The 72,089-nt window shown below is 42.6% G+C and overlaps 2 protein-coding genes across 2 annotated transcripts; one reads left to right on the top strand and one right to left on the bottom strand.

Moving 5' to 3' along the window:
* Window positions 1-20,193: 20,193 nt before the first annotated feature.
* LOC118588319 (mitotic-spindle organizing protein 2-like) lies at window positions 20,194-41,093 on the bottom strand. The gene is made up of 3 exons (XM_036194573.1): window positions 40,868-41,093; window positions 40,538-40,677; window positions 20,194-21,208 (listed from the first exon to the last, which is right to left on the bottom strand). Exons 1-3 carry the CDS (start codon window positions 41,032-41,034, stop codon window positions 21,051-21,053), a joined length of 465 nt encoding a protein of 154 aa, XP_036050466.1. The 5' UTR covers window positions 41,035-41,093; the 3' UTR covers window positions 20,194-21,050.
* A 14,444-nt stretch (window positions 41,094-55,537) lies between these two features.
* Window positions 55,538-56,422, top strand: LOC118588289 (solute carrier family 35 member E3-like). The gene has a single exon (XM_036194529.1). The coding sequence runs from the start codon at window positions 55,538-55,540 to the stop codon at window positions 56,420-56,422; it is 885 nt and encodes a 294-aa protein (XP_036050422.1).
* Window positions 56,423-72,089: the final 15,667 nt, after the last annotated feature.

Raw genomic sequence — 72,089 nt, 5'->3', positions numbered from 1 at the left:
TCATTTTAAAGGTAGGGCTGTTGGTACTTCTGAAAGATCAACGGCTGTTGTGCCCTGTTCCTGTATAACCTGAATGGTTGGTGACTGTTATTTATAATACCTTTTAATACTTTTTCCAGAAACATATGTTGGTTTATGATTTGTTTCTGAGAATGGAAGAATATTAATCTGGTTATTCCATTTCTGTAACAAGTCATGACCCCATAAATTCATTGCTACTTTAGATACATATGGCTTCAATTTTCCTCTCTGCCCTTCTGGCCCTATGCATTCAACCCATTTTGCTATTTGTTTTTACTTGAGGTTCCAATCTCTAATAACTGAACATCTACCACCTGAAGAGGCCAATTTGGATATCATGACTGTGGTGGAATTATCTGCCACTGTGTCCAGAAGACCTTCAGCTACAACACCTTTTATTTGTACCCCTAGCCTTGGCCTTTGGTCATTTATTGAAGTCTGTCAAAATATTCATTTTATGTTTTCTCCTAGAACTTTTGTTTCATCTTCTAAAGCTATTGTATTGTTCAGAGCAGTATGGTTTTTTGCTATAAGTACTAGGTCCTTTAATTTCTCTGGAAAGGAGTTTCCCCAATGGTGACAGAGAATGACTGAACCATGTTCAACATTGGAGCCTGTGTGAGGCCCTCCAAGGTGTTTCCCAATGGTATAGGGTTGCCATCCTTGTCCCTTGTTGATCTGCATTCATTGGTCCAGTGTTAGCTTTTGCCACATCTTCTGCCTAATCCAGAAGGTTGGGGACTTCTGTTTGAGTTACCTCTAGAAGTAATATTGTTTCTAGGAATTCTCTGATTACAATTTCTTCTGAGATGACCTTGTTTGCCACAATGAAAATATTTGACATTTTGATTTTTCCTTATACCTTTGGAAATTACCTCTCCTACCCAAGCATCATCATAGTTAAAAGACTAAATACTCACTGTGTATTGGAGCCAATCTTCTATGTGTGCTGATCTGACTTTTAATAGCCCAATTATCCTTTTGCATTGTAAATTAGCATAGTAAATTTTCAAAAGCCAAAAACTGAATCAGTAATCATCTAGACTCTCATTCTATGGTACCATTCTGTTTATAGCTGAAGTCAATCTTTGCAAAAATTCAATGAAGGATTCTTTTGGACCCTTTATAACTATAGTGTATGGCTCAGTCCTCTTTCTGGATTATTGAATCTTGTTCCAAGAATTTAAGGCTGCTGTACAGCATAGGGACAAGGTATATTCATCATATGTAGCCTATTTATATAAGCATAACTGCCCTCACCAAGTATTTGATCTTGGGAAATCTCAAAACCTCTAGCCTTACCTTGTTGTTCAATGACCTTAACTTCTGTCAACCAGCTGCTCCATTCAAGCTTAGGACCATGTCATTTTGTTTTGAGGGCACCAGATAAAGCAGGACAGGATTCTGGGGTCAAATCAGGTTTATTAATGGGTGAAACCTGTAAGGTACACTCACAACATAGAACAACACTGAGACACCACCACTGATTCAGCTGCTGCTGTCCTGCCATACTGCCTAAGGGTGATGGGGACCGAACTGCAAGTCACACTTTGCTGCTACTTGCTAGCTGCTTCAACCAGCCCAAGAGAGGGTGCATCCCTTCCCTACAGTTTCTTTCTTTTTTTAATTAATTAATTAATTAATTTATTAATTTATTTATTTATTTATTTATTTGAGCTGAGGATCCAACCCAGGGCCTTATGCTTGCTAGGCAAGTGCTCTACCACTGAGCTAAATCCCCAACCCCAAAAGGGAATTTTTTTTTGAGACAGGGTTTCTCTGTGTAGCTTTGTGCCTTTCCTGGAACTCACTCTGTAGACCAGGCTGGCCTTGAACTCACAGAGATCTGCCTGCCTCTGCCTCCCGAGTGCTGGGATTAAAGATGTGTGCCACCAATACCCGGCCCCCTACAGTTTCTAAGGAGTCACATGTCTTTGGAGAGGACCACACTCATTAGGCCAAATTGCTCTATTTAATTCATCATTGGATTAGAATTCTGCCAAACTCCCACAACAGCACATACTGGTCACTTTGCTTGTATTTATCTTTTTAATCTTTATTGACTTTTAAAATACACACACAAAGTTTAGAAACATAGCTGTACACATTTGTAATTTATAGATAATTGATTACATGTACAAAAATCACTTTAAAATAGTTATGAGTTAGTCTTTAAAGATTTTACATGAACATATACTAAAATAAACATTGATTTTGTTAACATCCCATTCTCTAAGTAGTTAAAAGCCAAACCAAATCACCAGAATATATAAGCAAATACCTAAATAAAAGTAAAATGTATATACACTCCAAATTTGTCACTAAAATACCCAATCCTGAAACATTTAGAATGAATGTATTGTTTATTAGCAATTTTCTAACCACAAAATAAGCTTATATCAAAAATCTTAAAAATATGAAGATATTATAAATATAGAAGTCATGATTAGATCCAGAATAAACTCTTAGTTCTCTTCCAAGTGAGAGCTGTGAGCTTGCATCACCACAAAGAAGTTTCCAAGCCTCTAGTGCCACAGACTGCTGGCAGCCTGTGGATAAAATAGTGTCTAGCTTGTCAGCCTCTCCAGTGTACAGCCAGCCATTGTTGGACCACCCAGCTCATACTGTGTAAGCCAATCTAATATACTTCCTTGGTAATATATGTTCACTGCTTGATTCTGTTCCTCTAGATAAGCTTGACTAATAAAGACTAAAGTAATGGGAGTAGTTCTAGAGAAAGAGAGTTACAGGGATAAAATCTTTTGTGGGCTTAGTGGTATCAGGAACTGGCTTTTCAATTTGTAATAGTTTAAATGAGAATGACCCCCATAGGCTCATATATTTGAATACTTGTTCCCTACTTGGAGGAACTGTTTGAGAAGGATTAGGAGGTAAGACTTTCTTGAAGGAGATGTGTCACTGGGGCAAGCTTTGAGGTTTCAGAAGACTCTGCCATTCATTCATTCATTCATTCATTAATTCTCTCTCTTTCTGCCTCCTACTTAATGTATCAAGATATAAGCTTTCAGCTGTTCCTGGTACCATAACTTTGTTTCATAATCATGGACTGACTCTCTCTCTCTCTCTTGCTGTAAGCTGAATTTAAATATTTTCTTTTATTAAAAAAATAAGGTAAAGGAATTAAAGCCTCAAAATTTGTCAAGGGATCTTTTTCATACTATTAGTAAAAGAAACAGTTTGATCACAAGTCTTTTGTATTTTTAGAATGTATCAATATAATTGGGTCACATTCTTGTCATTGTGGATCCAAAAAACAATGATTTGGGTCCTGTGATGGCTATTTTTTGTTGTCAACTTAACTACACCTGGAATTAACTAAAATCTGAATGCCTGGGCATGCCTTTGAGGAATATTTTTCTTAACTGAATCATTTGAAGCAAGAAGACACACTTTCAATCCAGATCTTTGAGGTAGGAAGATGTACCTTTAATCTGGGCCACACATTTTGCTGGAAGCCTATATAAAGGACTCCAAATAAGATAACTTGTTCTCCCTTTGCCAGTTTGTTCCTGCTCTCTGGAAAGTTTATTCCTTTACTGGCATTAGAACCTACTTCTTCAGGACTTTGGCATATACTGAAGACCTGCTGAGACAGCCAGCCTCATGAACTGAATAACTACTGAATTATTGGACCTTCTGTTGGTGTACAACATTGTTGAACTGCCTGGGACACAGCCTATAAGTTATTTTAATAAGTCTCATACACACACACACACACACACACACACACACACACACACACACACACACACATGTTAGGGACCAAGATGTCAGGAACCAAACATGAACCATGGAAAGTACTAGCTAGACCAGAGAACAAGTCATAAGCCCCTTCACAGAGCAGTAACCAGAGCCTCCAAAGATAAGAGAACATCCCACAGTCAAGTGCCATGACAACCGAAGGTAAAGAGCATTCCAGGGTCAGGTAGCCTAGCAACAGAATAAACTGCCCCTGACCAGTGACCTTAGCTGTTATCTCGCAGTTGCACGATCTGCCTCACACGTCTTGCACCCCTTCCATGTTCTACACGCCCCTTTTCCCTTTCCCTCCTTCCTGCCCCTTCCCCCGTTATGCTATATAAACCATGTGGAGAGAAATAAAGTTTGGTGGCTTGATCAGAATACTGTCTTGCTGCTGTCTCTTGTGTCGCCCTGTCCTTTCATTCTCTCCCACAGGTGGGTCACCCTCATTGAAACCCCGCTGGCTGGGGCACACACACACACACACACACACACACACACACACACACACACACACTCTATAAGTTCTGTTATAGTAAGAACAAGAACAATGACTAATACAGATTTTGGTACCAGAAATGGTTCTAGAGCAACAAAAGTATAAGTATGAATAAAATACAATAATATTTTAAGATCTTGAATAGGTATTCCAATGTGTTAACACCTACAGTTACCAAAGGCTCTCCTGTTACTGAAGCCTCTCCTGGGAGCTCAGAGAGTACTGAAAGCCCACAGTGTGAAGTATTTTATAAACTTAATGAGACAAATACATTTGATTATCCTGATTCACCAATTTTAAGAGGCAACAGATTTGGTAACTATAAAACGTTTGACAGCTTATGAAAAAATAAGGAAAATGATGATGCTGGCCAGTTGTTCCTAGTATCTCTGGATAAGTTGGCCAAAGAAAAGAATGAACTCTGTGATAAAATTAACCAATTTCTGGCATCTCAGAAAACAATGAAAACAACAATGATCTCAGTAATAAAATTGACCAGCTCAAGATGTGCATAAATATTCTAAAGGTTTCTAAGAGTGCCCTGGAATAGAATCTTTTCTCTAGCAGCCTCAGAATTCAAGTTGTAGAAAATCATACCAAAGCCCTCATTATAAGGTTGTCTGAATTACAGCCAAAATTAAATTCCTAGCCTCAGAGGGTGTTAGTGGGTAAAGTAAGGGCATTAATGGTTAAAAAAAAAAAAAAGGATATAATTTAAGGGTGGAGTGTTGCATGAACCCTAACTGGTCTTATAATAAAAACCTGGAGCCAAGTATCAGGGTAAAGGCTGAAAGATCAGAGAAACAGAGCAACAACCAACTAGAGAAAATTCTCCTGACTCCTCAGGCTGAGAAGGGAAGATGCTGTCTATACAAATTCTCAGACTGAATGCCTCTGAGTCCTCAGCTGAAAAGGAAGGAAGGGCAGAGCTGAATTCCTGTCTCCTCCTGCTTTATATTCCTTTCTCTGGCCAGCCATATGATTTCCTGTCTCGACCTTCCTAGTGCTGGGATTAAAGGTGAGTGATCCCAAGTGCTAGAATTAAAATGTGTGGCATCACTGCCTGGCTCTGTTTCTCTTTTAGACTGGATTGATCTCATATATCCCTGTGTGGCCTTGAACTCACAGAAATCCAGATGGATCTCTGCCTCTGCCACCCAAGTGCTAGGATTAAAGGGGTGTGCCACTTCTGCCTGATTTCTATGGCTAACTCTGTGGCTGGCTCTGTCCTCTGGTCTTCAGGCAAGCCTTATTTTTTATATTACAAACAATATATCATTGCAGTGGGGATCTGTGAGATGATCCTATTGGAGCTGAGAAATTGAACACTTAGATTCTCAAGGGTTTATCTCACCCAAGGAAGTAGTCTCTCCACCCTCAGCAGAAGATGTATTCACACTGTAACCCCCTGAAATATTGCCCTTTGCATCTTTAACTGAGGAAATAAATCCTTTATTGTCTGCTGCTTCAGCAGTGATTTTCTCTGAAGGAGATGCCAGGCAAGACAATATTGGTGTCCCACCTACAGTTGCCTCTAGACCATAACTAGACTAAAAGCTAAACAGGCTCTTAGAAGGGAGGTAGAAAGTTCAGCATAAAAGGGGGTGCACTACATTACTAAAGAGTTTAATGAGATTGATAATTCATTCAAATAGAAGTCTGAGAAATATGTGTGGGAATGTATTTTAAGGGTATGGGATAATGATGGAAAGAACATAAAACTGGATCAAGATGAGTCTATTGTGTGCATAGGCACACTGAGTAGAGGTTTTAAGTTTAACATGGAAACTCATACAGTTTTCAAAACCAAGTCAAAAGACTGTTTGAATGGTTGGCTGAAGCATTTGTCAAATGGAGTGTGAGATTCCTGATATCCCTTGTCTTAGTGTTGATGAAGGGATCTGGGGGCTCAGGAAAATTGCAATGCTAGACTGTACAGTGGATATGCTGTGTAAAACCTATCCTCCACAATGGCCCAGAAGACATGCCTATAGTTGGAAGATTTTCCATGTCCCTGCCTGCCAGTGGTCAGGACAAATTTCTTCCACTCATGTCCCCCAGGTAAACACACAGAGGCTTATATTAATTATAACTGCGTGGCCTTGGCTTAAGCCTTTTGCTAGATAGCTCTTATCTTAAATTAGCCCATAATTATTAATCTATGTATCGCCACATGTTCTGTGGCTTTACCTGCATCCCATTACATGTTGCTTCTTGGGCATCTCGCTGGCATCTCTCCCTGCCTTCTTCCTGTCTCTCTCTTTGAATTTCCCACTTGCCTTTAAGCTGCCTTGCCATAGGCCAAATGGCTTTATTTATCAACAAATCAGAGCAACACATATTTGCAGCATACAGAAAGACATTCCCTCATCACATGCCCTTCACTAATCCTATAAGATGCTTTGGTGGACAGTTTTATGACAACTTGACACAAGATAAAGTTATCTGAGAGGAAGGAACCTCAACTAAGAAAATGCTTCCAGGGTTGGGGATTTGGCTCAGTGGTAGAGTGCTTGCCTAGCAAGCACAAGACCCTGGATTCCATCCTCGGCTCAAAAAAAAAAAAAAAATGCTTCCATAAGATCAGGTTGTAGTAAAGCTTGTAGAGCATTTTTTAAATCAGTGATTGATGGATGAGAGACCAGCCCAGGGATAGTACTACTAGGTTCTATAAGAAAGCAGACTGAGCAAGCCATGGGGAGCAAGACAGTAAGCAGCACTCTCCATGGCCTCTGCTTCAGTTCCGGCCTCCAGCACCTGCCCTGTTTGAGCTTCTTTCCTAGCTTCCTTTGATGATAAACAGTGATATGGAAATATAAGCCAAATAAACCCTTTCTTCCACAACTTGAATTTTTGGTCATGAAGTTTCATTGCAGCAATAGTGACCTTAACTAAGACATAATGATGAGTAGGACACCAACACATTTAAAAAGCTTTATTGTCACCCCTTTCCTTTGTCAGATCTTGGGGTTGGCAATGCTGCTGCTCAGTTGGATAAATTAAATATGATTATTTTAATTGAGCCCCTAAGTAGCAGGGGACAAGAGGAAGCACTGAATCACTAAGGGCTAGATTATTAGTTATCATAAACTAGTCATCACAATGGGTAGCATAAACAAAGAAATATCCACAATGGCCTGACCCATAATGGTCAGCACAGAGAAAGTAAATTTTATGACTTGCATGACTTGGATAGAACTTTGATACTAGCTAATCAACCATGCTTGTTTCTAAGTGTTAAATAGATAAGAAGCCTACTGCATCTTTGTTTGACTTGAATAAATAGGAAAATTCTCAAACAAATGAAAAAAAGACTCCATTGGATCATGGCAAAAGGAATCTCAGTCCAGTAACTAATTTCCATATTTGAACCAGTGTGGTGAAATATTGTATACTGTAATAAAGCTTGCCTGAGGATCAGAGGACAGAGCCATCCACTAGATTAGACATAGAGACCAGACAATGGTGGCACACACCCTTAATTCTATCACTTGGAAGGCAAAGATCGATCTGGAACTCTGTGAGTTCAAGGCCACACTGGAAACAGAGCCAGGTAGTGGTGGCACACACCTTTAATCCCAGTACTGGGAAGCACACACACACACACACACACACACACACACACACACACACACACCTTTAAATCCAGGAAGTGATGGCAAGACAGAGAAAGGTATATAAGGCGTGAGCAAACAGGAAATAAAGCAGTTCAGCTGAGACCCTTTTGCATGAAGACTCAGAGGATTTCAGTTAGAGAATTTGTGGAGTTGGTGAGGTGGTGGCTGTGGCTTACTCTGCTTCTCTGATCTTTCAGCTTTCACCCCAATATCTGATATTGGGTTTTTTATTAAAAGACCATCTAAGATACGAACAACATCTGGCACCCAACTTGTGGGGTACAAATGCACAAAAATGCCGCTTGCCTGTGGCCTTGTAGGCCCTGGCTCAGGCCTGATCTACTCGGGCCCAGAGTCTTCAACCCACATGGGCCAGAGTCTCTAACCCACTGGCTAAGTTTTGTTGCAGCCTCTCTGCAGCAAACCTCATAGGTTTTGGAGGGGGCTCAAAAAACCATAGGAGTTAGCCTCTTTCTTGCATTCTCTTGCTCAGATGACTGTCTCATTGGTTTCTTCTCTCCTGGTGAGTGATAGGTTCTCCCTGGATCCACATCTTGGACTGCTACCACACCATGTAGCTGCCTTGAAACACACTCTGGCTTCTACTGTTGTATGCAGAAGCAGTCAGCCTAACATCTGAATTGTCACTGTTGGCAGATTTGGTGAGACAACTGGGATTTCTTAAAAGGGGGAAATTAGTTTAAAAGAATGTTTTCCCACATTAAAAAAAAAAAAAAAGGGAAACATTTTTACAGTGGAGGGAATTTGATCTCTGTTTGATAATACAATTGATGGTCTGAAAATGAAACAATTAAATGAGAAGATAATTATTGTTGATGGGATATATGTAATGTCAATTATAAATATTATTTGTTTGATCGTTTTGGTTTTATTATTAAAAATTTGTTTAAATGAGTGCCAAGATAAAAGTCTTAGAAAAACTTGTTAAAACAGATCATAGAGATATCTATACCCAGACAAAAGAATTTAAAGATGAACCTATCTCAGCATTGCATTATTGGAAAAACAGCCTAAGGCTTGCAAACAGCAAACCTTAATCTATCCAGTAACCTTAAATGAACTGCCAAATACTCAAGGCTGTGTAAGAGCTGACTAGACTCCTGTGCAAATGTTAAATTTGAGGAGATTCAAAGAAGCAATAGTCTCAAATGATACGTATTCTCCATTTGTGAAACAGATGTTAAATTCATACTCAACTTGTAATAGAATTATCACTCAAGACTGGAGAGATTTGGTTACAGTAGTCTTAGAGGGTGGTCCCCAGTTACAATGGAGGACCTGGTGGAAAGCTGAGCCTAAGACCATTGAACAATGGAGGGGCTAGATATATTGAAATTTGCCAAGATCAACTTCTTGGAGAAGGCGATATACAGAAACAATCTTTATATGATTATCACACCCTTACTTTATGCTACATGGCAGTCTTGAATGCTTGGGACAGATTGAAGAAATAGGAAAGAAAATTGAGTCATTTACTAAAGTTATTCAGGGTCCAAAAGAAAGTTTCACTGATTTCTTACAACTGACTTCAGCAGTAAATAGAATGATACCAAATTTAGAAGCTAGACAAATAATAATTGAATCTCTGGCTTTTGAAAATGCCAGTGCACAATGCAAAAGGGTAATTAGGCCATTAAATGCAAGATAGCATCCTTGGAGGAATGGATCCAAGATACAATAAATATTGAATCTCATGACCATGATGATGCTTGGATACGAGAGGTGATTTCCAGAGGTTTGGAGAAAAAAATAGCAATGTCATATGTTTCAATTGCAGCAAACAAGGTCATCTGAAAAGGGACTGTAAACAGGGTGTTCCTAGAAACAATGTTTTTTCAAGGAACAATAGCAACAGAATGCCCCTACCTTTTGGATTATGTAGAAGGTGTGGTAAAGACAAACACTAGACTAAGGAATGTAGATTATCAACAAGAGACAGACAAGGTAATCCCTTGCCTTTGCCATTGGGAAACTCCATGAGGGGCCTCTTGAAGGCCCCCTTGTCAAATTCTGTTCACTCCTTCCAAGAGCAATTAAAGAGCCTAATGCCTATTGTTAAAAAAAAAACAAAAAACAAAAAAAAAACATACTGCTTAGGATGATTAGCTATAGAAGAGAAAAAAATTCAGGAGAAACAATAAATCAAAATTGGTAAAGATTAGATTGGGAAACTCCCCAAAGTTAGTGTTGGGGAAGGATTTTGTTTTTGTCTTTCAGGAGAACAAAGGCTAAGGAATCTGAAGAACACTGGACAAATGAGACATCTGAAGAAAAAGGACAAATCAACCAGAAAGAATGTTCTATGAAAAAGATTTTCTACAGTGAATCATGACCATGCGTAACAGCAACTTTGAAGTCTCCAAAAAGGTGATGGAACCCCACAATGATGATTCCATCAGAACAATGATAACACCACCAAGCTGACAAACACCACCCAAATATTGACTTTGGACTACAAACTTCTCAGGACAATATCGAGATGGCTAGCTGAGATGCTACAGCCTCACAGACTACTACAATCAGACCTTGACCGTAATCCTAAATTTTCCTTATGTCTCCATAAGACTACCAGCACACTCAATCAGTAGGAAGTAGCCTGGAAAACTATGCCCACATTCCCAAAAAATGGATTATAGATATTTGTCATTGTTTAGGAGTTGATTAAAAATGGTTATTGGTCATAATCAATCTCTTTCTAAATGAAGAAAGGAAGATATGATATAGAAATGTATTATATAGAAATGATAGGATAAAAGGGTAGATTATTGAATCTACTCTGAAAAAAAAGATACAGAAATGATAGGATAAAGGACAGATTATTGAATATACTCTGAAAAAAGGAGGATATAGATATGATAAAATAAAAAAAGTAGATTAATGAATCTACTTTTAAAAAGCAACTACTTGTTTTAAATATTTTACATTGATATGAATCTTTGTATATTGAAACAAAGTTGAGATTATTTTTGTTAGAACATACTATACATAAGTTTCTAATCTTGTTCAAGATATTATACCTATACAATTCATTTAGCAATGTAATGCAAAATTCTAGTCCTTGAAAGTTATTATTATCAACTATTTAGGATATAAAGAAATTCAGGTTAGTTGTTAGTCACCTATTACAATGGAACTTGTCAGGTTAGGTATGTTTTCAAGGTCAAACAGATACATTTTAGATAAATAGGTCATCTTCAAACACATCAGAGATCTATAGACTATAGAATATAGCATTTAAGATGTTTTAATAACATAGTATAGTTGGAGTTTTCCTACCTGGCCCAGAGTCAGGACAAATCTCTCTTACCCACCAGTCCCACAGTCGCTCAGACCCAACCAAGTAAACACACAGAAACTTATATTGCTTACAAACTGCATGGCTGTGGCAGGCTTCTTGTTATCTACTTCTTTTATCTTAAATTAACCCATTTCTGTTAGTCTATACTTTGCCACATGGCTTGTGGCTTACCAATTTCTTTACATGTTGCTTCTCATGGCAGCAGCTGGCAGTGTCTGTCCTCCCCAGCCTTCTACCTCCCACAATTCTCTTCTCTGCTTGTCCCACCTAAATTTCCTGCCTGGCTACTGGCCAATCAGCATTTTATTTATACAGAGTGATATCCACAGCAACATAGGTTATTTTTTATGACAATGAAACACTGCTCCTGGCAGCACCAATCTATTTCAGAGAAGATTATGGGCATTGAAGAACACCTTACAGAGTTTACTTTCTTTGTGGCAAATGTTAGTCACTGGGCAAGAAAATGCCCTTGCCTCAACTGCTGACAGTATGCTCTCCAAAGTGGACAAGGAGGACACAGAAGAAAGGACTGCCAATCCTTGCCAAGATGAGGCAGAAAGGCCCTTCAGAAAATCCTGCTTCCCAGAAAAGTGTTTCAGACATGCTAGGCTTGTTGGCCACAGATGGATGCCCCAATGTTGCAGAGGAACCTTGGGTGAGTCCAGGCAGCCAGCTGTTTCTGTCATTTCTCTCATTTTTTTAGAAGTCACTTGTTTGCACTTCTTTCTTACTCAGTTAATATTATTTCCTTCTTGGATCTCTGAGGGAGTTGAAGATTATTAGATAGTTATAGTTGTAGTTTTTCTTGTTAACAAATTCAGAAAAGAAACTCACTAAAGAGGTGCAAAGTATACAAGTTTGAAAGACATCAAAAGATAGTGTTCAGTTGGTAATACAAGTTAGGATAGAAAGTGAATTAGGTACAACACTTTGGATTCACCAAAAAGGATAAATAATAGAGTATTTTCTCTGAATCTGCCAAATATTAATGGACTGGACATTGTTAATATAATTCTTGACTGTATATATTGTATTTACTTATTTTACATAGTTTTTCTTATATCAGTTATAACCTTTTATTATTTTAGACAAAAAGGAGAAATGTGGTGACATATTATGTACCTTAAAAATTTGCTTGAAGATCAGAGAACAAAGCAAGCCACTAGATTAAACATACATGTCAGGCAATGGTGGCACACATCTTTAATCCTAGCACTGCAGAGGCAGAGATCATTCTGGATCTCTGTGAGTTCAAAGCCACCCTGGACTATATGAAATTGACTCAGTCTAGGGGAAAAAAACAGAGCCAGGCAGTGGTGGCACACAACTTTAATCCCAGTACTGAGAAGCACACACATCTTTAATCCCAGAAAGTGATGGCTGGGCAGAGAAAGGTATAAAAGGCTGAGGAGACAGGAACTAAAGGGTTTTTGTTTTGTTTTGTTTTATTTTTTGCAGAAGTGCCTTTTTCAGCTAGAGGCTTTTTCAGCTGTAGTCTTTTGGGTGAGGACTCAGAAACAGTCAGAGGAGTCATGGAGTTGGTGAAGTGAGCTGTGGTTTGTTCCTTTGTCTCTCTGATCTTTCAGCATTTACCCCAGTATCTGACCCTAGGTTTTTATTATAAGACCATTTAAGGATTTGTGTTACAGGAACAGGAGAAGATTTTGTGAGTTGGAACATGGCCTGTGAGCAGAGTACAGAGGCCAACATTGCTCTTGGCAAGCCATGGGGACCCCTGCCTAAATGCCCAACCCTGGGAAAAGGACCATCTCAGTGGATCAGAACCTTCATTATAGAATATATACCTAATTTATCAACTATCTTATTTATCAAACATTTGCTTCCACTTACCTAAATTCTCTAGAAGCTTGGCATTGAACACTTGGCAAAGACATAAGTACTTAGATGTAAATTTCTAAATCAGCTTTTGTTAATCTGAATAGGCCTTTAAAACCTTAAATTTTTATTGCCATATAGAGTGTATTCTAAATCAGAGTTGAATCACATGTACAGCATGTTTTAACAAATCTAACCTTATATTTCTATCATCATACAAAAGTTTACACCAATCCAAAATATTTGAGATTTTTGCTTTCTTAGTCTAAAAGGAGAAACAACAAACAGATTGCTCATTAGGACTAAGAAATGTCATAGTTAGATGCACATATATGCAGAATTGAATTCAAGTTACATACACATACGTGCAAAGTAAAATCCAGCTTACATTCACACATATAGATTTAAATCCAAATTTCTCTCTCTCTCTCTCTTCTCTCTGTCTGTCTCTCTGTCTGTCTCTCTCTGTCTCTCTCTCTCTCACATACACACACACACACACACACACACACACACACACATCTTAAACAGGAGTTGAATAAATTAAAAGAAAAGGAGAAACAGTGAATGCTGAACAATATGAAGCTTGCCTCTCCATCACTGCCCCCCACATTGCAGCAAACATCGATGGGGCATTTAGAGAGAGAAAGAGAGCAGACAGAAACAAGCAGGCCTTGGAGCAAAGAAAAAGTGGAGAGAATTCTTTCTCTGTTCCCCAACTACCTGGTCCAAGGTATACTGAGGCCAGATTTGATTTGAAAGGAGTGGTTATTGGGTCTCCAAAAGACATCCCAATGGGAGCTATGACACAGTTCCCAAGGATGAGGCAAAGGAAAAGGATCCAAAGCCTGAATGTTCTGGCATTCCCAGCATCCAAGGAGAATCAGATTGAGTGGGCACAAGCTGTCCAGTACATTGTCCTGCAAGAACAGGGTCAAAGGCTCTGAGTCCTAGAGAGACACAGTTGCCTGGTACCAGGACTTAGAGAAAAGCCAGAAGGTGAGGAGAGGACTGGGCTTTAGAAATGAAACCTTACATCTAGGGGGAATGGTCAGAGGCAGGTAGCCCTGCAAGAGACCCAATTTGTTGGTACTGGATGGAAGGCAAAGCCACCGGCAAACAAGAAAGCAAATTTGTTTCAGGTGAAAGAGAGCAAATCTGTTGCTAGTGGAGCAGGCAGGAAGGGTCCCAGTGTGAAGCGATAACTTTTGGAGGGCCCTGCCAGGGTGTGCCATTCAGCAAACATGCCAAATGCAATGGAGTTAGTGAAAGAGATTTATTGGGGGAGGGGGAGAGTGGAAGAATGAAAGGCTGTGTCACAGTGTGGACTTGAGAGGAAGAAGAGAAGGAAAAGAGGAAAGAAGAGGCAAGCGAAGAAATTAGAGACAAAGAGGAGAAAAAGGCAAGAGAGATGAGACAAGAGAGGTAAAAAGAGACCTGTACCAGGTGGGCAGTTTTAAAGGTGCACGTGTCGCATAGCTGACAGTGGAAAGGCACCTGGCGACAGGTGATGACGTAACTGCTTTGGCGGCAGAGGCTGCTGCTTCAGTGTCAGAAACTAACATTGGAATTCTTTAACAAAAGAAGCAGAGTTTGACACTGAAGACCCCAGTTTTTTTTCTATTTGAGAGAGTTCACTTACTGAAAAGGGGAGATGTACTTTATCAGGCTTCCTGGCTAGCAGGAGCAGAGTAGAGAAACAGAAAGAATAGAGGGAGGGCTTGGAGTGAAGATATGCGAAAGCTTGGACATAGGGACCCTCCTTCCATCTGCGGGATCGCTGGCAGAAGCTGCAACAGTTCTGTATAATGTTGGGATCTAGGGTGCCAGTAAGTGGCCACTTGGACTGATTATTTAAGGGGTACTGGGGCTAGATTTGACTGTAAAGGTGGATAAGTTAAGCCCTTAAGTCAAGTACTAGATGTAAAGGTCTAAGGTTTTCCAAAAGGCATCCCAGTGGCAAGCTTGGAGAATGGTAGAGGATGCAGTTTCAATGAGTGAGGTAGAGGAAGAAGATCAAGGAGCGTCAGATCGAGTGATCACAAGCTGTCCAGCCGGTCATCACACACTGAACAGGTGTGAGGGCTAAAGCCCGGGTGAGACTCGGTCACCTGGTACTAGAGCTTGAACACGAGGCCAAAGGGTAAGAAACCATACTTGAGAAATTAAGCCCCACTCATGGGAAATGGAAAGAGGTAAGTGTTGGCAAAAAGGGTCAACCACAGCCTTAAAGACTGTGCTGGGGGTTCCTCTGCCTCCAACAATACCAGAGGGGTACCAGATATTCAACAGTCACTCCCATGGATCCAGTGAAGCATTTAGGCTGACTGGAAAAAGGGGAATTAACAATCATGGCTGGTGTTGGGTGAAGTGCCCAGCAATCAGTTAGTTGGAAAATGAGTCTGTTATAGGTAGACTAGGTACAGGGTCCTGGTGTGCCTCAAACTGCTAGTGGGAAGGAGGAGCTACCAGGAGAAGCTGCCAAGTCTCAGCACCAATGGTTTAATGGTGGAAGGCAATCTTGGCAGGTTGGAGCCAAGTCATACCATGCAATGGAGCTCACATGGGAGGTTTGCTGTGGGGATGTGCAGAGGCAGCCTCTGAGTGAGGGTGGAAGAAAAAAGAGAGAGCGGAGAGAAGGGCTTGCCTTGTATAAGGGGCTCTAGTGCATGTGCATAGGAGAGCAGGCCAGTGTAAATGCCTGAATGCTAACATTCTGGGATTAGGAAAATTGTAATTCTAAGTAGCTGGTCTTATCTTTGTTCAATGGGTATTTTGTTCCTTGGTTTCCGTTTCCTCTCTGGTTCTTAGGAGTGTAGTGGCTCTTTGTTGCCAGTAGGAAAGTCTTCTGGGGTTTGATAGTTGTGGCCACTGGGAGTTCCAGGTGTAAGAATGATATGCAGCGCTGGTTACCAGTGCTGGAAGGTCACGGTCACAACAAAAACCAGTATCAGTATCAGAACTTTATTAGGAGGAAGAGGGATGGGGGAACAAGAGAAACAGGCCTGGGGAAGGAGCACGTCCAAAGAGAGAAAGATGGTGGGGGAAGAGAGAACAGAACAGAGAGAGGGTGGGGTCTGAGTCATGGCTCTTTAAGCCACAGGTGGGCTTACAGAGCTATGGTATGCATGACAATTTGCATAACCATGTTGCTCGTCATAATCACCAGCACACTCTGATGTAAGATGCAAGACCCCTTGTCGAGCTCCTGAACTGCACATGTGCGATCATGCTGCTGGAGCGTAGCAGAATCCCAACACCAGGTAAAATGTATTTCTGGGTATTGGGACCTGAGACTTAGGAATGGGAATGGTCTAGGGCTTCCCAAGAGGTGGAAAGCTGGGTGTTCCACCAGGGTCTGCTTAGTTACTCGCTTGGGAATTCAGGCAGGGAGTGAGAGGGCACAGCAGAGGTCTGCTACACAGCTGGGGATGTGCCTGGGAGATTTTATTAGTAGGAGTAGAGGGAAAGCTGAAGGTCGTGCAGTTTCCTGGCACAAGAGGCCTCAGGCTTTGAGGTTTCAAAAGCCCATCCAGGCCCAGTTGCTCTTCCTGCTGCCTTTGCATCAGGATGTAGAACTCTCAGCTACCTCTCTGCACCATGTCTGCCTGTGTGCCGTCACGGTCTCTGCTATGATGACGACTCTGAAACTGTAAGCATGCCCTCAGTTAAATGCTTCCTTTTATGAGTTGTCTTAGTCAAGGTGTATCTTCACAGTACTGTGAACAGTGACGTAGACAAGGATTTTTTTAAAATATTCTCTTTTTCCAATATTCTATTTACTGAGGCACATTTTGTGCCCTAATATGTAATTAACTTTAGAAAAAGTTCCATTGTATATTCTGCAGTATTTAAATGGAATGTTTCATAGATATGTTAAGCCCATTTGATAGATGATGTAATTTAATTCAGATTTTTATGTTTATTTTGTCCTGTTCCTTGATGAGTCACTACTATTGTATTGGGATTAATCTGTCTTTCCAAAGATTAATCTAGTAGTATTTGTTTTATGAAATTGGGTGTACTCGTATGCAGGGAATATGTGTAGAAATATAATGTTCTCTTGATGGACTGTTCCCTTAACCATTATGAATTGTTTCTTGTCTTTTTCAACTAGCCTTTCTTTTAAATGTTTTGTCAGATATTAAAACAGCCACATCTGCCTGTTTCCTATGTCCATTTGCTCTTTCACCCTAATCTGGAATTAACTACATCTGAAAAAAATCCAGGTGGTTAGGTATACCTGTGAGTGAGTTTTCTTGGTTGAATCATTTGAAGTGGGAAGACCCGCCCTAAATCTAAGCCATGCCTTCTGGTAACAGCCTGTGAAGGGCATGGAAGAAGGGAGTTCTTGCAAACCCTTTATCCTCGCGCTTCCTGGCAAGTCCGTTCCTTCACTATCATTGGAGCCTACTTCAGGACTCGAGCATATGCTGGTGACCAGCTGAGACATCCAGCCTGGTGGGCTGGACAGCTGCTGGACTACTGGACTTTTCATCAGGAGACAGCTTTGTTGAACTAGTCAAACCAAAACCTGCTAAGCCACTCTAATAAATCGCACACAGCAGTTACTGCATAGAAATCCTCAGGAGTGTCACCACTGTGAACTCAAGGCTAATTTGGGCTTCACAGCAACCATTCCTGCCTTGTATATATACATTTTTAAATGGGAATGTTAACATATTAATAGGCAGTTTTCACCTACATGCCATTTCATTCTATATGCATATGGATGTCAACTTGTATTTAAATGTCACATAGGGTATTTGATTCAAAATAAACTATAATGAATGTAATTGTGCTTAAAATGACATCTTTTTTTTTAATAACTCTGGGAATTCTATACAAAATTGATTCTTACTTAATGCACATAAGAAAATTTCCTGTCACTTCTCAGCCTTTGCCAACAGTTGATTACCAAGTCCTGCTGCTTACAAGTGTGTTACAAGTGTGGGCCCTGTGCTTTGCTTTTTATCCTGCCTTTTGTAGTTCAGTAACTACATTGTTTCTGGTAATTTCACTGAAATGGGTTCTTTTTTGAGATAGGGTGTTGGCTCTATAGTACAACTGCCCCTGAGCCCTCACAATCCTTTTGTATCAGTCAGAGGTTCTCAACCAACAGGTTACACCCTTTTGATGGTCAAATGACCCCTTCACAAGGATGGTATATCAGATATTTACATTACAATTCATAACAGTGGCAAGATTACAGTTATGAAGTAGCAATAAAGTAATTTTATCATGTGGAGTCACCACAACATGAGCAGCTGTATGAAAGGGTCACAGCATTAAGAAGGTTGAGAACCCCTGAGCTAAGTGCTGGGATTACAGGACTTAGTAGCCATGGCCATCTTCCCACATTTTAGGTTTTTAAAGATAGGGTTCTACATCAATCAGGTTGCTCTTGAACTCTATGTAATTGGAGATGACCTTGAACTCCTGATCATTCTGCTTCTGTCTTCTGAGTATTGCTGGTATGAATCTCTATGTTTGTTTTTGTTATACATTCCTTTGTTTGTTTGTTTTGTTTTAAGACTGGGTCTCCATGTGAAGCCCTGGCTTAGAAATTGTGGCTACCTCCTACCTGTACTTCCCACATTCCAGAATTACAGGTCTATGCCACCATACCTGGCTGGTTTTGCAATACATTCTTACCTAGCAATTTTTCTCTGGGATTATCTTCCTTTGGACATTGAGCCAGCTGCTAATGACACACCGATAAGGTTTAGTTTCTACACAACCACACCAACCATTTAGAGGTTGTGTGTGTTTCTTCAGGATCTTGACAGTGTTAGGCGTGACAAAGCAGCTGCCAAGCTTGGGATTTTAGTACCTTACCCTCTGAGGATGTTTGCTAATCCCCCGCTCCATTTGACCCTCTGTACTGCTGCTGACACCTCTGATGTCCTGATTCTCAAACTAACAGTGCCTACCCTCAACAGAGTAGATCACCTCCCTGTACCATGGTAACCACAGCAGTAATAGGAGGGCTGTGGGGGTAGAGATGGAAATAATGCTTTCTCTAGAGTGTGGGCAGAAGGGGGACATGGGAGGGTATCTACAATGTGTCTTCTTAAGGGAAAGTAGCCACTATTTCTGCACTTGAATCAAGCATTGTGGGGTACTTTCGTTCCTTCTCAGGAAGGCGAGCAGTAACTGTAGGAAAAAGGGGCTGGCCACCCTGATCCTGGAGCCCAGAATTAGGGAAAGATGGCTCAGATCAGGGCAGAAAGAAATATAATTTGGCTCAGTCAGATCAGAGCCATCTCTGCCCCTGGCCAACTGACTTGTGAAACAAACCAATCACAGAGCAGGACAGTAGAACCCTGGGCCCCAAGTCAATCCCTAGACTTCCTGTGTAAACCTCCCTGCCTGGTCAGTTAGAAAAAGGCTGGTCTCTCCACCCTGGTAAAGGCAGCTAGTCTTCTGGACTCCTCCTTCCCAAATAAATCTCTTTCTCAAAAGACTTTTGGGTGTGAAGACCTTCATTCACTGGTGCACAGAACAACCTTGCTGGGATGTCTCATAGTAGATTAAGCAAAGGGGAGCTGAACAGAAAAACCTTGCTAAGACATCCCATAGTGGATTGAGCAAGGGGGAGCTGAACAGAAGAACCTTGCTAAGATATCTCATAGTGGACTGAGCAAGGCGGAGCTGAACAGAAGATCCTTGCTGGGACATCCCATAGTGGACAGAGCAAGAGAGAGCTGAAAAGTAACACTTTTCTCCTGAGCGGGAGGAGATTGCTACATTTCTGCAGGGGTTTCTCCTTTTGCAGAGTGAAGCAAAGGAAGCAACATCTTAGGCTGGAGAAGCTCAGCTCTGCTAGGAAGCCCCCTTAAGTGGGGGCTGAGCAAAGCTAAGCTGTAGTGGCTCTCCAGGAGAGGAGCAGGATTGCTATTATCCTGTAGGGAGACCATCCCCCATCACACCAGGTATACCTTGACTTTCTGAACAGTCATGATACCCTTCCCTGCTGAAGCAGTTCCAGGCCTGACTCTCCCGAGAAGTCAGAAAAATTTTCCTTCCAGGGTTGGGCTGCTTCTTTGCAGTTCCAACTGTCAGAACTGTGCTAAACAGCTTCAGGTGTTCAGGACACCTTCAGGGCAGAGCTGTTGTTCTGAGCAGCTCGAGGTGTCCAGGATACCCAGGTAGTCAGGACACCTTTCCCCAGAGTTGTTGCAACAAATTATACCTACATTGTTGGTGCTGAAACCTGGGACCAAATCCACAGAGTTACAACCAATTTACTTACAGTAACTACTAGCCCCTCCCCAACTATGGTCTTGTTGAGATCAGGCCAAGGTGCAGGAAGCTACGTGAGTGCTCAACAACATCATAATCATGACAGAGAATGGGTGTACTGGAACACGTTTGATCACTTCTACACTGATGAGGCATTCTAACTAAAGTAAAAAAAGCAATAGAGAGTCCAATCAGGCATGGTGGTGATTGGAGTGTATGCACATAGAGTTCAGTCCCAGAACTCAGGAATCAGAGGCTACTGGATATTGAGTCCTAGGCCAGCATGGGTTATATAGTGAGCACCTGTATCAACCTAAAATGGAGGATCTAAAACAGATCTGTGTGGGGAGTGTCCTCAAAATCACAAAAACTGGATTAAATGTGAAAGGGGAGGATTTGGGGGCAAAGACATGTTACTGATCTTGATGGTGACATTTCATCCATACCTGGCTTAGTGGTCACACTGGTACCCCTGCCTACTAGCTCTGTGATGGGTCAGTATTGTAGGGAACTTTTTGCATTCTGGAAAGCATGCTGGCCTGTTTATAAAAAGGCCCAGCAATATACATATTTTCTTAGTTCCCAAATAAAGATCAAAAAACCAAAAATCACTTTTATGCCTCCTGGTTAGTTTGGCTGTAGCAAAAAGCAGAACTGAATACAGATTTCACTCTAAATCTCTGTGTTTTAATAGTATCCAGAAGTGGCAGAGAGAGACTGTGATGCCAAGTGCAGCCTCTGTTCTGGACTATGTGCTGCTCCGGGAGTTACTTTTCCCAGGTCCTGCCACTTTGGGCAACCTAGTAGCACTGGGCTGGCGTGGCATCCTCTGGATGGGTCCTTCACGGCTTCCACGTTCTGCCACTATGGGCACACTGCCAAGAGTGGGGCCACCTCTGTTTCTTCCTGAAAAGACATAGAATCCAATAATTAGGATGGGGTAGACTCCAGCTGTAACACACTCACCATTTGGTTTCTTGGGAAATGTGCCCATCTATCGGCTGTATTAATCTGTTTCAGCTGCAAATCTGTGATTGGAAATTTTGGTTGTCAACTTGAACACATCTAGAATCAACTAAAACCTAAGATGCTGGCACATGAGTAGGGGATTTTCTTGACTGGATTAGTTGATGTGCGAATTCCAACACTAAATCTGGGCTCATGCCTTTTGCCTGCTTGTTCTAATTTTCCCTGGTACATCTGTTCTGTTGCTGAGAAATTCCTCTGCTGGTGTTAGGATCTACTTCTTGGGAATTCCAACATAGACTGAAGACCAGGAGTGCTGTAGGAGCCTCGGGGACTCCAGCCCCAGATTGGAAATGCCGAGATGGCCAATCTGCTAAACTGAACAACTACTTGATTCTTGGACTTTCTGTTGGATTGTATCATTGACTTCAGCCTGTAAGCCACTTTAATAAATCAACTTTAAATATATTTTATACATAATAAAATGTTATTTTAACATATATTTTCATTTAATCAGTTTTTTTTCCTTTAAAGAACCCTGACTAATAAAGACTGTGGCACCAGAAGTGAATCTAGAGAAACAGAATTTTAAAGATGAACTTTTAAGTATCTGAAACAGGTTTTCCAATTCTCCAATAACTACAGTTATTGAAGGCTCTCCTAGTGCCATGGAGAATACTACAAATCCATGGTGTGACTTATTTAAGCAACTTATCAACATAAATGCATCTGATTGCCCTGATTCACCTACTGTAAGGAACTAGTGTAATTTGACACTAAGTTGTAGTGACTTTATACATAAAACTTTTGACAATTTGTGGAAAAGTCAGGAAAATAATGATGCTGACTGGTTGCCTCTAGTATCTCTAGATAAATTGACAAAGTCTAAAGGGTTCTAAGTGTGCCCTGGAAGAGAATTTTCTCTTCAGCAGTCACAGAGCTCAAGTTGAGGAAATCATAAGGTTGGCTGAGTAACAAAGAAAATTCAAGTCCCAGCCTCAGAGGGCATTGGCAGTTAAAGGGCACTGATTGATAAGGACTGGGAACTTGGAACTTAGGATGCAGGTGTGGGGGATCCTACTGAGGCTGAATTTGAATGGTTTATCTCCCCACCTTTAGCAGAGGATTCATCCCCAACCTGACCCTGCAGTCCAGGCTTTGCCAAATTTGTCTAAGGGAATTAAAGGAATCAGCAGTGAAAATCTTCCCTGAAGGAGATCCCAGGCAGCACAATACTGATGTCTTCAGGTCCCATCAATAGTTGTCTTGATACTTAGAACCAGATTTAAAGCTAAGAAGGCTCCTACAGAGGCCATAGAAAGTGTAATCAGTGAAGAGGTGGGTGAGTTTGATGAAGTTTAGGGACTATATTTAAGGATGGGGATAATGGTGGAAGGAACATAAAACTCAATCCTAGAGACCAGCCCCCAGCTTGCTTCGGCCCCAGAACTCCCATCTAGACCAGAGGTGAGTGCCTGGGTTATAGTCAGAGAGGCAACTGCGCCTGGGTCCCACCGCTGGACACAGGCCACCCTGGGAGGACCTGACCAAATAGGCCCCAGTTGCCTGCCAAACTGCAGGCCCTGCAGGAAGGCTCCCCTTTTCCAAGACTGCAGGGAGACACTGCAGTCTCCACACCCTGCCCCCACACCCATCTGCTGGAGACCCCAGCACTTCCTGAGACTCAGAGACAAGCCCCCAGCTCTGTCTGCCCTGGAACTCCCATCTGGACCAGAGACCCAGCCACTTCCTGAGACTCAGAGACCAACCCCCAGCTCTCATCCGCCCTGGAACTCCCATCTGGACCAGAGAGACCAGAGGAACTCCTATCTGGACAAGAGGAGGTCCCATCTGGACAAAATAAGGAGACCCCAGGGACTTCCCAAGACTCAGAGTCAAGCCCCCAGCTCCTATCCGGCCAGCACTCTCATCTGGACCAGCACTCCCATCTGGCCCAGAGCTTCCATCTGGACCAGAGAGAGGCAACCTAAATCTGTCAACTCTCTCTGGACCAAGTACACTGATAAGAACAAGAACAAACCCAAGAGGAGATGGGCAGATGTCAAGGCAGAAGTACATACAACAAAATAAAGAGCAATACAGCATCATCAGAACCTAGCCCTTCTCCAACAGCTAGACATGAACATCATGGAATGGAAGAAGAAGGAGGAAACAACCTTATAAGTAACATCATGAAGAGGCTAGAGCCTTATATAGAAGAAATCAAAAATAAAGTAGAGGAACAGACAAACAAAAAATGGGAAGAACGTTATAAAAAACTAGAGGAAAGGACAATTAAAGCAGAAGAAAACAATAAATCCTTGAATGAAAATCATGGAAAAGCAAGGGAGACAATCCAAGATCTGAAAAAATGAAGAAGACACTAGCAGAAGGAATGTTGGAAATAGAAAATCTGAGTAAACAAACAGGAACTTCAAATGCAAGTATAACCAACAAAATGCAAGAGATGGAAGAGAGGATCTCTGGTGTTGAAGACACAGTAGAAGAAATAGATTCATCAGTCAAAGAAAACACTAAAACCAACAAAGTCATGACCCAAAATGTCCAAGGAATTTGGGTAACCATGAAAAGACCAAACCTATGAATAATAGGGGTAGAGGAAGGAGAAGAATACCAACTCAAAGGCACAGAAAATTTATTTAACAAGATCATAGAAGAAAACTTTCCCAACTTAAAGAAGGAAATGCCAATGAAGATACAAGAAGCCTATAGAACACCAAACAGACTAGACCCCCCCCCCAAAAAAAAAAGTCCCCTCGCCACATAACAATTAAACAACTCAACATACAGAATAAAGAAAGAATATTAAGGGCAGCAAAGGAAAAAGGCCAAGTGACTTATAAAGGAAAACCCATCAGAATAACACCCGATTTCTCAATGGAGACTTTGAAAGCCAAAAAGACCTGGACAGATATAATGCAGACACTAAGAGACCATGGATGCCAGCCTAGACTAATATACCCAGCAAAACTTTCAATCAGCATAGATGGAGTGAACAAGACCTTCCAAGACAAAACCAGATTTAAACAATACTTATCCACAAACCCAGCCCTACAGAAAGCACTAGAAGGAAAATTCCAACCTAAGGAAGGCAGATACACCCATGAAAACACAGGCAATAGATAACACCACAGCAGTAAACCCCAAAGAAGAGAAGTACACACACACTACCACCAAAAAATAAAAATAACAACAGGAATGAACAATCACTGGTCATTAATATCCCTTAATATCAATGGACTTAATTCACCTATAAAAAGACACAGACTAACAGAATGGATATGAAAACAGGACCTATCTTTCTGCTGCATACAAGAAACACACCTCAAATTCAAAGACAGAAACCTCCTAAGAATAAAAGGCTGGGAAAAGACTTTCCAATCAAATGGTCTTAAGAAGCAAGCTGGTGTAGCCATCCTAATATCCAGCAAATAAACTTCAAACTAAAATCAATCAAAAGAGATGATGAAGGACATTACATACTCATCGCAGGAAAGATCCACCAAGATGAAGTCTCAATTCTGAACATATATGCCCCAAACACAAGGGCACACACATATGTAAAAGAAACATTACTAAAGCTTAAATCACATATAAAACCACACACATTAATAGTGGGAGACTTCAACACCCCACTTTCACCTCTGGACAGATTGGCCAAATTGAAACTTAACAGAGACATAATGGACTTAACTGATGTTATGGCTCAAATGGACTTAATCGATATATACAGAACATTCCACCCAAACAAAAAAGAATACACCTTCTTCTCAGCACCCCATGGAACCTTCTCTAAAATCGATCACATACTTGGCCACAAAGCAAATCTCAACAGATACAAAACAACTGGAATAACCTCCTGTGTTCTATCAGACCACCATGGTTTAAAGTTAGATTTCAACAACAGAAAAAACTACAGAAATCCTACAATCTCATGGAAACTGAATAATACTAAACTGAATCACCAATGGGTTAAGGAAGAAATAAAGAAAGAAATTAAAGACTTCCTAGAGATCATTGAAAATGAATACAACACATACCCAAACTTATGGGACACTATGAAAGCAGTGCTAAGAGGGAAATTCATAGCACTGAATGCCCACATAAAGAAGTTGGAGAAATCTCATGCTAGTGACTTGACAGCACACCTGAAAGCCCTTGAACAGGAAGAAGCAAAGTCTCCCAGGAGGAACAGATGCCAGGAAATTATCAAATTGAGAGCTGAAATCAATAAAATAGAAATAAAGAGAATACAAAGGATTAATGAAACAAAGAGTTGGTTCTCTGAGAAGAGCAACAAGATAGACAGGCCCTTATGCAAACTAACCAAAAGACAGAGAGAGAACATCCAAATTAACAAAATCAGAAATGAAAAGGGGGACATAACATCAGACAATGAGGAAATCCAGAGAATCATCAGGTCATACTTCAAAAACCTCTACTCCACAAAACTGGAAAATCTAAAAGAAATGGATAATTTTCTGGATAGGTACCACATACCTAAGTTAAATCAAGACCAGATAAACCATTTAAATAGTCCAATAACCCCTAAGGAAATAGAATCAGTCATTAAAAGTCTCCCAACCAAAAAAAGCCCTGGACCAGATGGTTTCACTGCAGAATTCTACCAGATCTTCAAAGAAGACTTAATACCAATACTCTTTAAATTGTTCCACACAATAGAAGCAGAAGGTACATTACCAAACTCCTTCTATGAGGCTACAATTACCCTGATTCCTTAAACAAACAAAGATGCAACAAAGAAAGAGAACTACAAACCGATCTCCCTCATGAACACTGATCCAAAAATACTCAATAAAATTCTGGCAAACAGACTCCAAGAACACATCAAAACAATTATCCACCATGATCAAGTAGGCTTCATCCCAGGGATGCAAGGGTGGTTCAACATACGAAAGTCCGTCAATGTAATACACCATATAAACAAACTCAAAGAAAAAAACCACATGATCATCTCACTAGATGCAGAAAAGGCATTTGACAAAATCCAACACCCCTTCATGATAAAGGTCTTAGAGCAATCAGGAATACAGGGAACATACCTAAACACAATAAAGGCAATCTACAGCAAGCCAACAGCCAACATCAAATTAAAGGGAGAGAAACTCAAAGCAATTCCACTAAAATCAGGAACAAGGCAAGGCTGTCCCCTCTCCCCATACTTTTTCAATATAGTACTTGAAGTTCTAGCCAGAGCTATAAGACAACATAAAGAGATTAAAGGGATATAAATTGGAAAAGAAGAAGTCAAGCTCTCCCTATTTGCAGATGACATGTTAGTATACATGGGTGACCCCAAAAATTCAACCAAGGAACTGATACAGCTAATAAAAACCTTCTGAATCATTGCAAAATACAAGATCAACTCAAAAAAATCAGTAGCCCTCCTATATACAGTAGACAAACAGGCTGAGAAGGAAATCAGAGATACATCACCATTTACAATAGGCACAAATGATATAAAATACCTTGGGGTTATGCTAACTAAGCATGTGAAGGACCTATATGACAAGAACTTTAAGTCCCTGAAAAAAGAAATTGAAGAAGATGTCAGAAAATGGAAAGATCTCCCAAGCTCTTGGATAGGCAGGATTAACATAGGAAAAATGGAGATCTTACCAAAAGCAATCTACAGATTCAATGCAATTCCCATCAAATTACCAACACAATTCCTCACAGATCTGGAAAGAATAATAGTCAACTTCATATGGAAAAACAAAAAACCCAGGATAGCCAAAAGAATCCTGTACAATAAAACAACCTCTGGAGGCATCACAATCCCCGACCTCAAGCTCTACTATAGAGCTACTGTAATAAAAAACAGCTTGGTACTGGCATAAAAACCAACATGTGGACCAATGGAATTGAGTTGAAGACCCTGACATTAACCCACACACCTATGAATATATAATTTTTGACAAAGAAGCCAAAAATGTACAACGGAAAAAAGAAAGCATCTTCAACAAATGGTGCTGGCATAACTGGATGTCAATGTGTAGAAGGCTGCAAATAGATCCATATCTGTCACCGTGCACAAAACTTAAATCCAAGTGGATCAAAGACCTCAACATAAATCCAGTTACTCTGAACCTGATAGTAGAGAAAGTAGGAAGTACTCTTGAATGCATTGGCACTGGAGATCACTTTCTAAATACAACACCAGTAGCACAGACACTGAGAGAAACAATCACTCAATGGGACCTGCTGAAACTGAGAGGCTCTTGTAGAGCAAAGGACACAGTTAACAAGACAAAGCAACAGCCTACAGAATGGGAAAAGGTCTTCACCAACCCCACATCTGACAGAAGGCTGATATCCAGAATATATAAAGAACTCAAGAAATTAGACATCAACATGCCCAACAGTCCAATTAAGAAATGGACTATAGAACTAAACAGAGAATTCTTCACAGAGGAAGTTCAAATGGCTGAAAGACATTTAAAGAATTGCTCAACATCCCTAATTATCTGGGAAATGCAAATCAAAACGACTCTGATACCACCTTACACCTGTCAGAATGGCTAAGATCAAAAGCACAGAAGACAGCTTATGCTGGAGAGGATGTGGAGCAAGGGGAACTCTCCTCCACTGCTGGTGGGAATGCAAGCTTGTACAGCCACTTTGGAAATCAATATGGTGCTTCCTTAGAAAATTGGGAATCCATCTCCCCCAAGACCCAGCTATAGCACTCTTGGGCATATACCCAAGGTATGCTCAATCATACCACAAGGGCATTTGCTCAGCTATGTTCGTATCAGCTTTGTTTGTAATAGCCAGAACCTGGAAACAACCTAGATGCCCTTCAACTGAAGAATGGATAAAGAAAATATGGTACATATACACAATGGAGTACTACTCAGCAGAGAAAAACAATGACATCATGAGGTTTGCAGGCAAATAGATGGATCTAGAAAAAATCATCCTGAGTGAGGTAACCCAGACTCAGAAGCACAAACACAGTATGTACTCACTCATAGGAGGATACTAGATGTAAAACAAAGATGAGTAGACTGCTACACAACTCCAGGGAGGCTACCTAGAAAACGGGACCCTAGGAAAGTCACAGGGATCACCCAATGACAGAGAAATGGATGAGATCTACATGAACAACCTGGACAACAGTGGGAATAATGAAGGGCAAGATTTGAGGGAAAGAAAGCTTAGGGTAGCAGGAGATCCCAGCTGGATGAAGAACAGAAAGGGAGAACGAAGAATAACAGACCATGATAAATGATGACCACATGAGACCAGGAATAGGCAGAGTGCTGGAGAGGTCCCCAGAAATCCACAATGATATATGCTCTGTAGACTGCTGGCAATGGTCGAGGGAATGCCTGATCTGACCTAGTCTGGTGATCAGATGACTAAACACCCTAGCAGTCGTCTTGGAACTCTCATCTAATAACTGATGGAAGTGGATGCAGAGATCCTCAGCTAGGCCCCAGGTGGAGCTCCAGGTGTCCAACTATCAAGAAAGAGGAGGGACTGCAAGGGCGTGAATTGTTGAATCCAAGATTGCAAAAAGCACAGGGACAAATAGCCAAACGAATGGAAGCACATGAATTATGAGCCAAAGGCTGTGGAGCCCCCAGCTGGATCAGGCCCTCTGGATAAGTGAGACAATTGAATAGCTTGATCTGCTTGGGAGGCACCCAGTCTGTGGGACCAGGATCTATCCTTAGTGCATGAGCTGGCTGTTTGAAACCTTGGGCTTACACAGGGACACTTTGCTCAGTCTGGAAGGAGGTGACAGGACCTGCCTGTACTGAATCCACCAGGTTTAAATGAATCCCCAGGGGTGCCTTGATCCTGGAGGACATGGGAATGGAGGGGAGGGGCTGCAGGGAGGGTGGGGTTGAGCCCGGGTGTGGGGAGGACAGGGGAACCCATGGCTGATGTATAAAATTTAAAACACATAATAATAAAGAAAAAAAAAAACCTCAATCCTGCTGAGTTTATTACATGGATGTTATTATTCCCAGCCACTTCTAGAGTTGTATGACCATTCATGTGCTGTCAGCAATCAGGCAAAATGCTTAGTCACTCCAGGACACAGTGTAGTCACATTATCTTCCTAGAATATGGTCATGTAATCATGCACATGCCTTGCATTGTAGATGTATCCTGTTTGTTAAATAAGAAACACAGAGCCAGTTGCAGAGTTAAAAACCACGAGGTCAGAGCCAAAGCAGAAAACCTTACCCTTCACTGCTTCTGCGGTTCCTCCTCTCCGCAAGAGACCTACTTCTGTGCGTCCTGTCTATTTAAAGACTTTTTGTTCTCCTCCCTCATTGGTTGTAACCCAGCCACATGACCTCCTCGTCACTGCCTGTTTGTACAGACCTCCAGGTCTTCTATGGTTGGTATTGAAATTAAAGGCGTGTGTCTGCTATGCTGGCTGTGTCCTTGAACACACAGAGATCCGCCTAGCTCTGCCTCCCAAGGGCTGGGATTAAGGGCGTGCCCCACTACTGCTCGGCTTCTGCTCTGGCTTGCTCTGACCTCAAGGCAACTTTATTGACATACAAATAAAATCACATTTCAATACAAATAAAATATCACTATATTGCATAGCTATGTAAACCCACATTTGTAAGCTTGAGGTGACCTATAGAAGCAGACTCCACCTGCTCCCCCTCTCTCTTTGCACGTTTCTCCTCTGGTAGGTCCACAACTATACTTTCCCTTCCCTAATAAAAACTCTTAAAGTGGGTTCTGTTGTACCTCGTGTTCTCTCTCACCCAGTAAACAACTTCTACAAAAAAATAACATTGGTTCCGTGACCAAACAGGCCCTCCTGGTGCCCTGCATCAGGATCCTGAACCAAGGTTGGTTCATCCGCAACTGCCCACTGTCCATTTGCCTGGCCAAGGAATTGCTTCACACAACACCGGTTACTCTGATTGGTGAGTTTTCCCTTTATCGGTCAGCTAAAGCACTTCCCTGGACCCATGGGAATGACCATTGATCACCCAGCATCCTTCTGGTGTCCTTGGGAGTGAGAGTACCTCCATGCATGGTCTTTATTGGCTACCGTCAGCCACCATCACTGATATCACCACTGGCCATTCCCCACGACTGCTGTCTGAGGCCTCATTTCTCATCTTTTGGACCCTCATCCTTTGGGCTCCTGTCCTGGCCCTCGCTCTTTACTTGATGGAACACTGAGCAACTTGTGCCATTAATTGATCCTTGCTTGATCTCTGGGATGCCTGAGATATTATAGTTATTGAATCTCGTTTATTTTTTATTTTATTTTTCTCTCTGTTGCAGTCATGGAAAACAAGGCCTCCAATTTCATAAGCCCCACATCTCCTCTAGGATGCCTTTTAGAAACCCTCAAATCTCTTAGCTTAGTGCCCTACTTACAGACTTCTAAGTATACTTCTGCACTAAAAAAATGGCCTTAATATCCCTTAGATAACAATAAAGAATGGCCTAATGCTCCTTGGACCCCAATATTTTATGGGAGTTATCTAACTTTCATCAGCAAATGGGCAAATGGAAAGAGTTACCTTATGCTCCTAGCTATGTAACCTGAACCAGAGGAATCTCTCACTACTACTCTAGATCCTACTAATGAACTCTTGCCTTTCAATCCATTTCCTTTCTCGAGGACACTGGGGCCACTTACTCTATCCTGAGGGAGTTTTGGAGACCCACCTCTCCTTCTTGTCTCCCTATTGTTGGGGTGTCAGGGACCAAGATGTCAGGAACCAAACATGAACCATGGAAAAGTACTAGCTAGACCAGAGAACAAGTCATACGCCCACTGCCCTTTCCCAGAGCAGTAACACCCCTTTACTAACCAGAGGCCCCCAAAGATAAGAGAACATCCCACAGTCAGGTGCCATGACAACCAAACGTAAAGAGCATTCCATGGTCAGGTAGCCTAGCAACAGAACAAATGGGCCCTGGCCAGTGACCTTAGCCAACATCCTGCAGTTGCACGATCTGCACGTCCCCCACGTCTTACACCCCTTCCATGTTCTACACGCCCCTTTCCCCTTCCCTCCTTCCTGCCCCCTCCCCTCCTGTGCTTTATAAGCCTTGCTGAGTAAAGTAAAATCTGCAGCTTGATCAGAATCCTGTCTTGCTGTCGTCTCTTGTGCCCGTTCCTTTCATTTGCTCCCACAGGTGGGTCGCCCCCGTTGAAACCCTGCTGGCCGGGGCATTGGGGTAGGGGGACAGCCTTACCTACCCCATCAGACCCCACCACTTAATTGCATTTTCAGTGGTATCCCTCTTACCCACACATTCCTGGTCATACCAACTTGCCCTGTGCCCCTATGGGAAGAGATTTTTAGCTAAGGTAGGAGCTTCTATTTTGTTTGTTCCCCCCATTCGCCTGACCCCAGACTCACCAGCAGCTCCTCTCCTCCTCTTCCTAGCCACCCAGCCCACTAGCTCTAACATGTAATTTCCCTTACCAGTCTCTCAGGAGGACCCTCAAGTCTGGGATACCCAAAACCCTGTTGCTAAACACCATTTTCCCATTGTTATCCAGTTACAAGACCCTACCTGGTACATCACCCAAGCTCAGTACCTTCTCTCACTCAAGAGCCTTAGGGGACTTAAAACTATCATCTCTGACCTTCTAAGAAAAAAGCTACTTCGCCTAACCTCTTCTCTTTTAACACCCCTATACTTGCAGTTAAGAAGTCTAATGGAACCTACCGCCTGGTTAAAGACCTCCAGCTCATTAATTTTGCAGTGGTTCCCATCTATCCTGTGGTCCCCAATCCTTACACACTTCTTTCCACTATCCCTTCAGGAACTCCCATTTCTCAGTTCTAGATCTCAAAGACCCTTTCTTCTCTATTCCTCTCAGCCCTCAGTCTCATAATATCTTCACTTTTATCTGGACTGACCCTGACACTCACCTGTCTATGCAGCTGACCTGGACTGTCCTGCCACAGGGATTCAGAAATAGCCCACACCTATTTGATCAGGCCCTGGCCTCTGACTTGCTCTCTTTGTCCCTCCCTGGCTCTAAACTCTCTACAGTATGTAGATGACATTCTACTGTGCAGCCCGTCATTACAAGTTAGCCAACTAAACCTCTGCTCTCCTAAATTTCTTGTCCAGCTGTGGTTATAGAGTCTCACCTTCCAAGGTCCAGCTGTCCATTCCTCAAATCACCTATTTGGGTCTAACCATTACCCCGACCCACAAGGCTATTTATTGCTTTAAATAGAAAGCATCTAATCCAGTCTCTTGCAGTCTCCTCTACTAAAGGGGAGATTCCGTCTTTCCTAGGAATAGTCCATCTTTTTCTCTCCTTGCTCACCCCTTATATGAGGCTGCTCTTGGCTCCCTGCATGAACCCCTCCTTCACCCCATTACTAGACCCTTCCAGAAGCTCCAACAGGCTCTCCTCCAGGCCCCAGCACTTCATCTTCCAGACCTAACTCGTCCCTTCTCTCACTTTGTAACAGAAAGGGATTTGCCCTTGGAATCCTAGGGCACCAGCTGGGACTCTCCTTTGCACCTGTAGCATACCTGTCAAAAAACCAGACCTTACCAGTCAGGGCTGAGCACCTTGCACATGTACTTTAGCAGCTGCAGAGCTCCTTATTTGTGAATCAAAGAAGCTAACCTTTGGGTCACTCACCACTATCTTCTCCCACCACAACCTGTCCCATCTCTTAACTTATAAAGGCTTACAAACTTTACCTCCTTCCTGAGTTCTTTCTCTCCAAGTGTCATTACTGGAAGATGCCACTTTCTTTCCAGACTTGCCCACCCCTTAATATTTCAAGTCTCCTCCCTCAACCTAATGCTGACCACTCCCCATCTCATTCCTGCACTGAAACCCTAGAGGAAATATTGCCCCATCCTTCACACAAACAGGAGGGCACATTGCCTCAGGCCACTTATATCTGGCACCAGATGCAGCTCCTTTTCATATGAGGGGACCCATAAAGCAGGCTATGCCATAGTGTCAGACACTGGGGTGGTAGAAGCACAGGCGTTCCCTGCCCACACCACTAACCAACAGGCTGAGCTGATAGTTCTCACCTGTGCCTTCCAATTGGCACAGGGACAATCCCTAAATATTTACACAGACTCCAAATATGCTTTTCATATCCTCCTGTCCCATGCTCCTATCTGGAAAGAACGTGGGCTCCTTACAGCAAAGGGAGGATCCATATCAAATAATGGCCATGCTAAACCCTCCCATATCCCCAAAGCTATGGGAGTTATTCAGTGCCTGTCTCCAATTCCAGAAGAACAAGGTTTCATCCCACAACCCATACTCAATTCCATGAGATTTTCTTCCTGATTCTCCCTCCACATTCTCCTGTCTCTATCAACCACATTCTGCTTCATCAGTTTCCCTTTCTGTTCATAATAACATATTCAAATTTCCAATTAATTACTCAGCCGAGTGTTACAGGAGCACTGTCAGTCATAGAGCTGGAGGTGTAAGGACCATCAGATATGGTGGTAAGAAACAGTAATGCTCAGAGATATTTACCCTAGACTCAAAGAGTCTGGACTCTGCAAAAACAGACTTCAATGTAACAGTTTATTACTATTAAATGCCCTCAGAAATCAATCACCTGTCTCTCCTGGATGCTGAAGTAATACCAAGATAATGAAAGGAAACAGGTGCCTTAAGGTTTGTCTCAGGTGAAGACCTGAAGACTAATTGATAATAACAGAAAAAAGAAAGCATGTTCCAGATCTCTCTCTCTCTCTCTCTCTCTCTCTCTCTCTCTCTCTCTCTCTCTGTCTTCCTCTCTCACTATATGACTCTATAACTTTAACATTAACCAATAAAATTCTCATAGCAGAGTACTAAATACTATAATATCATAGCTACCAGCTCAGGATTTTAAATTTGCTTTGGTTGCTTCTTAATATGTCTAAAATTTGTCTCCTTTGTAAACTTAAAAAATTCTTCTAAGCTTCGGGGAGTCGGCTTGGACCCACCCGGACATGTCAGATCCACTTCAGATAAGTATCATTCAAACTTTTCTGGTTCCAGCACCCCGTCCCTCATCCTGGGACTCCTTGGGGAACCCCTATCTCATCTCCCCTTTCCCCCAAAGTACCAGGATCTGAGAAAAAAAGATTTCTAAACTTCATCTTCTGCCTCGCCAGCACCTTGTTGGGTTCATGCTGTCAGATTCAAATGGCACTGAACGATTCCACAGGGCTCAAAACAGCATCAGAAACAACCAACTACCTCAGGAGGACTGGCTACCTCAGAAAAAGCCTCCTCCCCATCCCTCAAAATTTAATCAATGCTCACCAGGTCAGCTAGAAGCAATTTCAAGAGACCTGGCGTCCCCATTCCTGTTCACCCACCACCCCTAATCCCTTACTTTTTATAATAACAAAAAAACGGTGGAATGTTATTATTCCTAGCCACTTCTGGAGTCACATGACCATGCATGCGCTGTCAGTAGTCAGGCAAAATGCTTGGTCATTCCAGGACCGCACATCCTACGTAATCTGTCCACAGTGTGGTCACATGCATAGCATAGCTATGAAGCCCAAAAGCACATGCACGAGGTGACCTATAAAAGCAGACTCCACCCACTTCCCCTCTCTCTGTGCACGTTTCCCCTCTGGTAGATCTACTCACAACTATACTTTCTCTTTTCTAATAAAAACTCTTATAGTGGGTTCCGTTGTACCTCATGTTCTCTCACATGCCAACAAATAAATAACAATAGGCCCACTGAGTAGAGAATCTAGGTTTAACATGGAAACTCCCACAGTTTAAGAAAGGTACCCAAGTCTCTTTGGTTGGTTGGCTGGCATCTGTTAAAAGATGGTCCACTGAAAAGGAGCCTTGGCTAAAAGGATTCCTTGGCTAAGTGTGAAGGGACTTTAAGGCTCAGAGAAATTGCAGTGTTGGAGTGGGTACACATGTAAACCAAATTCTTCACAATGGGAAGACACAGAAGACACACCCTTCAGTGATGCTACAACACAAAATCATGACAGGGGCATCAGCACATTTAACGAGCTTTGCTCTTGCTCTTTTTCTTGGTTAGCAAACCTAACCAGACTTTAGGGTTGCTTGGCTAATGAATGTGATGGTTTTCAATGGGTCCTGCTGCAGGTAAAGCAGGCGATAAATGGCACTGATCCCACAGAGGCAAGGTGAGTGTGGGTATCGTAATGGGCGGCACAAACAAAGCAATGCTCACAATGGCCTCACCTGTATGGGCAGCACAGGCAGCTATTTTTATTTAAAAATATTTTTTCATTTTTATATACCAACCACAGCTCCTCTCTCCCTCCCTTCTCCCACCTCTCCCCCTCCCTCCCCCATCCACTCCTCATGGGGGTAAGGTCTCCCATGGGGAGTCAACACAACCTGGAATACCAAGTTGGGGCAGAAATAAGCCCCTCCCCACTGCTCAAGGCTAAGCAAGGCATCTCATCACAGGGAACGGGCTCTAAAGGCCAGTTCATGTGCCTAGGATAACTCCTGGTCCCACTGCCAGGGGCTCCACAAACAGCTCAAGCCACACAACTCAGACAGTTATTTTTATGATAGGCAACTTCTATGCACCTTTGGTACTGGCTAGTCAATCATGGTGTTTCCAGGAATGAAACAGATATAAAGCCTACTGCATTTTGTTTGATTTGTATAAGCAGAAAAATAACAAATGAAAGAAACGAGAGTCTCAGACCCTAAACCAGTTTCCAAATGAGACAGTTTGCAGACCAAGAATTCTTTGAATGAAGGGAAGGCCAGGTCCCTCTGAGGAAGGACTTTGCTAAAATACCTGAGAGTTTTACTGTTAGCCTTTCTCCCTCTTCCCCCAGAAGGACCCAAGGCCTTTTATAAGAGTAACATACACTGTGGGAAAGGAAACAATCAGACCAACACTGATTTCCAGCCAGAGAAGTCTGAGAGTGGGTCTTTAGGACCCAGAAATCATGTGCTTTGTTAGTAGGGCCGTTGTCTTCACCCAAAGAACACAGTGCAGTTAAGTAATATTGGGCCAAGCAGCACCTTGATGAGGAAGGGCCAGTTCTGCCCACCCGCATCCCTGAAAGCCAGGGCAACTCTTCAGCACACTGTGACTCCTGAGAGCAGGGAACCTCAAATGCAATGGCTGGTCATGGTCATCCATCCCTGAGGTGGAGAGTCCCTGGAGCCAGAGGTTGGCTAAGGTGGTTGAGACCCACTTTGTCATTTACATTAGAGTGGCCTTTGCAGCCCTGACTTCCTATCCCCTGTGAATGCCACCAGCTTGCAAAGAACCCTGCTGCTCCTACCCCTTCCTGTGGATCCTCCAAATAGGCCTTATTCCTTTTTTTTTTTTGGTGTGTGGGGAGGTGACTTTACAAGGGCATGCCAGTGTTCTTTATATTAGTGGTACAAGGAGAGGTTAAAACTGCACAGGCTTGATCTAGGAGTGCTGCAGGCAAAGACACACCAAGGCTCAGCCACCCTGACACTCCCATCCCATGCATGCAAGCTGACTGGGTAGGAGCCAATTCAGTTTCCCTGAAGAGCACAATTGTTCTCAAGGATGGTGGACAGGGTCTGGTGGCTACAGAGTGTGAGCACGCAGAGTAACCCTAGGTCTATGCTGTCACCAGCCAGTACTGCTACCCTGTGGGCCTCATTCCAGAGCATAAACTACCAAGGGACGAAGATGTACACAAGGATGGCCATGCACACATGTACTCTTAACTCAGCCTACACTTCTTAGGAAAGTGTTCTTTCAAGTGTGCTAGTGACTCCTCTACAAATGCATGTGTGTTCACGTGCACCCAAACTTTTCCTTAGCATGTATGTGTGGGTATGTACATGTGAGTTCAGTACCTGTAGATGCTGATAGGATTTCATGACCCCGCATGTGCTGGCAAGACCCTTAGTCATTTCCGAGAGCCTTAGGTCCTACATAATTTGCACACAGCGTGATCACGTATTCTATGTGAATGTGTGGCCTAGCTATTTAAGCCCATATGCACATGCGGAAGGGGGGAGCCCATAAAAGGTGGATCCCACGTACCCTCCGCCTTCTTCCTGCACAAGTCTTTCTGTAGGCCTAAGCACATTCTTTTCTCCCCCACCCCTTCTCCTAATAAACTCTCATAGTGGGTTTGTTGTGCCTCATGATTTTCTTGCATGGTAAACAGCACTGCATAATAACTAACAGATGCCAGAAGCATCAGATTTCCCTTTGAAGTAGATTTACAAGTAGAGTACACTGCTTGATGTGGATACTGAGAAGTAAACTTGGGTTCTCTGCAAGAGGAGTATGTATTCCTAACTGCCGAAGGGTCTCTCCAAGCCCAGTTTCACTTTTCTAAAAGCCAATTAGACAGAAAATATGACAGGAGTGGAAGCATACACCTGTAGCCCCAGCATTTGGGAGATGGAGAATTATGAATTGAAGGCCAACCTGGGATACATAGTTCTAGGTCAGCCTGGGCCACTTAAGACACTGTCCAGAAAAAAAGAAGAGGAAGAGGAAAAGAAGGAGGAAAAGTGAAAGAAAGAAGAGGAGATGGAGGAGGAAGAAGAGGAGAAGAAAGGAAATAAAAAATTAACCTAATATAATTTTATTAGATCAAATTATCCAGTCTAATTGGCCCTCTATATCCTCTATCCTCTATGGCTATGAGGTTTGCATCTATAGATTCAAAAGATTTTGGACTTAAAATATTTTTTTGAAAAGCAGGGTACAGAGATACACACCTATAATCTCATTTCTTTGGGAGGCTGAAGTAGGAGGAGGGCTTGGACCTAGGACTTTATGACTAGTCTGTGGCTAGGCCTGGTAGCAGAGGGGTGTAATCTTAGCTACTTCTGGATAGGGGGACTAAGGGGAAGGGTCACAGGGTCAAGGCCTGTGCCACTGTGAGTTCAAGGGTAATCTGGGTAACTCAGTGAGACCATCTCATGATAAAAACATTTTAAAAAGAGGATGGGGAGCTGGTGGTAAAGTTCACTAGTTGTATACCTAGCATGTACAAAGCCTAAGGTTTGGTTCCCAACAAGGCATAAACCAGGCATGGTGGCACAGGACTGCAATCCTATCAAAAAAGACAAAAGACAGAGGCAAGAGGTCACAAGTTCAAGGTCATCCTCAGCTATATAAAGAGTTCAAGGTCAATCTTTTCTCAAAAGAGAATAGTTCCTTCTGGCCTATCTCTATGATGCTAACCAGAGTCCCCTCAGTTCTTCCTGGCAACCCTGAAGGCTTTTTTTTTCTAGCTCCTCTAGTCCTCTGTGACTCCCCAGCCCTGAAGAACCTCTCTCTACCAGCTGACATACCAGGCTGAGACTTAGGAAGGGGACCGTCAACTTCCTTCCTATCCTCCATTCCTGCCTTACAGGAGCTCCTCCTTCCATCCTGACCCATCCCCTACAGACTCCACCTCTTGGTGAACACCAGGTCACCCTTTTTCTTCCTACCACCCTCTTAGCCTTTCCTTCCAGCCCATCTCCATTCCTTTGTGACTCCCCATTGACCTGGAAAATAGCTTTCTGCCAGGGACCCCTTAACCAACAAGCTTGTCTGGGATCCAGAACCACTCTCTACCAGTGACATACAGTCATCATATTTAGCTGCGACTCAAGACCCCACATAGGCCACACCTGGCTAGAACCTAGATTGGTCAACAGCAACCAAAGAATGGAACACTCACCCAATAAAGACAAGACCAGATATATACACTGAGAAGCACCTCAAACATTGTAACTCCAGATGCCTATGTCCTACTTCAAAAACACAAACATGAACAACCAAGAACATATGTCTCTTCCAGAAACCAGCAATCGTATTGTGTTAGGCCCTGGAAAAAGAAACTCAGCATAAGACAAGAATTTAAATAATTTAAATACAGCAATTGAGAATATATTCAAAAGACCCAAAGAGGATATGAATAAAGGCTTTAATAAATACCATGAAAATCTGGGCAGTGGTGGCGCACGCCTTTAATCCCAGCACTCAGGATGCAGAGGCAGGCAGATCTCCATGAATTCAAGGCCAGCCTGGTCTACAGAGTGAGTTCCAGGACAGCCAAGTCTACACAGGAAAACCCTGTCTCAAATATCAAAAAATAATCAAACAAACAACAAAACAAAAACATGAAGACACAGTGGAATGAAATAATGAAAACAATTCATGACATAAAAGCAAAATTTAACAAAGAAACAGAATCCCTAAAGAAAACCCAAACTGAAATAAAACTGGAAACAAACAAACAAACAAACAAAAAACCTCAGGATGTCAAGCAAAAACCTCAGAGGTAAGCCTCCTCAACAGATTAAAAAACATGGAAAAGAGAATTTCAGGACTTGAAGACAAAGCAGAAGACGCTAACGCAAAGAAAATGTTAAATCAAAACACAGTCAGGCTCAAAATACTCAAAAAATCCAGAACACTATGAAAAGACCAAACCTACAAATAATAGGTATAGAGGCCAGAGAGACACATACTGAGCAGAAAGAGGGTGGGTCAGTGAGTGTGTCCATGGGCCACTTCAACAAACCAGGTCGGCACTTTCCCCCTTTTGGATGCCTTCCAGGGTCTTCCTGTGCTTTCCAGCAGTGAACCAGCAGTGGATCTCCATCCACTTGCCTGGGTGGACAAGTTGTGTTAAGAGCGTTCCAGCAGCCTAAGAGAACAGATGCACCAAGTAGATGGGTAGGTGCAAGGACCTGAGATCCCACTGTTAGACACTCTGGTTACCATATCTGTTTATACACCATCCCAGTCATGACCACAGGCACAGGGGAGCCCTTCACATTTGAGCCTGGGATACTCTTCCTGTCAGACTTCTATTCTATGTCCCAAGGCAGTCAGATGGCTCCAGTCCTCTACCCCAAATAATCCCCAGATGGGAGGTGTTCAGGCCTGGCCTGAGATGAAGGGGAGCTAGACCTGGGCCTGGGGAGGGTAGGTAAGGAGTTGTCTGCCCTGTTCTCTGAGTACTTCCCTGAGGCTGTGATTGTCAGGTACATGGAGACCAAAGCCTTGTTTATTCCAGTACCTGTGGAAGGAAGGCATGATGAAGAGGTAGGAAGGTGTCAGACAGAAGGACCCTAGCCTGCTTGGACCAGTCCTTGATCCGGCAGAACAGTTCCAAATGTGGAGCCAACTAAGGTCCCTGGAAGTTTAATTGGTCTGCAGACTCTGGGAGGGAGATCCACAGAAAGACTGAGCCATTCTGAGCCAAACCAGCCCTTGGTTCTCCGCCCCTCCCCCCATCCCTGCCACCCTGGGGCCCACCTCTAACCTCGGGTCTCTGATGTGGACAGAGACGTGGATACCGAGTCCTGGGGGTCGCTCGCTAGCCGCTGACCAGCACACATGGACTTCAGTATCTGGAAGACGGCCAGGGGAGCCACGTTCAGATTCAGCAAGTCCACCAGGATCCTGGGAAAAACAAATGCGGTGCTTAGTGAAACAGGGAAGCCTCGGAGCGGACCTGCTCCATGGGCCGGAGCAGCTGGCTACCACTCAGAAGACCAATACAGAGACAAGGGAGTTTTCAGCGTAGCGTACTGGGGGCCAGAGGGGTCCTGAACAGGCTTATCTGCGGGGAGTACGACCCTCGCCTTCTCACTTGAACACATCGGGGTCGATGGTGGCACCGGCAGCCTGTGCAAGCTCGTACAGCTCCATCTCCTCAGTTCCCAGCACCTTCTTCCGCCGAAGCGCCAGCTTCTGCAGTGTCGCCGCCTCCAGTCCTGTGGATGTCCCGAGCCCAGCCCCACAACCGGCTGCCGCCATTCGTGCGGGAAAGGGGAGCGTTGGCCCAAGCCGCCAAGAGGTTCCACAGCGCCTCCTACTGGCCGCTCGTTTCCATGCAGGGTCCCCGCAGGTCCCAGCCAGGCAGCTCCAGCGAGGAGGGCGGGGGTCGGGAGGAATCTTTACATAGTTGATTGCTTGACTTGTGCTGAGCTCCCAGTGTGCACAGTGTGTTAGGCACGGGGATAGTGGGATGGAAAGCTGTCCGCTGTATGGAGACCAGACCCCTGATAGACCACTCGCTTAGGTAGCAACAACCCGAACCATGTCCGGCTTATTCTGGGTACTTGGTAAATGCCTGTTAGATGACGGGTATTCATGATTGCACGTAATTATTCCGCCCTGGGTCCCTAAACAGCTTTTACTTTTATGCCGTACACACACTCCTTCCCCCCTGGAATGCATATATTTAGGAGTAAAAGGGCGCTGACGCCATCACTGCGCACGCGCTTTTGTGGCCCACCGATATTGTCTCTATGCGCCAGTCGTCTTTTGCTTTGCGCATGCTCCTTTCCCTGTTGGTGGAGGCGCTTTTCCCCCACTAGGCAGGGGGCGTGGCTTGATGACGCACAGCTCGATAAGGCTTTTCCGCTTAATGTGGCTGGACAATGGCGACTATTTCTGAAGATAGGTGGACCCACAGAGTGACCAGAGATGCTCAGAGATGAACTCAGAGATGAACTCAGCAAGTCAGCTTGGCCTGTGTGATGAGAATGGAAAATGCCTGACCGGCCACCATGAGACAGGTGTCACTGCCTCTGTGCAGAGTGCCCTGAGGGGCCAGTCCAGGAGGCCCATGCAAAGGGAATGGGACGAGGAGGGGCGTTTAAGATTTGTGCAGTGGCACTCTGGGAGGTATTTTGTCTTATAAAGCTCTGTTTGGATATATATTTTAAACCTTACTGGTCTTTTGCATATATATAGTGTGTGTGTGTGTGTGTGTGTGTATGTGTGTGTGTGTGTGTGTGTGTGTGTGTGTGTGTATCTTGTGCAGTATCTTCGCTTTTTCTCTGTTTTGTTTCATTTTGTTGTTTTTGTTTTTTCAGTGTGTCTGTTTGCTAGTGAGAGAGGAAGTAGGCCTTGGGTTGAATAGGTGGAGAAGTGGAGAGGATCCAGGGAGGAGATGAGGGAGGGGAAACCAGGATCAGATTATAGGGGATGAAAAAATATTTTCAATAAAAAAATTATATCTGGCATGAATAGTCTCCAGTCTTAGAAAAAGTTGTCCGTTACTGGGAAGGGGAGGGTTTAGGGCATCTGTTCAGTATTCAGCCTGTCTCCTTTCTTCCCTGAACTAGACACAGCTTCCCTGGATCTGCTGCTCTTCATTGCTTCACACCACCTATACTTCGTGGACCTTGGCCGGTCACCAGGGACCAGACCTCAGGACTAAAGCCTGGGCTGGATTTGCAGTCCTGGCCTTCCATGCTATAGACCTGGCTTTACACGTTCAATGGGGCATCTGTCACCAGTGAGAATCATGGTGACAGGAAGCTGCTGGTGACTGGGAAGAGCCAGTGTTGGTTGTGGGGACTGTGTTTGGCTCTAGGAACAGACATTACAGGATGTATGTGCATCTAGTCTGGTACCTGCTTCCCAGGGTGGAACATCCAGGTGTTTGCTTGCAGGATTCCAGAGCATTTCCTCAGGTTTTTGCAGAGCTGTGGCTTTGCTGTACCTGTAGGACCTGCCTCTTTAGTTTCTCAGGGTGTTGATGGGCTTGTGTGGGTGGAGGTAGTGGCTCCAGTATCCCGCTCCTATGGCTCAAAATCCCCAAGATTACAAACAGGAGGCAAATCCAGATGTTATGCAGCACTATCCTACCACAGCGGTTCTCTTTTTGAGATCGGCTGTGCCTCTTTGTAAGAGTATCCCCTCAGGCCCATGGATAGCCGGTATTGCTTCATAAAGCAAGGTCAAGGTCGGGTCATTGGACCCTCACATGAGTCACTCCACCTGGCCATTTGCATACAATTCTGCCCTAAGCATGCTTGACCTCAACACCAGAAATGCCAGAGGGCTAATTAGTTAAGGTTCCTAATGCTGCAAGGAAACACCATGACCAAGAAGCAAATTTGGGAGAAAAGGGTATATTTGCTTACGCTTCAGCATTGCTGTTCATCACTGAAGGAAGTCAGGATAGGAACTCAAAACAGGTCAGGATCCCAGAGGCAGGAGCTGATGCAGAAGCCATGGAGGATTGCTGCTTACTTATTTGCTTCCCATGGCTTGCTCAGCCCACCTTGTAGAACCCAGGACTAGCAGCCCAGGCCCACCATAGACTGGGCCCTACCCCACTGATCACTAAATGAAAAATGCCTTACAGCTGCATCTCATCAAGGCATTTCCTTAACTGAGGCTCCTTCTTCTGATGACTCTAGCTTGTGTCAAGTTGACACATAAAACCACCCAGTACAGCTAGATTATACAAATTGAGGGAGGGGAACTGAGGGCTCTTGTACACCTAGACACACCTAGACACTCAAACATTTACGTACTCCCTCATGCACATTATCATACTCACTCATAATCACACACACACACACACACACACACACACACACACACACACACACACACATTTGTATATTGTGTTGGCTAATGTTTTGTCAACATGACATATAATAGAATCATTTGGGAAGAGGGAATCTCAACTCAAAAATGTCCCCAATCAGATTGACTTTTGGGCAAGCCTGCGGTGCATTTTCTTTTTGCTTGATTGATTGACGTCAGAGTGCCCAGCTGACTATGGGTGGTGCTACACCTGGGCAGGTGGTCCTGGAGGGTATAAGAGAACGAGCTGAGCAAGCCATGGGAAACAAGCCAGTAAGCAGCACTTCTCCATGACCTATGTATGACTCAGTTACTACCTCTGTGTTCCTGCCTCAAGTTCATGAGCTGACTTCCCCAGATGGTGGATCACACCCTACAAGATAAAATAAATCCTTTCTTCCCTAAGTTGATTTTGGTCATGGTGTTTTATCACAAGAATAGAAACCTTAACTAAGGCACATTTTCCCCACATTCTTTCACCCTCAGAAATACACACTGTAGTGCTCTACAATCTTCACATACATTTACACTGTCATGTACTCATAATTACTCCCATTTTGCGTGCAATTATATATTCTCACAGTGTTGAGTGCTCACATAACTTCATACTTAAATGAACATACTGTTTTGTTTGTGCCCATATGAGTATGATTTGGTATACATGGGTTTGGGTGTAGGATTGTGTTTCTCTGGGTATGTTCTTGGAAGTGTAATAGAGTGGTGTGTGTCTTTAGTCACTTCACAGAGAAATGACTAAAGAGGTGAACATTGTCATACATGCACATAATCACACATTCATACCTTTACACATTCTTCATGTATCCTTGTACATACTTAGACTCTCTGTGCTAGTAAGTTTTTACCAGCTTAATGGAAGCTTAACTGAGAAGAAATCCCAGTTGAGGAACTGTCTCTTTCAGTTTTGTCTGTGGTCATATCTGTGGGGCATTTTCTTTTCTTTTCTTTTCTTTTTTTTTTTTTTTTTTACCAGTTTTTAAATATTTATTAACTATTATTGCTTCCTCTTTTGTAAGCCACCTGTTTTGTTTGTTTGTTTGGTCTTTGGAGACAAGGTTTCTCTGTGTAGCTTTGTGCCTTTCCTGGAACTTGCTCTGTAGACCAGGCTGGTCTTGAACTCACAAAAATCTGCCTGGCTCTGTGTCCCGAGTGCTGAGATTAAAGGCGTGAGCCACCACTGCCCAGCTAAGTCACCTGTTTTAGACTGAAGGAGTTAATATGCCATTCCAAAATACACTGCTCTGGCCCATTGACTACTTTGAATTAAAAGACTTTAAAAAATAGCAAGTACAGCTGGGTGGTGGTGGTGCACGCCTTTAATCCCAGCACTCCAGAGGCAGAGGCAGGTGAATCTTTGTGAGTTCTAGACTTGCCTGGTCTACAGCGCGAGATCCGCGTTTTCTTAATTACTATTAATGAAGGAGGAACCCACCCACTGTGGGTGGTGCTATTCTTAAGCACATGAGCATGGTCTATATAAGAAAGGTAGCTGAGCACAAAAGAAGATGCAAGCCAGAGGAAGCAAGTCAATAAGCAGCTTTACTCCACAGTTTCTGCTTTAGGTCCTGCTTTGTGTTCCTGCCTTGGCTTCCTTCACTGGTGGATTAACCTGTAAGCTAAAATAAACATTTCCTTCCCAAGCTGCTTTTGCTTATGATGTCTATCACAGCAACAAAATGTAAATTGGTCATGATGCAACATACTTGCACACACAAAACATACACTCAATATACATTCTGCCATTGATACTCATGTGAACTCACACACTCTTACATACTTTTCTTCTCTCACCCATAGTCACACATTCATACTTATTTTTGTGTGTGTGTGTGCACACACCAACTTTTCACACAACTACACACAACAAGATACTCGAACATACTATTGCACTCACCCACCCTCATGCTTATACACACAGTCTTACACAAGCTCACAGTGTCACACACTCGCTTAATAACTCTGACCCTAACCTATCCCTAACCTAATGATCTTAACCATAGCCCTAATTCTAGCCCAAACCCTAACAGTAAACCTAACCCTATCCCTAAACAACCTTCGGCCTAAACACAGCATTAAGCCTGACTAGCCCTAATGCTCTACCTAACACTATTCCTAACTCTAACCCAAGCCCTAACTGTGGTGGGTATTGTGTTCCCTGAAATATTGTGTGTTCCCCGAAATAAACAAATCTCGGGTCAGAGAACAGACAGCCACTAGAGCAAAGCCAAAAATGGTGGCTAAAAAATTGGAAGAGCAAGCTATAGCAGAAGTTGGGTGGTGGTGGTACACACCTTTAATCCCAGCACTTGGGAGGCAGAGCTAGCCAGATCTCTGAGTTCAAAGCCACTTTAAAAACAGCTAAGCATGGTGACCCATGCCTTTAATCCCAGAAACCCAACCTTTAATCCCAGGGAGTGGGGGCAGAAAGAGAAAGGTATTTAAGGCATGAGGACCAGGAACTAAGGGAGAAAAGCATGTAGTTAGTTAAACATTTGGTTGGTTAGCATTCAGGCTTTGGAGCTACACAGTTCAGCTGAGAGCCATTGGGATGAGGACTCAGAAGCTTCCAGCCTGAGGAAACAGGATCACCTGAGGAACTAGCAAGGTGAGATAGCTGTGGCTTGTTCTGCTTCTCTGATCTTTCAGCAATCACCCCAATAACTGGCCTCAGGTTTGTTTTCATTAATAAGACCTTTTAAGATTCCTGCTACACCTAACTCCAAGTGTCATCTCTAAAGCAAGCACTAGGCCTAACCATAACTGTTAACAGGAGCAGAACCATGAACCTAGCCATAACCAAAGGCCTAAAGGAAGCCCAAATCTTTCTAAACCATCTCCTGTAATTCTATCACTAACTCTAACCCTAAATCTAATCCTGAACACAGTCTTGCACAAGTACACACCAAAACTTATGAACTCTTACACACTGACTGTCACTAACTAGGTTGGGTGGGGGGAGCCCTCCAGTCAGCACCAGGGTATGCAAAAAAATCTGTGAATGCAGTGAGGGCTTAGGAAAAATTCTTATCTACCTGAGGGGAAAAATAAGGATACATGCTTTCTGATGGTAACTTTTTCTTTTATGTCATCTTAAAAAATCTCTCTATTTCCACAGAGCTACATGTTTACATACAGCTATATATCTCTCTTTACATACATATGTCTCAGAATCTCTTTCTGAAAATCTCTCTTGCCTAGCTACTCCTCCTGTGTCCTTAGCTCCCTCTAACACACACTGACTGTTAGCTTTTGACACACACTCTAACACACACTGACTGTTAGCTTTTGACACACACTCTAACACACACTGACTGTTAGCTTTTGACACACACTCTAACACACACTGACTGTTAGCTTTTGACACACATTCTAACACACACTGACTCCTCTTTACACAGCAGCTCCCTGCATAGCTCTACACAACCCTCCCCCCACCTCTCCAACTACACTCTGCCCAAACAGGAATTACATTTTCAGGGTCACAAAGAATTTCTTCAATAAATAATCAGCGACAAAGCCAAAATGATACTCATAAAGAATCACACGGTTTCTCTCAGGCTAGGAAGGTCACATTGACTGGCCAGTGAATAATGCTTGGCCAGGCATGTAGCTTGAGTGGTTAGCATTCCCAGACATAAAATGACATTGAAATTCAGAACTTAACAATAACAGTTAGTTGGCTGAACCTTGAGTGGTTGGGCTACATACAGAAAGAGAATTACTGCAGGGGTTATGTCTACCAAAGTTGCTTCAAGTCTGACCTTAATTTAGCAATAAATACCTGGGAATTTGTCCTTGTATATTCTCAGGCTGTTTCAAATTTGTTCTGAAGTCCAAAATTAGCTGTCTTTGTGATTGAGAATACTATTACTTTCCTGTGTCAGTTATGAAAAATATTCTAATATTATTAGAATTATATAGCTTAAGCAGAAATCATCTTCCTGACCATCCATAGTTATATATGTGCCCAAAGATGTAAAACACACTACCAATGGACTGTGGAAAGAACCCCACAGCTGTTCATTTTAGGGAGGTAAATCGTGGCACATGAGAAAGTTACAGAAATCAACTCATTTCCAAAGCCAATGACCCCATGGACTTTGCCTAGTTAGGCTCCCTACCAGAGAGTTATTTGTCTGGTGGGTCAACCTGCTAAATACTATTTCTCACCTGCTGTATACTCCCACAGCCTCCTGCAACTTACAATACTCTCATGCACACTTATTCCCCTTGCAAACATTTCTAAACTCACTTCTTACACACTTGCAAATCCTCACATGTGTATATGCATACATAATCATATACAATAAATTATATATATATCCTTTTTTAAGATTATGATATAATTACATTATTTCCCCTTCCCTCTCCTCCCTCCAAGCCCTCCTACATACCCCTCCTTATTTGTTTTTCAAATTTATCACCTTTTCTTCATTAATTGCTGCTACACATAGCAATTAATATACATGTACATATATACACATGTACATATATATTCCTAAATATAACCTACTCACACTGTATAATGTTACCCATATATATGTTTTTAGGGCTGACCATTTGGTATTGGATAACCAATCAGTGTGCTCTTTCCTGGGGAAGACTATTTCTCAGTATTGTTTAGTTGTCTGTAGGTTTTGTGTAGGGCTGAGGCATCATGGGCTTTTCCCCACCCATTTTGGCATAACTATTGGTGTTATCCTTGTTCAGCCCATGTTTGAGCAGTCATGCTGATGAGACTTCATGGTTGTAACTTCTGACAGTATGAGCATATGTGATTTCACAACAAACTCCTTGATCCTCTGGCTCTTACAATCTTTCCCCCCTCTTCTCCAATGTTTCCTGAGCCTTAGTTGAAGGGAGTGATTTGTAGACATATCTTTTGGAACTGGGCTCCATAGCTCTGCATTTTGAATAGTTATGGTTTTTTGTAGTAGGCTTCATCTGTTGCAAGAAAAGTTTCCTTTATGTGAAGTGAGGACTACACATATCTATGGGTATAAGGACAGATGTTTAGATTGTTGTTAGAATTATGCTAGTTTAGTAAGGTGATGGTTGTAAGTTCTTCTTAAGATCCATGACTTCACTGGCCCTGGGTGGTTGGCTAGGATTCCAGTGCCAGGCATGGTTTCCCTACTGTTGAGTGAGTCTTAAGTACAACTATAGAGCTGTTGGTTACTGCCAAGGGACACATACCACTATTGCACTTTAGGGTTTTTGTGTACGTTGGTTGTTGTGGTTTGTAGGCATCTTGGCTGGCTAGGAGTATTGGTTACTTATCTCCTCTGGAAGTTTGCATGGTGCCTTCAGGTACCATGAAACCTAGTCCTCAGGGGAAGAGGCATCCAGTTCAGTTTCAGTTAGGGGCCTTTGGGCCCTGTTTCTGAAGTGCATGGTATCTTCAGCAATGGGGACTTACCTTCTACCTCTGCAAGGCAACCAAGGTCAATAGCAATAGCCTGTAATGCTCTGGGGATTTCTTGGATAGACAGCCCTGACCAACAACTCTGAAGAGGGCTTCTAATGTCTGGTATTAGGGTTTTTGTTAGGTGGTCATTGGCTTCTGGAGAGAGCATTGTCAGCAGGGATGAGAAAAGTTCATTTAAACTATGTATGTATATTTATATACAGATTATGTGTGTTAGTTTACTTAAGGTTAATAAATGATAGTATGATTCCTTATTATTTTTCAGACATCCTCATAGTTGTGTTACCCTCCTCCATCCTTCTGTATTTACTTCCCTGCACCTTCTTTAAAGTGCCTCCTTTTTTACATTTCCCTAATAGGATCACTTGTACCCTGCTGTTACCCTCTCTATTGCTCCCCAACCTCTCTGTTCTGACAGTGGTCCCTTTTTCTTTTCCTGCTTTCTGCAGCTATTTGAGGCTGTGTACTCATATCTAAAGATTTGGAGCTAGGAGCCTCCAGTGAGAGAGAAGTGTGACATTAATCTTTCTGGGTCTGAGTTATCTCACTCAGTGTGGCTGTTTCTAGTTGTTGGGTAACCTGAAAGCCTCATGGCCAGTAGGGAGATGATCCATGCAAGGTGAAGAATTAAACTCCAGTTAGTACCATCTTTGCAGACACTAGGTCAAAACCTTCAGGGTCTGACCTCATGATTTATTCTTCCTCTTTTAAGTACAGTCAAAGTTTAGGAAAAGGTTTCAGGGACAATCATCACAACAAAGCTTTGTGCATAGCTGCACTATTTTGCTCAGGAAATTGTCACAATCTATCCACAGAATTGAGAGAGCTCTCCACAAGCATTGTGAAGATTCTTTACATCTATTGGATCCTGTAACAGATGCAGCCATGGCAGCTTTTTTTTCCCCTGTCCCAGGAATAGTTACTGGAATACAGAGAAGTCTCAAAAATAGCCTATATGATTAGTAAAACTACTAATATTACAGCAAAGATATTAGCAGAAATCAACAACACTATTGATAGTCAAATTAAAGAACTACATTATATATATATACCCAATATAACCCAATTGTGTGTGTGTGTGTGTGTGTGTGTGTGTGTGTGTGTGTGTGTATACAATTTCCTGAGCAAAATGAGTGTAATACAGCCTATTCCACATAAACCTTTATAACTTGCAAGGAGGCCAGAATTAGTAGCAGTTTTACACAAAAAAGTTCCATCCCAAAGGCAGTTGTTCACCAGAGGGAGAGGTGTGAATAGAAGTGAAATTGCACTAAGGAGGAATATAGGTACATTCAAAGCATAAGCAATGTGATAGAGAAGCAACATTGATGGGAATATGAGGGAGCTCTGTGAACAGAGGTATGGGTGGTTTCTATATTGCCCACTATATTTGTGCACAGTGCTTGTGCTTACTCCTATGACAGATAATTTTTAGGGCCCAGTAATAGATGGGTCCCTCTGATACAAAAAGATATTCCTGTTGACTGCCATTTGCTAGATAAGGCCAGAGGTTATTTTCTAAACCATTGACACAGACAGATTACTCTAGGTACAACAATATCAATTTTGGTAAGTAATGCATCAGGTATTCCCTTTTTCATCTTCAATAAAATACTATCAAATATACTTAATTGGCAAATTTTTATAAATTACAAAAGGGCATAAGAGCCTACACCCTTATGTGTTTCCAACTTCTACTAAAGTTTCCACTGTTAGAACTTTCTAGAGAGCACTTAATTATGCTAAAATCCATATTATCACATTTTGACTAATCAGTTAGACTAGTCCAATCAAAATATACCCCATTCATATGACTAAATATTTGTACACATTTTTTTTATCCAGACAATTGTTCCTAGAGAATAAAGGCAATCCTTAGCATGTGAAAACTATATCATACTGTCTGTATTATAGGTGTTCCTTTTATCTCCCCTGGAAAAAGGTATTAGGACTCTGAGTTGAGAAGCCAAGTATTAACATTAATACACTCAGTAAGCACAATAGCATCATCACCTTCAAAGTCTCACCTTGGTGAGTTAGAGTCCTGATGTCTCCCAAGTTATCGGCTTATTCTCCCTGCAGGGCTATCTCACCTTGATGGATTTGGCATTTACCTTCAGATGTTTCAGATGTCCAGTGATCTTCAGGATGCTGTCTGTCAGGAGCCATCTGTGACTTTGTTCATTTTTCTGGGAAAGACCTAAGCCTAACCTCTCTTTGATGTTAATATCTGGTCTTTCCCATTGGTTAGCTTCTAGATCTTTTAATTTAACATATACTTTAGGTTTTATCTCCTTTAGGGAAAATGTGCTTTGGGGCAACAGCAGAAGCATTATCCTTTAAAGTGAAAAGAAAAAAAATTAATTTAGAATTAGGATAACTAACTATAGCATAGTATGTGGGGATATAGGTGGGTGTAGGCCCTTATGCCATTTTTTAATTTATAAAAATTTGCCAATTAAGTATTTGATGGTGTTTTATAATAGCTTCATCCCATGTATAGAGTGATTTTAGCAACATGATTAATATTAAAATTTTTTAATAATTTGCTACCATAAACAGGACCATTATTTGCATTTGGTTTTAATGACAGTCCTACGAGGGACATGTATAAAGAGGTATTTGACAAAGTGAAGTTCCAGATAAGATATGATAATATTTCTCTGGAGCTCTCAGGGCCTCATTTCACACCTGGGACTGTACTCTGTGGCTGACTAGTTAGGAAGGGGCATTGTGAAAGCCTATGCTGAGTTTTAGCACAGATCTTTACAAACCTGACAGTAGAGTAAGTCCCATATACAGACAGCAGTAGTTTTAGGTGTCAAGCTGATGTCCATTTATTACTAATTATGTATTAGAAGTCTAGAATAAAATATTCTCTTTAACTTACAAAAAACAATGCCCTTAATAGAGGATAGGTTTTGTGAGCCTTTTTAAAATTACTTCTCTTACCAGTGTCTGGTCATTTATCAGATCAAGGGCAAGTATAAAAATTAACAAACAAACAAACCTACTTAAATAACAATTGTCATTAACTTTAAAAAATTTTGAACTTTTTATTAATTTAAGACTTGGAATCTTTAAGATTTAGGGCAATTTTAATTTTGAGCTCAGGAAGATTCATTATTAGGTAACAGGATATTTAGAGGTACCTGAGAAATAATCATAGGAAATCCTGAAAGAAATAACAATTTTTTCATATAAATATGAAAGTTTATATCCAACTGATACTGTAAATGGAACAAAAAATGTGAGCAATATCAAGGCCTAACAATTTCATAGAGGCAAATCTCAGAAGGCTCTAATTTTTATTATATTCTGTAGACAAGGCACTTTGAGGCAACAGATCTTTCAGGCTGTACCAAATATAATTTTAGGTGAAAATTTTTAAATAATTTAATTTTATTGAATGTCCTTTTGGCCTCCAAGTGAATTTGAGAAACATGCAATTATGTTTGCATTTCTTAGCCATTGCATTATCCAGAAGAAATATTTAAAAAACAACAATCAGAGATCCATCCCAAGACTCATTCATAAGAAGTGTGTATTCTATTACTAAGCTACATCCCCAGCCTCTGATGGTTCATCAATAACACAAATCATTGCTCATGCTGGAGAGGATGTGGAGCAAGGGGAACACTCCTCCACTGCTGGTGCGAGTGCAAACTTGTACAGACACTTTGGAAATCAATAAGGCGGTTTCTCATAAAACTGAGACTTGATCTACCTCATGATCCAGATGAATCCAGTTGTATAGCTTACCACTCCTGGGCACATACCCAAAGGATGCTTCACCCTACCACAAGGACACTTGCTCAACCATGTTCATGGCAGCTTTATTCATAATACCAAGAAACTGGAAACAACCTTGATGTCCCTCTACCAAAGAATGGATAAAAAAAAAGTGATACATTTACACATTGGAGTATTATCCAGCTATTAAAAACAATGACATCATGAAATTTTCAGGCAACTGGATGGAACTTGAAAAAAATCATTCTGAGTGAGATAATCCAGATGCAAAAAGACAAAAGTGGTATGTATTCACTTAAAAGTGGATATTAGCTGTGAAGTAAAAGATAATCATACTACAATTCATAGGCCCAGAGAGGCTAAGTAACAAGGAGGGCTAAATGAGGAAGATGTAAGGGAAGCTAAAATAGAATAGATTCCACTGGTGACTGAGGGCAGGTGGGCTTGAGAACAGGAGGGGTCAACTTGAGTGGGGATGGGGAGAATACAGGGAGAAATGACTGGAATTGGGGGGGCATTTCAGGGGCAAGGTAGAAACCCAGTGCATGGAAACGCCATGGAATCTATAAGAGTAACCCTAGCAAAGACTCCTAGTATCGAGGGTCATGGAGCCTGAAGCAGCCATCTTCTCTGTAACCAGGCAAGGCATCAAGTGAAGGGATTGGGACACCAACCCAGCCACCAAACCTTTGAAAATTTGTCCTGCCTGTAGCGTGCTCTGGAACTGGAGCCTAGCAGAATATTTTTGGTTTAACATTTTTGGCCTCCAAAGGAATTTGAAAAACATGCAATTATGTTTGCATTTCTTAGCCATCTCATTACTCAAAAGAAATATTAAAGAACAACTTTTTTTATTCCAATTTACTGCTAATTAAATTTTTAAAAATCCACCTCACCTATTTACATTGCTATTTTAAATTTTTTATGCTGTATAAAAATATAAGTTAAAAAAACAAAGTTTTAGTAATAGACAAGATAAACTTTTTACTTTGTTAATGCTACTGTTAAACTAATAAAGTTATAGTTAGTCATTAAAATCATCAGAAATCTGGGAAGGATAAATTAGAGCAGGAAGTATATTCCAAATGGCACAGGAAGCCTTTTTATTAAACATTTTAAATGTTATATTCAGCAGATCTCTGAGGAATTTGAGGACCACCTATTAAATATACCTTATTTTAAATATACTTCACTTTTAGTTACTTGCTTTATGCTTAATGGAAATCAACACATACTGATCAATGACAAATCTCAACATCAGTGGTCTCAATTTCCCAATAAAAAGACACAGACCAACAGAATGGATTTGAAAACAGGATTTATCTTTCTGCTTCATGCAGAAAACACACCTTAACATCAAGGACAGGCCTCACTTCAGGAAAAAAAGATGGAAAAGATATTTGTGGTAGTTTGAATGTAATTGGCTCCCGTAAGCTCATAGGGAGTGGCACTATTAGGAGGTGTGGCTTTGTTGGAGTAGGTGTGACCTTGTTAGAAATGTGTCACTGTGGGGGTGGGCTGTGAGATTTCCTATGGTTAAGATACCATCTAGCGTTTCAGTCAACTTCCTGTTGCCTTCTGATCAAGATTTTGCCAGCACTATGTCTGACTGTACTCTGCTGTGCTCCCTGCCATGATGATAATGGACTGAATTTCTAATACTTTAAGCAAGCCACTCCAATTAAATGTTTTCCTTATAAGAGTTGCTTGGTCATGGTGTCTCTTCATGGCAATGGAAACCCTAACTAAGACAGAAATTGGTAGTTGGGTACTGCTGTGATAGGCCTGACCATGTTTTTTGTTTGAAGGAATTTGGACTTTGGTACTTTGGGTTAGGAAAGCAGTGAAATGCTTTAGGCACTGCTTAATAGGCCATACTAGTAGGAGCATGGAAGACAATGATGCTGAGAATGATTTGAACTGTCAGGGGCTGGCTCAAGAGGTTTCAGAGAAGAATTTTTATATCTTGCCTAGAGATCATTCTTGTGATATTTTGGTGAAGAAATTGGCTGCATTTTGCCCTTGTCTAGAGAGTGTGCCTGAGGCTAACGTGAGAAGATTTTAGTTAATTCTGTTGGCAGAAGAAATCTCAAAACATCCTAGTATAGACTAATGCTCTGGAATATCTTTCTGTATGCTGTGAATATGTGTTGCTCTGAACAGTTGATAAGTAAAATGCTGATTGGCCAGTAGCCAGGCAGGAAGTATAGGCAGGGCAAGCAGACAGGAGAATTCTGGGAAGAGGAAGGCTGAGTCAGGAGTCGCCAACCAGACAAAGAGGAAGCAAGATGACAAGATAGAACTGAGAAAAGGTACCAAGTCACGTAGCTACATGTAGATAAGAATTATTGGTTAATTTAAGTGTAAGAGCTAGTCAGTAATAAGCTTGATCTAATAATGCCCATACAGTTTGTAATTAATATAAGCCTCTGTGTGTTTATTTGGGTCTGAGTGGCTTGGACAGGCAGGACACAGGAAAATTTCCAACTACAGACTATCATGTAGTTGCTAGTGTTAACTCTAATTAAGATTTATAATGAAAAGGAGCGGGCAGCCCGAGACCTGGCTGGTGCAGGCCTGTCTCTGGTGGGACCGTGAAGCGGGTGGCACATGGGCGGTGGAGGGCCCAGGCAGCCAGAGAGCGGCCAGGCGCCCTGCGGGGACACTGGACAGCCTGGGCTTGGCCGAGGGTGCTGCTGCTCCGCTGCTGCCCTGCTGCTGCCACCGGGCATCATGGCATCGCTGGCCGACCGGGTCCGGGGCAACGGGCGCATTGCCATGGGGCTCCAGTTCAACTTGCTGGTGTCCATCTGCATCATGTTCCTCAACAAATGGATCTATGTACACCACGGCTTCCCCAATATGAGCCTGACCCTGGTGCACTTTGTGGTCACCTGGCTGGGCTTATACATCTGCCAGAAACTGGACATTTTTGCCCCCAAAAGTCTGCCGCTTTCCAAGCTCCTCCTCTTGGCCCTCAGCTTCTGTGGCTTTGTGGTCTTCACCAACCTCTCTCTACAGAACAACACCATAGGCACCTATCAGCTGGCCAAGGCCATGACCACGCCGGTCATGCTGATCCCTATAAATGTAGGTATCATCCTAAATTCTTACTACGGTGTGAAGTTTCATTCCCTTGGAATGGTGTTCACTGCCCTTGGTGTGTCAGTTACATCCCTTTATCAAGTGTGGGTGGGAGCCAAGCAGCATGAACTGCAAGTGAATTCCATGCAGCTGCTCTACTACCAGGCTCCCATGTCCTCCGCCATGCTGCCGGTGGCCGTGCCCTTCTTTGAGCCAGTGTTCGGAGAGGGAGGAATAGTTGGACCCTGGTCATTTTTTGCTCTTCTTATGGTACTGCTGTCTGGAGTAATCGCTTTCATGGTGAGCTTATCGACTTATTGGATCATTGGGAACACATCACTGGTCACCTACAACATGTTCGGACACTTCAAGTTCTGCATCACCCTGTGTGGAGGATACATTTTATTTAAGGATCCACTGTCGTTTAACCAGGGACTCGGCATCTTATGCACACTGGTCGGCATCCTCTCCTATACCCACTTTAAACTCAGTGAACAGGAAGTAAGTAAGAGTAAGCTGGTCCAGTGGCCCTGAGCTTTGGTGGAGAAAAGAAAGCCACACCAAAAAGATGGGAAATGTCTAAGTCCCTGGAGAGGCCACCATGCAGAGTTCACTCATTGACTTACAAGAAGTATTGTCTTCACAAATCTGACTGTTTTCAGTACCTTTCATCGACTTAATTTTCTAAATTAAAACCAAAATGGTTAGAGCTTCTCTTCAAAGACTTTATGGAGCAGGAGCCGTCACTCAGCGGTAGAGTGTCTGCCCAGCATGTGTAAGGCCCCATGCTGAGACTCCAACACCTTCAGAGAGACGGTACATACTCCATCTGAGATGGTTTCATTCTGCCAACCAAAATATAGGAAGGTTCGGGGCCATAGGAATGACAAAGGGCTGCACACTGGAGTGGTATGCTCTGGCTTGGGGGTCACGCTCTCCCCAGGAAGGGCACATAGGACTCCTGCCCACTCACCCCTGGTTTCCCACTGTGAGGTTTATTATATGCTAGTCAGTGTATGCAGTGCAGGAGACTGACCCCAGAGTCTAGCACTTGCCAGACAAACACCACCACTGAGCGACACCCACAGACCTGGAGTCTGGATTTAAATAAAAAAGAGTGGTTTATGTTAGCTTCTTTATCATTTGGGCAGAGTGATGGTTGTTTTGAGACAGGGTCTCACTATGTAGCCCTGGCTGGTCTGGAATGCTCTACATAGACCAAACTGGCTTTGAACTCAGAGATCTGCTTGCCCCGCCACTACACTTGGCCTCTTTTATTATTGGTGTCTTTTATTATGTCTTTGTAGAACTGCAATAATATTTATAGGAAGAGGAAGCAAACTGCCATAGACACGATCATAAAACAAACCACAGCTCTGAAAGTATTGCTCTTTTAGCAGAAAATTGATAAAAGCAGCTCTTCCCTGTCAAACAGGGCAGGGCTTGTGTGCCTCCAATCTCTGGTGTCTGGGAAACCCGGGCAGGTGTGTTCGAGGCAGGGCCAACTCAAGGACAGACTGCCTGTGCTGAGTGAGTGTCTTCGTCATAAGTAACTGGTAGGAATGGCAGTCTCGTTGGTCCTCTTGTGGTGGCTCTGAGCTTTCAGTGAGCTCTAGCTACTGTATATGGAGTTAAAAACAAAAAACAAAAACAAACAAAAACAAAAACAAACCCCACAATTAATGGCACAAAGAGAAGCCTGTACAGCCAGTGAGTCTAGCCCGGTAGTAGAGTACCTGCCTAGCATGCGGAGGCGCTGGTTCAGCCTCCCAGCAACAACACAAGCTGACTGTACCTGGAATGGGCAGGTCTCTCTTTACCCCGGCAACTGCTTTGCCAGCTTGCTGGAACATTGCATGTCACCGATTTCTAACATGGCCTCCCTCCCAGCACGCCCTGCCTGCCTTCCACGTGTGGAAGCCCTATGGAGGGAGCATCTCCTGGCGTCGGGAACTGGGTTGAATTAGGCCTCCGTTCCCATGAAGAAAGCTAGAGCAAAGGCTCTCCAAATCCTAGGACAACACTCGGTGAAAAATAAGGAAGGCATGAAAGCCCAGTAAAAACTGGCTAATATTTAGCTGGTTGTGTGAGGTTTCAGAGGAATAGAGAAGCATCTTTAGTTGAGATGAATACCTGGTCTCCAGCAAACAGGGTGCCGGGTTTGTGTGTCTGCCTTCGAGTATCTTGACATTTCACCATTAAAAGCAGCCATTGACCTCACAAGAGTAGGAATTTTTTCTAAATATACACTTTCCTGTGAGAAAACAGCTTAAGACAAAGAGCCATGTGTGTACCTACATTGTGACAACAAATTTTTTCTCAGATTTTTTTTTCACAGAGAAAGGTAACTTCTAATATCTCTTAGGGTTGTTGTTGTTGTTGTTGTTCTGTTTTGTTTTTCTGTGTAGTTTTTGGAGCCTGTCCTGGATCTTGCTCTGTAGACCAGGCTGGCCTCGAACTCACAGAGATACACCTGACTCTGCCTCCCAAGTGCTGGGATCAAAGGCTTGTGCCACCGCCACCCAGCTGTTTTGGTTTTTTTTTTTTTTTTTTTTTTTTTTTTTTTGCTTGTTTGTTTTTTGTTTTTTCAAGACAGGATTTGTTTCTCTTATGTAGCCCTGGCTGTACTGGAATTCTCTGTAGACCAGACTGGCCTCAAACTCATATAGATCCACCTCCCTTTGCCTCCCGGGTGCTGGGATTAAAGATGTGCACTGTCGCGCCCGCCTCGACCAGCAAGGAAGACGCGACACCGGGATCCTTCTCATTACAGTTTATTCAGACCTTTGATTAATTGCATTGTGTCTCTCTCACTGGGGCAAGCCTCTCCCAGCACCTAAGTAGGGCTGGGCTGCCAACCCCAAGCAGCCACGTGGGCACTGTCCACAGGTTCACGCATATGCCAGCAACACACGAATCCAGCCACAGCCAAATAAGGAGCTGTTTACCATAAAGAGTGTTTGCCATCGGGAAGGCAGAGGGTAGAAGCCAGCACCATCTTTAGGGTGCGGCTACACGCGGCTCTCTACAGTTTCCCCCTTTTTGTTTTACAAAGCAACAGGCAAGAGTAGAGGTCTGATCTCTGCTAAAATGGAACATGTACTAATGTTTGTCCAGGTGTCATCCACCCAGAGAACACTAGACCCGTCCGATACCCTTTTCACAGAGGTGGGAGTTAGGGTACCAACCCACATGCAATCAGACTTGCTCTTCTTGAGGTCAGTGTATCATAACCTCAAGTGCAGTGCGCAGGCCTTGCATCCTGTGCCTAAATATCTTTTAAAGTAGCCAACCAGGCTTGGGGAGACTGTCCTGCATCAATGGCCATAAAGGCTTGGACAATCATGGCTGCATGGCGACGCTGTGAGATCCTAATGCGACAAATGCACCACAAGCATACTAGGGAGGTGAGCACCAGTAAACCTACTAGGGCTCCTATTCCCGCCCACTCCTTCATGTGGCCCATGGCTGTAACAATCCAGGAAGACAATCCCTCTACCAGTCCGGTATCCACTCGAGTTGAATTCACCGTGACAATAGCCACGCTCAGCTGGTCCATCAGGTTATCAAACTCTCCAGTCCAAATTACATAAAAGATAACTAGACAACTTTTTAGATAAATTTGCAGCATAACAATTGGAAGCATCCAAATTCAAAAAATTCAGAGTAAATAATGCAAGAGAAAGTCTGTCCTTAGGGGTACGGCCATAGCCTATTCCCCCTTTTTGTTTTTGAAGCAACTCCTTCAAGGAGCGATGAGCACGCTCCACTATGCCTTGACCTTGTGGATTATATGGTAGGCCATGTACAAGTTGCACATTCATCTGTTGACAGAAGGAAGTGAACTTCTGTCCAGTATATGCAGGACCATTGTCTGTCTTTAACTGTTGAGGCTTACCCCATGCTGCCCAAGCTTCTAAGCAATGAGCAATGACATGAGAGGCTTTTTCTCCTGCCATTGGGGTGGCATGAATGATTCCAGAACAGGTATCAACAGATACATGTACATATTTGACACGTCCAAATTCAGATATATGTGTAACATCCATTTGCCATATTTTTAGGGGGAGCAAACCACGAGGGTTAACTCCTAATCTAGAAGGATGATGAAAAATGACACGTTGGGAACAATCTAGTACCACCTTTCGTGCCTCTGCACGTGAGATAGAAAACTTTTGTTGTAATGTCCTTGCATTAACATGAAATTATTTGTGGAAAGCATGTGCTCATTGTATGGCAGAAGCCACAAACATCCATTCCTGTCTAGTACACTGATCCACTATATCATTGCCTTTAGCCAATGGACCTGGCAGACTAGTATGTGCATGGATGTGTTGCACAAAAAAGGGATTTTTACGTTGCCAGATCAGTTTCTGTAATTGTCCAAACAATGAGCTAACAGGGCTAGAAGATTTGATGGGCCCTGCACATTCAAGGCTTTTTAAAGAATTAACAACATAACTAGAATCTGACACTAAATTAAATGCAAATGGACAAGCCTTGAAAACTTCAAGAACTATTGAAAGCTCCACCTGTTGAGGTGCACCTGGCAAGAATTGATGCTTTACAGGTTCATTAGAATCCACCATATAAGCACCACAGCCTGTCTTAGACCCATCTGTAAATATAACACTTGCTCCTGGAATGGGCTTTGAAGCAGTTACTTTAGGGAAAACTACAGGATATTCTTTAAAGAAAGTTAATAGTGGATGTTTAGGATAATGGCAATCTATGTGTCCTGGATAGGTACAACGCAGTATTGCCCAATCATCTATGGCAGCACATAATACCTTGACTTGAGTAGAATCATAAGGAACAACTAGCGTTTGTTTACAAAATATTGTAAACATTGTTGAATACCCTGTTGCGCAAGTAATGCCACAGCAACAGGATAATACTCAATTGATTTTGCAGGTGAGATTTTAGTACAAATCCATAACAAGGGTCCTTTTTGCCATAAAATTCCCGTAGGTTGTAACTGGGTAGGCAGAATGCACAGGGTAATATCCTCATTATTTTGTACTCTTTGAAGAAAAGCTCTTTGTAGTCTATCTTCTAATTTTGTTAAGGCTTCTCAGGCTGCACTGGTTAATTGCCTCGGTGAATCCAAGGCTGCATCTCCAATTAAAATATCATATAATGGTTTTAACTCATAATTGGCCATTCCTAAACTTCCTCTTATCCAATTTATATCTCCTAATAATTTTTGAAAATCATTCAGTGTGCAAAGATGATTCTTCCTTAACTCTACCTTTTGTGGCATGATATGATGTTTAGTTATTTTAGAGCCAAGATAATTGACAACTTTGCTCTGTTGCACCTTCTCAGGGGCAATACAGAGTCCCTTTTGCTTTAGCAGTTCTACAAGTGAGCTATATGCTTCTTGAAGAATGCTCTCTTCTTTAGCTGCTAACAGTATATCATCCATATAATGGAGGCATTTTAAGCCTGGAAAACGTGCTCTCAAAGGTTCTAAAGCAGTTGCTACAAATAATTGACACATTGTAGGACTGTTGGCCATGCCTTGTGGCAATACAACCCACTGATATCTTTTATCAGGTTCCTCATGATTAGTGGACGGTAAAGTGAAAGCGAATCTCTCACTGTCTTTGCTATTCAGTAGAATGGAAAAGAAGCAGTCCTTAATATCTACCACAATAATAGGCCAATTTTCAGGCAAGGCTGACAGCAATGGAAGACCACGCTGTACAGGTCCCATAATTCTCATTTGTTCATTTATAGCTCTAAGATCATGTAACAATCTCCATTTTCCTGATTTCTTCTTGATGACAAATATGGGTGTATTCCAGGGAGAAAGAGAGGGTTTAATGTGCCCTTTCTCCAATTGCTCTTTCACTAATTGATATGCAGCATGTAATTTCTCAGAGGAGAGTGGCCACTGAGGAACCCAAACTGGCTCCTCCGTTACCCAGGATATGGGAATGCCCTTCTCAGCGGCCCCTAGGAAAAACCCAACCCTTGTTTGGGTTTCCTAGGTACTGTTTGTATTGGCTCCTTTTTGCCTTGCAAAAATTTTCCCAGGCCAAAATCAGGATGACACCCCATGTTTTTCATAATATTTTTAGATTCTTTGGAGTATTCATTACTCAACTGAAAGCCCATGGATTTCATAAGATCCCTCCCCCAGAGGGACACTGGAAGCTCAAGGACATAGGGTTGCATAACGCCAGAGTGACCTTCGGAATCTTGCCAATTTAACAAATTTGCACTAACATTTGGAACACTGGCATAACCCAGTCCCTGCAATGTTTGTGAGGAAGCCTGTATAGGCCAACCTCAAGGCCAATCTTTGCTAGCTATGATACTGAGATCTGCACCTGCAATCTGCTCCAGTATCCAATCTAGGTCTCTTCCCAATTTCTCCCAGGAAGGCACTGTGAGGCTTCCTGAAATTGCAAACCAAGGAGCAATTACATCACACTGTTGTAAAAATTGTTCTAAGGTGCGTTTTTTTATTTTCAGTTTCTTAGAGAGAAGCAGCTCGTTAAGAGCCAAAAAAATTGGGTTCGAGGAGGAAGCGCCCATGTTAGTATACTTTTTTTTTCTTTCCTCAATTTGAGAAGTTTCTCGGAGGTTTCTCAGAGCCTCTGCAGAATTGCTCCAGCCCTCCGGTTTCCCTGTTTGTTTTGTCTAATTACCGCTTTTATCACGGCTCTAGAATTACCCATCTGCTTTTATCGCAGCTCTGCTATCCCGCTCTCCCTTCTACAGGTGAGCGTTACCCGCTTTTGTCGCGGATCCCCAGTTTTTTCTGAGGACTTACCGGTACCGCCTGACTGTAAATGAGTTCTGAATCCGGAGAGAGCCGTGGTAATTGTCCCCGTATCGTTTCTCCGTTTTCCCCGTACGGACCACCACTTGTCGCGCCCGCCTCGACCAGCAAGGAAGACGCGACACCAGGATCCTTCTCATTACAGTTTATTCAGACCTTTGATTAATTGCATTGTGTCTCTCTCGCTGGGGCAAGCCTCTCCCAGCACCTAAGTAGGGCTGGGCTGCCAACCCCAAGCAGCCACGTGGGCACTGTCCACAGGTTCACGCATATGCCAGCAACACACGAATCCAGCCACAGCCAAATAAGGAGCTGTTTACCATAAAGAGTGTTTGCCATCGGGAAGGCAGAGGGTAGAAGCCAGCACCATCTTTAGGGTGCGGCTACACGCGGCTCTCTACAGTGCACCACCACTGCCTGGCATTTTTTAAGTTTTTTTAACCAAATAAGAAAGCCTGGGTCCCATCCCGTGCACTGCCAAAACAAAACCAGGACTTTCAAGTGATCAGGAAACAGGCTGAAGGTTCTTTGGCCATGTAGACCATGTGGACTTCCAGGACAGCCTGAATGAAATACTGAGATCCTATTGACAGGAAATAAAAAGGAAAGGAAATATGCCTGTTTTAGGATTCTTTTTTCCTGCCCCATTTAAAATGCAAAGCATCATGAAACGTGTATTTGGAGAATTTCATTGTGTCAGTCTGTAATCTGTCAGTGTATTTGCATCCATGTTTTTACTGTTCTCAGTTTACAGAGCTCTTGAGCTAAGAACTGCGGAACATGCCATCCTGACCCTATGGATCTTTGGTATTACATTTAAGAGGTGTTTTCTATATGTGTGTAAGTTAGTATGTCAGTTTCCTAAAAGCTGAAGACAAATGTTCCAGGCCAGAGATCATGTGGTTTCTGTGTGTTGAGAACAACTGAGTTGATTTGTGCAGTCAATAAAACCTGGGGTCCGAGGGTGATTGGATAGGATGGTGTGTGGGGTTGTTATCGATGGCTGGTGTCTGTAGGAATGAGTAACAAAGTTGGAGAAAGGTGAGTAAAGGTGTGTTTCTATAAATGGGGGGTGGGGGGGGGGGGGGGAGAAAAAGAGCAAATTGAGCAAGGAAAAATATTAAATGTACAATTTGCGGAGAAAAGGAGCACCAGGAAAAGGAGCTAATTCCTGAATTCAAGGAGATAAACAGATTAAGAACTGGAATAAAGGGAGTGGTGACCTCAGGGCAAAATCCCACCCAGCTAAGCTTCCAACTTGTGAAAAGAAATTAAAGAAAAGCTTAGAGGTAGGTTTGGTGGTGTAAGCCTTTAATCCCAGCACTCAGAAGGAAGAGATAGGAGGATCTCAGAGTTTGAGGCCAGCCTGGTCTACAGATCCAGTTTTAGGACAACTCAGCTCAGGCAAGGAAGGAAACCATTGAAAGCAGAAAGCTGGTGAAGATGTAAATGAATGCAGGCCATGTTCCAGCCCCAGTAAGCAGCAGAAGTTGGCAGCTTTGGCTACATGGCTCTGACTTTAGAGTCAAAGATAAAAGAAGGGGGCTATGAAATTTGCCTCTGTGACTAAAGAAAGTCACTGAGACCAGACATGTGTCAGGGGTATCCCTGCATGGAGGCCTAAAGAGGCCATTTCATGAAGCCATGAAGGTGAATCCTGGATTGCTTTAGAGACTCCAAGATGTTGGAGATGCCAGTGCTGTAGGATAACTTCCAAGAAGAGCTGCTAACAGGGAGCAGAACCAGCCCAAGAGAGATCAGCATGTTGCAGTCAACAAAGGAGTTGGAGATCTAAAAAGCGTTTTGACATCAGACATGGAGATGCAGAGTTTAGAGTTTGCCCAACTGCTTTTCAATCATGCTTTAGTCCAGTATTTCCTCACTATGCTCCCTTCCCTATGTTTTGGAATAATAATTTATTTTCTGTGCCATTATGTGTTGGAAATATGTGATATTCTTTTTTATTTTGATTTTATGGGGGAATTACAGTTAAGAAATTACATAGATCTCAGAAGAGACTTTGAACTTTAGATTTTTTAAAATAAGTTTCAGACTGTTATAGACCATGGGGACTTTTGAAGTTACACTGAAAACATTTTTTTGCATTATGATATTGCTATAAGCTTTGGGGGGCCAGGGAATGAAATGTTGTTTGAAAGAAAATGACACCCAAAGGAAGTAGCACTGTTAGGAGGTATCGTATTATTGGAGTAAGTATGGTCTTTTTAGATGAGGTCATGTGTCACTGTGGAGGAGGGCTTTTTAGGTCTAATGCTCAAGCTACACCCCTGTATGACAGTTCACTTCCTGTTGCCTGTGGATAAAGATGTAGAACTCTCAGCTCCATGTCCAATATCATACTTGTCTGTGTACCACCATGTTTCCTGCCATGATGATAATAGACTGAACCTCTGAAACTGTAAGGCACCCAAATTAAATGTTTTCCTTTATAAAAGTTGCTGTGGTCATGGTGTCTCTTCACAGCAATAAAACCCTAATTAAGATGGTAGATATTCTGTCTCAGAAAGACATACTATAGCCCCAGGTCAGTCCTCATAAAATTAGATGAGATTTCATTCTAGAGGCTTCCATGTTGATAAGATCCAGCTTTGAATTTAGGGCAGAGTTGTATGATTATGAGTACAAGAGAGATATAGCTTCTCTTTCAAGCCCTTTGTTGGGGAGGTATATGGGCCAGACTGTGGGAAAGGCAGTTGTCTCTTTGTAGGCACTGGGCATTTTCTCATGGAGGAACTCCAGCCATGGAAGGCAGCTGGGAGGAAATCTTCTGAGATTCATGGGTGTTCTCTCAGCTCCATACCCAGGATCCTTTCTCCCAGATAGACTCCTTCTGCCTGATACTCCATGGAGACTCTAGGGATCCTAAGCCAAATCCTTCCTATTGTCAGTACTTACAGAGCCAACTCAGGACAAAAGCTGTAATCTGTGTAAGAGATTTCCATTATGAAGGAGTAAAGCCTTGGGAGAGTGACTGGGCAGAAGGGAAGAAGCATTGTGGAAGTCATTGGCACCACCATGAAGAAGGTCCCTGCCTACAGGACAAATCTTCCCGTTATGCATGAAGGCACACAGCAAGAGAATGGTTATCTATAAGAAGACCTTGCAAAACAGTGAAGATGTTTCAGGGTTTCTCAGATTGCAGAGTGTGAGAAATAAATTTCTGCAACTTGTAATACAACCAGTAGGGGGCATTGTGTCACAGCAGTTCAAATGGCTAAGTCTGGAGCTCAGCCTATTTTAACCTGAGTAAAGAGAGAAAATAGGCTTATTTGTTACACTGAAAAGAGAAGAGTAGTCCTATCAACAGATGAACTGTGTGCCATTAGTAGTGAAAGATTCCCGGGGGGGATCTTCCCTCAGGAGAGACCCCGAACCCAAGGAACACATCGAAACCATCCATCAGATGCAAACAGCAAGAGGGTTTATTTGAATACACAGGTACCTGGGGCGACAAGTCTCTCGGAGGACTTGTGCGCCTTCCCTGGGAAAGGGGGACTTTTTATAGGATCCCAGGGGCAGAAGCGCAGTTACAGAAGCGAGAAGCATAGTTACAGGGTTCCCATTGGTTGATTCAAATAAGGCCAGGGTGAACTTGGGGACATATTCTTAATTCTCGGAAATTTGCTGTGTGTGGCTGACTTGGCCTTGTCTAGGGCACAGTGGTGTTTTCCTAGCCCAACTGTCTATTCCCCAAGGCCAGGTGGCCCACCATAGATATCCTGTTTTGACTCAATGGTTTCTCTCCCAAGGCCGGGTGGCCGACCATAGTTATGAACTCCTGTTTGGCCTTCTTCCCCTGAACCGCAGATATCCTGTTCTTTATGTTTAAGCCTTGCAAAATGGCGTTACAGCAGTCAAGCTAAAGCTATTGTAGGGGGTCATTCAATAGGATATTTTGACACCACCCAAACAAAAAGATCATTTTCTCGGAAGATTCTCCTAAATGACCAAGGTAGTGAACTTGTTTAGGCAAACCCTTCTGTTGATGACAGCATTTATATTCACTACGTTGTTCATTCCTTGTAGGTTATTTCTTTGAAATCACGGCCTCTGAAAACACACAGATGCTGTTAATACTGGTGATACGGAGCTTGAATGTAGGGATGTATAAACAAAGCTCTCATTCCATACACCTGGAATCTTAATAAGACCTTTAAAACAAGCTGGAAAACAGGACTATGAAGTAGACAGAAGGAAGGTTTTTGTGAGATCATAAATTGTACATAAAAATGGAATATTCTTGCCAGGTGTGGGAGCACATGCCTTTAGTCCCAGCACTTGGGAGGCAGAGACAAGTGAATCTCGTGAGTTTAAAGCTAACTTGCTCTACATAGTGATTTCCAGGCCAGCCAGAGCTGCATAGGGAGACCAAGTCCTGTCACAAACAAAAGGGGGAACTCCCTCAAGTGCTCTGAGTCCAAGTAAAGGCAGCAGTGGGTACCCTCTGTCTCTAGTGTGGACTGAACAGCTTTATTCACTTCATGTGCCCCCAGCACCTACATCACCACATTCAGTCTTCCTTGGCTTTAGACCTTGAGTAATTGGTAGATGGAAACATTTGCATGTGCTTCCTCTCTTCTAGTCCAAAGGAAAAGATAAGAAGCCAAGAGCACTTCACCCCAGCTCTAAACCTAAATGAGATTGAGTCAGCCATGGCCTGGTCCTTACTTGTCCTCCTGCCTTTCTGGCAAGTATCAGGTTCAGGCTTCACATGTTTAAAGCCAGCCTCTTCTGGCCAGGGTATCTTGCTTTCTCACCATTACTTTCTCTTTCCACGTTCCACAGCTCAACCTGTGCTGACTCAGCTGCTGGCCCTCACTGCCTCTCCTGGAAGACCAGCCAGACTCACCTGAATCCTGAGTAGTGATTTTATTATGATGGCTACTCCATACCCTGGTACCAGCAGAAGTTAGGGAGCAGTCCTCAGTTTCTTCTGAAAATCTACTCAGACTCAGATACATACCACCACTTGATAAAAATCACCATCTCCAAGAGTGACCTAAATTTTCTTGCATCTGTTATTTTCAACATGTTAGTAGGGCATGTCCTTTTTGGAGGAGGCTTAAAAGAAGAAAGTCCATAGCATGAAGCTTCCCCCAACTGATACAGGCTCAGAAAACACCACTTGTCTGTGACCCAGGAGGCTCTCCAGCCTCTGCCAAGACTTTGTTAGGACTGAAGACAGGAGACCTTAAAGATATTGTCAGATGAAGAAAATCCATGCCACAAGAATTTGAAATGAAGAGCAGAAGTATTTAGAGAGATGTGTCCCAGCCAACTTGTGATTTTTATCAAGTCCACATTGTAGAATCCTGTACTACATTGTCCCCCTTTTCATAGGTGATGGATGCAACTGTCCTTCCCTGAATGTTCTGGAGCCTCAGCCAGAGCAACCAGCTTCCTGAGTGGTGGTGATGTTTTTGCTGGCTATGTGTATGGATACCACATATACTGGTACTAGGACTCAGGAACACTCCTGGGGCTTTTAGAAAATGTTCCTCCTGAGCACAATTAGTGTTTCTCTTCCCGTATATCAGTTCAGTGTGGCATGTCCACTCACTTCAAAGAACAGCAAAAGTGAGGCACAGCAGTCTCTGTGTGATTCCCATTTCACACACAGATTTGCCTGAGCTGGAACAAGTCTGGTCCTCCTCCTGCATTCCATTTGCCTTGCTATAAGCAATATCATGAACAGATTGGCTTATAAATGACAGCCATGCATCTCTCACATATCTGGAGACAACAAAGCCCTTAATCAGAACAACGATATCTTTTGTCTACAATCACACGGAAAGAATCTTGAGGAATTATCCTCGTCACATTGGTCTACGGTGATGTCTGTGGGGAGCTGTCTTGATAATTGAAATAGGGAGGGAGACTCAATATGAATGTGGGAGGTACTATTTCATAGGCATGGCTCTAGAGTGTATAAAAGCAAAGAAAGCAGCAAGTAGCACAGAGCAGCAAGTGAGGATGCATATATTCTTTTTGCTCTTGACTGTGAATGTGAAGTGATTAGCTGATTGAGTTCTTGTCTTGACTCCCCCACAATGATGGACTGTAACTTTGAATTGTAAGTCAGCCCTCTTCCCTGATTGACTTTGGTTAGGATATTTTATGACAGCAACAGAAATTGGTATCAAGAGAGGTGATGTTTTTATGATGAATCTGACCTGCTGCTTTTTTGAAAGGATAGTGTGATATTTTGCATTCTGGGACTGGGGAATCTGCTGAATGCTCAGCACCTAATGAGCCATTCTAGTTATATTCTAGAAGAAAGAATTCTGGAAGAAATGCAGACAATGGAAGCCTGTCTTGTGAGGTTTCAAAAGGGAACAAGAAATGTAGTGGAAACTGAATTAGGAATTACTGGTGTGATATTTGCCTAAGAATCTATGTGCCGTGGTTATACTCAGGCTGAAGAAGGGCCCACAGTTGCCAAAGATCTCATCACCACCAAAGTGGACCCACTTGTGCCTCACTGGGACGGCAGGACAGAGCTTAAAAGCTGTGCTCAGAGTGGATCAGGCTACATGTAAGAAGAACTCAGTCAGCAATGTAAAAATTGTCCGTATGGTACTTGTTTTGAAGGTATGAGATGATTATGGAGAACACCCAAGACCTGGCAGTTGATATCAGAGTCAGAGTCCTTCTGATGCCTTAGGAAGTCCCAGTTGCACTTGAGGCCCCAGAATGTTGGAGATGCCAGGACTGTGAGCTATCTGTGGAGGAGTGCTGTGGGTGTGGGGTAGAATCATCATAAGAAAAAGCTATGTGTGCTGTGGATGGATGAGCTGGGTTGTTCATCCCTTTGGGGACCAGATTATAAGTCCCACATATTGGACATTAAGCTTGAGAATTTGGATTTACACTGTTAACTTTAGGTTTATCTCTAGTTTGATTTTTTTCTCCTGTATTTTTCTTTTGGAATAAGAATGTTTAAGTATGTAATTTATTTTTTATTTTATAGGAGTCCACATTTAAAAAGACTTTGGACTTTTAAAGTGCTGGAGTTTTTGAAGACTTTGAGAGCCAATAGAAGTTGAACTTATTTTACATTATGATATTAACAAGAGACTTTTGGGACAATGGATGGATTATGACTTAGAGTAGTGTGTTTGTGTATGAATTGACAAGTATTGGCTGGATTGTGCAGTTAGTTTTAAGTGTTAACTTGACAATTTGGGATGAGTCTCAATGATAAGTTATTTAAGTTAACTTGGGGGAATGTCTTTGGAGGATAGTATTAATTTTTACCTGAGGCAGCAAGACCCACCATGAATGTGTGAGGCACAGTTTTATAGACTGGGTCCTAAACTGTAAGAGTGAAGAAAGTGGCAGGTCTGCAAGCAAGCAAGGACGTGCATGTTCTCTTTTGTTTCTGACTGTGGATGTGATTGACCCAGCTGCTTAAATTCTTGCCTCGACTTTCCTGTAACCTGGAATTGAAAGCTAAATAAAGCCTTTCCTTTCCTAACTGGCTTTTTGTAAAGAGGTTTAATAGTAGCAAAGTAATGAAACTAGGACAGTTGCCCACATTTGTTCTTGTTGACAGTCAGGATTACATCAATGTGTGTCCCCTGTGCTCCTCATACTCCAGAAACCATAACTGAGACTTCTTGATGGGCTCACTAGTCTCTGAGCACTTGGCTAGTGCTCTTCAGCTCCCCAGCTCTTTGTCTTCTATTTATAGGTATATCTGTCCCATCATGTGGTATAACCTTCCCACTTCCCTTACATACTTTCTAAAAATTTTACAAACAGGAAGTCTGGAGTCAAAGAGGGGCCTTATACAATCTTGAGAAAGAAATATTTGCATAAAACATCACAAATTGATGACAGTTAAGAATAAGAAGAGTTGGTAGGATCAGCCCTGGCTGAGAAGAGAAGGAAACAGAGGTTATAGCATCACCACTGGGAACTGTTCTACACTCCTACTCACTTACTTGCTCACTGCAAAGGGACTTTTAGGTGACTTTTGGAAGACAATTGGCTATGCCTTAGATGGTATCCTTTTGTTCATCCTTAGTAAGGTTCTGGATGGTCCTAATTGGTTTCTGTTGCTCACTTCATGAAGAATCATGGGCCCAGTTTTGCTGACTCAGCCTCAATCCATTTCAAAATCGCCTGTACCTGAAGCAGTGGCAATATCAGGAACTACTTTGTGAGGTGGATCAGCAGCAGTGGGATGGTACCCATCTGTTATATTATATATAACTTTAATAATAGCCCATATCTGGTTCCTGATCAGTTCTCTGGCTCCACTGACAGCTCTTCAACTCAGCCTCCTTGATCATCATTGATCTGAAGACTGAGGATAAGGCTGACTACTACTGTCTATTGCATGATAGCAATAGTCACACAGTGCTGAGAACTTATGAGGAAGGAAGACAAATGCTCCCCTAGATGGCCACTCTGGGTCAGCAATACAGTTGTCTCAAACAGGGACAATTACTTTACCATGTTTCCTCTTCTAATACTGGATTTGGTGTGTCAAATCATGACTTCTACTATACAAGTTTCTCTTTCTATGTATTGATTTATTATGACAAATATATGATAAATAAATTTCATGCATTTATTACAGGGCCAACCCTTGTCAGAGATGTAGGTGAAAGCAGAAAATTTGAGCACCTATACAGTTTTTTAAATTGATAATGGATTCTTCTCTCAGGCAGTACATCCAGACCACAGTTTTTCCTCCCTCTACTCTTCCAGCTTCCCTGCACCTCCCCTTTCCACCAGAGCCACTCCCTCTACATCTCCCATTAAAAAGAGTAAGTCTCCAAGACATAAGAACCAAAAAACAAAACATAATACAGCAAGACATGGCAGAAACACTCACACCAAAGTTGGACAAGGCAACCCAACAGGAGGAAAAGAGTCCCAAGAAAAGGCAGAAGAGTCAGAAATACACCTGCTTCCACTGTTAGGAGTTCCAGAAAAACACCAAGTTAACAGCCAAAATATATACTCAGAGGATTTGGCACACACCCATGCAGGCCCCGTGCTTGCCGCTTCAGTCTCTGAGCCCATATGCACCCTGCTTAGTTGATTCAAAGGGACAGGGACGTGTCCTCCTGTTGTCCTCCTACAATCTATCCCCCTCACCTTCCACAGGAATCCCAGAACTCTGAGGAGAGAGACTTGATGGAGACCTCCAATTTAGAGTCTTTCTGCATAGTGTCAGGTTGTGGGTCTCTAAATCTTCTGCCAGAGAATGCCTCTTTGATATCAACTTGATAAGGGACTGATCTATGAGTATAGCAGAAAATCATTAAGAATTGTTTCATTACTTTCTCTTTTTGCCAGTCTTATTTGTTTTTAGTCTGGGTCTATGGGATATCCAGTTTCTGGTTCTTAGACATCCAACCAGTGTCAGCCAGG

The sequence above is a fragment of the Onychomys torridus genome, chromosome 8 (assembly GCF_903995425.1).
Source record: "Onychomys torridus chromosome 8, mOncTor1.1, whole genome shotgun sequence".
Lineage (NCBI taxonomy): Eukaryota > Metazoa > Chordata > Mammalia > Rodentia > Cricetidae > Onychomys > Onychomys torridus.
This window is presented reverse-complemented; position numbering and strand designations above follow the sequence as displayed.

What these genes read in the sequence shown, in the direction of transcription:
- LOC118588319 (XM_036194573.1), bottom strand. Translation starts at nt 41,034, where the DNA reads ATGGCGGCAGCCGGTTGTGGGGCTGGGCTCGGGACATCCACAGGACTG. An exon ending in ATCGACCCCGATGTGTTCAA is followed by an intron (nt 40,678 to 40,867) that starts GTGAGAAGGCGA and finishes TGTTTTTCCCAG; the next exon opens with GATCCTGGTGGACTTGCTGA. An exon ending in GTCCACATCAGAGACCCGAG is followed by an intron (nt 21,209 to 40,537) that starts GTTAGAGGTGGG and finishes ATGTCTTTTCAG; the next exon opens with GAAGAAACAGAGGTGGCCCC.
- LOC118588289 (XM_036194529.1), top strand. Translation starts at nt 55,538, where the DNA reads ATGGCATCGCTGGCCGACCGGGTCCGGGGCAACGGGCGCATTGCCATG.